This window comes from Notothenia rossii (assembly GCF_949606895.1).
Source record: "Notothenia rossii genome assembly, chromosome: 5".
Classification (NCBI taxonomy): Eukaryota; Metazoa; Chordata; class Actinopteri; order Perciformes; family Nototheniidae; genus Notothenia; species Notothenia rossii.
In genome coordinates, this window is record NC_136903.1 from 31,075,579 (window position 1) to 31,147,667 (window position 72,089).

Consider the following 72,089-nt stretch of genomic DNA (forward strand, 5'->3'; position numbering starts at 1 on the left):
GGGTTTGGTCATCTATGTAAACAAATATTTCCATCTATGTAATATTAGTGGTATAAAATAGGTTAAGAAATCCTTCCAATGTTTTTTGATTATTGAAATATATGTTTCATATGAGTGTTGAGAGCTGTATCCATAAATCTCTTAATGTTGCCCTCAAAGTGCACCAGATTGATCACTTTCCTCATCTATCCTGTCCGAAAAGCTGTCCAAATCAATCATTTCTCTCACACTAGTATCACTTTCCAGAGTCTCCGCCATGTTTAAAATCGCAACTGGGTACATCTTGTGACGTCACAGCCACTATCGTCTGCAACTTCCGTTAGGCTCAGACGGCAAAATTAATAATTCATTAATTCATTAATTATGAATTATTAAAAATTATTTTAGCCATGAACAGGCACAATGATATGTAAGGAATGAAACTGCCATTTCATTTTGGTGCAAAAACATGCACTTCACTGGGCCTTTAAACTACCTAATGTCATGAAGCCAAGGGTTAGCCACCGTTAGCTTAGGGTTGGAGAGGAGCAGCCATGTGACAATGATTATTTATAGCCCAATGTTAGCTTTTGACTTATGGTGAATGCCTTTAAGCTTCAAAAAACACAGAAGTGGTGTTTATATGTGGACAGTGGCGGCCGACCCATAGGGGCATATTGATAAGTCACATGTTTCCTCCCTGGCCGCAACGTGTATCATTACCCTCTCTTGTCTGGGCGCTAAAAAAGGAGCCCTCACTCAGCCCCAGCAGCATCCAACACATTGCTGACTGTTGCAATCTGTAAACTATGCCGCCGAAACATAATTTCAGCCAATCAGCGTCGTCAGATCTGATGCTCAAAGAGCGGCAATTTCAGCGCCCGATGCAGTCTGTGAGTTGGTTATGGCTAGAAAGGATCCGTCTTGTGTACAACTCTCGCGAGTTTGCGAGTCACGTGGCTGAATGTTTACTTTGGACGGGCAGCCTTTCAGTTACGATCGTTAACATCAGTGGGCCACAGCAAATGATGGTGAGAAGCTAAACTATCTATAATAATAATAATAATTATGTCAATTACAGGGAGTGTGATTATAACTGTGTGTGTGACTAGCTGGATGCAAACAGGTAAACGCTGTCTTTTGTTTCCCATGCTTGCTCTTCAAACAGCCGGGGACAGATATGTGCCCGTGATAAATTATAAATAAAAAAACACACACACACACACACTTGTATATAGTTGAGTTTTGACAGCATCCATCAAACTAGATTTATTGCTTTAATGGTGTGTTTTCTAATATTTCTGTGTTTCTGAACCACGTCTGTCTGCATATAATGCTCGTATTTGGTCTCCTGATTTGAAATGGGAATTAAATCATTTGAGTGTTCCCAAAGAACCGGTGTTCTGCAGTTTGTGTGGGCCTACTGTACTGTTGCACAGTTTACTGTAGAAACTATGTCCAGGACAAGGTATTTGGAAGTTTTGGAAGATTCATAGCTAACCACACTGAAGATTATGGAGGTATTGATCAGTCTTCTCATATCTCTAACATCTCCAGAAGTCATAAAAGGGGTCATTTCTCAAAATGTTCCCTGTGTGGTTTATTCACCATTACAATAGCCCCACCTAAAATAATTTCCACCAGCCGCCACTGTATGTGGAGATTATCCTGCTAAACAAAATATGTAAGCATCATAAATGTTCGTTAGCCATAGACCTTGTTTAATGCAATATTCCAAAATCCAATGGAAAAAACCCATTGGCTTTTATTGAAGGAACCAGTGCAATGCTAACATCCCCGGTCGGGGACAAAATATTCTTTAAAAGGGAAACCCAGCTAACCCAAAATAAAAAACACATTTCTCTTCTTACCTATAGTGATTTTTAGCATCTAGATTGTTTTGGTGCAAGTTGCTGATGGCCAAAAAGCACTTATGCTTTTCTTGACTGGAAAACTAATTCAAAATTGAAGGGGAACAATGGTTTTAAAGTCACTATTCATGTATACTGTAGAGAAATTGACTAAACATAAAGGAAAATAATCCCAAAGTTCCCTCCACAGGGAGTTTCTCTCATTCTCCCCCCCCCCCCCCCATGCCTGAAACACCTCCATTGTACTTTGTTTACTTCTGTAATATAGTGACAACACAAAACACTCAAGCTTCTATTGGCCAGCGCTCCAACAGATTGTACATTATAGGCTAAGGGACGGGACCTATCTAGCTCTGGTTTCAGACAGTGAAAAAATGTGCTGCAGCACAGGCAGGATGAGAATAATAAAGGAGTTTCACAAAAAAGGCACAACATATAAATATGAAACCTGAAACTGAGCATAATACGGCCTCTTCAATTATTTAGTCTCTCTCCTTTTGGGAGGAAACTTTTAAAAATGTAAATACTGCACTTGTGGCTGAAATATACTATTTTAATGTATGTGCTATATCTTGAATAGCCATTGTAAATGACTTCAAAAGCTCCAGAAACAATAAGCAGGCAGATCACTTTGATTATGCTTTTTAATTGATGAGATATATTTGAACAAGTCTGTTGATGCTACTTTGTTGACCATGAGATCATGGAGGAGGATATCAACAGAACGCCTGGCCAGTTCATTATATAAAGTATAAAAACAATGAAAAGACAGGGATTTAAAACAGATATGACTGATGGAGACACAGGAGACGACAACTTGATCATACCGTGGTCCTTGTTTTGGACATGTCTGCATGATTGCACATATGCATGTGTGTAGGGGGTTGTTTCTTTCGGCGTGTATGCAAACCGCTTTATTCTTAAAGTGCATACAGTGTGTGTAGTATGTGTGTGAAATCTCTTGTACTTCTGGATATGTGTTAGGGTCTGAACAAATTCAATAAATATAAAAGTCATTCATAAAGAAACAATTTGGTCAAAGAAGACAGAGGGAAATGTAGACAACACGTCTGTTTCAAACAGGCAATTTCGAGGCCAGGTGTGTTTAACATCATACGTGTCACACGTCTAATACTGTTCATTAGTCCAAAAACACACACAAACACCCACGGAGAGCCTTGAACAGACGAGAGGCACAAAAACTGTTTCATCCGAGAGAAGCCTGGAGTACATTTACGGCTCAATTTCAGAGTTCATTAGACCCCACTTATCGCAGGTTGCTACTAACAAAAGTTGTCCGTTGTGAACGCAGGTCACACTGTAAGGTTTTTCCCGCTCACACTGTGGGGTTTTTCCCACTGGTCGTAGTCGTCGTCTGCTGCTGGAGGTACGTGGGCCGCTTGATACGAGGTTTCCTGCGCTTGGGTTTGCTCTTGGCCTTAGTGAGCTGGACCACGAAGAAGGACAGGACCACCATGGCCCCCAGGAAGGCGAACACGGGGATGGTCTGGCCCACTTCCTGGTTGTAGCGACCGGGCATTATCCCTGAGGGGAAGACGTCACAGGTTAGGATCCACATTTAGAATCTTTATTCTTACACACAGCAGGAAGGCCCTTCTTTTATTCAAATAACCCAGTTTTAGTGGACTCTAATGACACAATTCACTAGGGATGTAACGATACCAAAAACTCACGGTACGATAATATCGCGATAAAAAGTCCACGGTACGATATTTATCGCAATATTGAAAAATACATTTTTTTTTTTACTTGAATTTTATTTCTTTATTAAATAAAAAAATACATCTGATTTGTACAGTTTTTTAGTAGGATAGTAGTATTTTAAAGTGTCAACAATATAATAATCAGACCCTGCAATAGAATAAATCAAGTTTCACTTTAGTTTTTCAAGTAACGCAACTCTAACTCACTAACTCACTCACTCAGCATCATCAAGGTTATCTTTTAGGGATATGAGCATGTCCACATTTCCAGGTAGAAGCTGGGATGTTTGGGCATTTACAATATCCCCTGCTGTGGAAAAAAACTCTCTTGCTTGGTACTGATGTTGCTGGGACAGAGAGATATGCTTTGGCCATGGGTGACAGCAGTGGGTATAACTGTGCATTGTCTCTCCACTTCAAAAACAATACAGTTGTTGCCAAGAAGGTGAGGCTTATTGACAGGGCGAGATATACATATACTGTTGGTACTTGTCAATGTCTCTAGGTATGTACATGTAGCCCTGTAAATACGATGTCCTTTTGTGTTATCTGTTGTTTTATGTTGTAACCTACTTGCTGCCATGTTGGACAGTTCTCCCTTGAAAAAGAGATCAATGATCTCAATGGGACCATCTGGTTAAATAAAAAAAATAAAATAAAAATGTATTAAAAATAAATAATAATAATTTTTAAAAAAGGATTGTGGTAGATTTTGTCAGTCTCACGACGGTATTGAGGCATTTATTTACCGCGATATCGTGATATTCGATATACCGTTACACCCCTACAATTCACCATTGTTGGTGGTTCAACACTAGCAAAAGGGTAATGTTTCAATTGTGTTTTATCTTCACACCAATGCATTAGACAATGTCAGGAAACATAGTGTTGATTTAATGTTTGCAAGCGGTTACATTTTTTGTTTTTTAGCTGTTTGAATAAATGACACACAAGTTGTTTGAATATAAATTGTTTTTCTATTTCCTCCCAAATCTACATATAATGATTTATACATACTATCACATATTTTGAGCAATAGATTTTGAAGACCACATATTGTTTTGCAGCTTTAAAATATTCTATAATGTTGAGTAAATAATGCTGTAAAATCTGAAATAAATACTAATGAGTGAATAATTTCCCCTTCCCATGTCTAATTATTAATAGATATATAATGTATAGTTCTGATCTTTTAAAGTAGGAATTGTACATTGTAAATCATCAGCTCCTGTGTTCTGCAAGTCAAATGACGTGATGATGGATTCTGGACTTTTGGATAAGTAACTCTTTTAATACCTTTTATACTGCAAGTGCTTCCTGCTTGTAGGTTGCAAAACAATTTAGAACACTGCTGTGCACTAAACTATTAAACCAAGGGAATTACAGGTCTCAAATTAATCCCAAGTTAGAATGCTTAAAGTGGGAACTTTGAGTTGGTGTTACCTCCGGGGATGTCCCAGGCCCCGCTCTCCCCAGGGGACAGAGGTCTGACCTGGGGCCGGTACGCCCTCACGTTGGGGAGAGCCACTTTGTCCAGATCCACTGAGAGAAGCTTCTGGTGCTTCCACAGGTTACTGTGAGAGGAACAAAGAGAGGGTGAGACATACGCTAATGTATACAGTGTTCTGTTTTCATGTGATGAGTCAGTCACACAACCAAAGCATTACTTCATGACATCCATATGCCTTTGATTTGATTTACTCTGTTGACAGGTTGAAAAAAGCATTTGATGTTAGAACCACCAGACTGATCCTAATTATTATGTCACAGAAATGTGTTTCCCAACTACTGGGAGTACTGCCTAAGTGGTGCTGCGACAGAAGGAAATGTAACTCAGATATTTGTCATTTCTACTGTGACGGGGTTCTAATTGTCCGTTCGAAACATGGCTTAGTCGGTTGTTTTAAGCTAAAAAAAAACTTTATTTATAACAGCAACAAAAAAATAACGAAACATCACACCTTAACACAAACAAAATAAAAGACCAAAACAGGCCGTCCATCACTCATTCAGAGTTCTGCTGTTGCCTTCTCTGCAACAAACTCCCAAACATGTCCCAGCTGTTGCCTTTACTGCAACATTCTTCCGAGTGATATCCTCCAGGGCCAAAACCGTCCCTTTTGAGCCCATAGCCCCTCCCACAGGCTTACCGTCAACAGGTGACACAATTAGCTCAAAACCACACTTTCAACATACACATCCGACCCAAACATAAACAGATTAACCACCTCTTAACATTCCGCATAATTAACAAACGTAAAAATAAATAAGAAATTGCATGGTTCATTGCAGGAATTTAAAACACGGAAGTAATGCGCCTCCGTCTTTTCTCCAAAATGTTTGGTGTGTGTGTGTGCGTGTGTCGGCTGTCAGTGGCGGAGTCAGTCACTCTGTGATCCGCTCCGTCACATCTACACAGAAATTGAAATAAAAGTCACAACACTGTTGGATTGACACCTTAGGTTGGAGAAGAGAAATGTAAATGAGCCCTGCAGCTAATTAGGTAAAGCTTTTTTCTAGATTAGCTCGTCAGAAATGCCTTTGGTCTTTCTGTACACAGTTAATCTCACAAAAACAAAACACATTATTTTCACACAGGCATCATCCCTGACGACTCATTGGTGTTTCACCAGACTGACCTGGGTGCTGTCTCATTGAGCGGCTGTGGCTTTGCCCAAGACAGGTGGGGGCAGGCAGGTAGTGGGCGGGGCTTAGGGTCTCCAAGGTGGGCCTCGAGAACTTTGGAGTAGCGGTAAAGATGGTTGCCTGGAAGAATGGAAATAATATATCTGTCTGAAACATAAGTAGAAAACTCCCTATTGAGAAATGTTTAACTGTGATTGCAACCTGGTGCGTATCCTGATGCTAATAATGCTAGTGCTAAGTAGGTATTGATAGCAGTGGCTGTATTGTTGCTTTCCATGGCTTTTCTTTGGAAAAACAAGCGTTAACCTGAGTCTTCTGCAATGACGCAAGTACTTGCATGGGCTTTAGTTTTGAAAACCAGCCTAAACCTGAGCTTCCTTGAACAATAGAAGTTCGGTTTGAGGCTTCTATTTAGAAAAACACTTATTGCCCAGAGCTTTTAATAAGTATTTAGTAACTCAATGGGGCTTATATATTTAAAAAAAAAAAAGAACAAGCATAATCCTGAGCTTCCTGTTATAATGCAAGTAATTTTTTTCATTGTTTTTATCGCTGCCTGGAGCTTTTTGTAAGGATTTAGTAACTCAATGGGGAGTTTGTTTGGAAAAACATGCATTTTTCAAAGATTCCTGCAAAGATACATTGACTATGGGGCTTATATTTCAAAAAAATAAAAAAACAAGCCTCTTCCTAAGCTTCTATTAAGGATAAAGTTACTCTATGGTGCTTTTATTTTGAAAAACAAGCCTCACCTTGAGCTTACTTTAACATACAGTATCTTTATTGGCCTTTTATTTTGAAATATAAGACTTACCCTTAACTTCCTTTTATAATAAAGGATCTTTATGGGGCTTTTTATTTTCCTAAAAAATATCCATATACAGTATATGGATATTAAGAAGGAAAATAACCAATATTACGACGTCATGCATGTGTTATGTCACTTCCGTCCTCACCTTCCAGTCTCTGTGGCAGTGGTTTGTCGGTGCCCTTGGGGGGGGGCACCCTGCTGTGGGAGTGACTGAGGCTGGGAGGTGTCATACTGTAGGAGGTGTACTGCAGGAGGGCGTCCAGCAGCCAGAAACAGTCTGAAGGTCACACACCACAATATTATTATGGGTTGTAAGTAAAAAAGCAAACACACATTAGAACACACTACGGGAGCTCACCTTTCTGTCTGTGGCTGTCGTCTAGACAGTTAGAATCACCGTACAGGGCGATGCGACCTCCCCCGTCTGACGGCGTTTGGTACAGACCGAGGATGGGAACCCCCTCCACCACCGCAGTCTCCTGCTTCAACACCTCCAGACCTGACACACACACACACACACACACACACACACACACACACACACACACACACACACACACACACACACACACACACACACACACACACACACACACACACACACACACACACACACACACACACACACACACACACACACACACACACACACACACACACACACACACACACACACACACACACACACACACACACACACACACACACACACACACACTAATTGAGAGCCTTCACTCTGCACACTAAGCTGGGTTCAATACTTTGGAAGTAGAGGGTTAGTACCTTGGTCTTTCAGATTCTTGGCGATCACTATTCCGTCCTCTGGGAACCGGGCGATGCTGCAGCCTGAGGCGTAGTACACTGAGAGAGAAGAGGAGATATCTTGATTTAGAAAACACTGTGAATTCCAAAACAGTGTCCAGAGTAGGTTTCTACCAAAAGCTTTATTTGAAACTCAGATTTTTGAATCAAATCATCATTCAAATGTTTGTAGATTTCATTTTCTGCACGTGTGGTCATTGCGTGATATTTATGCACAGTTGTAGATAAAGAGGAGGAAAAATATATATTTTGATTGTTATACCATTTGCAGCCGAAGGATTGTTTCTGACTTGTGTGATCTGAACATTTCCAATAACTGCAGAGATTTTTTAAGTACAAAAGTTTACATTTATTGAAGTAGGATAGATATAATATCTTCCAAAAATAAAATAAAAATTGGAAAATATTCAGTTTCATAGCATGTTTGTTGGAATTTAGCCTTTTCACTCAAATCAAAACACTGTTTGCTCTCCCACTTAACCACATAAAGAGTCAAGTTATATTAATTAAATGTAATAACTATAAAAGAAACTCCCTCATTTCATTTGATGAATCACTTCATACAATTTGAGGATTTTGTTGCACATTCAAACTTAACAGAAGCTTTGAATGTAACAAAATAACATTCAGTACAGGGGAAGGAAACAATGCCATCAGAAACAAGGAAAGTGTGTGTGTGTGTGTCTTACTGTCATGATCAGCCAAGGTGAAGTCCCCCTCGTACAGCCCGTCACTGAAGGCCATCCCCCACACTGAGATTAGGTCGTTCAGAGCAGGAACGTTAGCGCCCCCTGTGTCCGGCATCCACCACTGCCTGCAGGTCACACAAACAACACATCTCTGACCACTCATATACTGGAAGCAGGCACAAATACACAAATACTGTATACATCTACATAAAAAAAACTTCAAGTAAACACCCACTGCTTTTCAATACAGGATAAAGGATTAGTTTTAATTTGTGCCACAAACAGACAACTGATGGAAAGAAGTACTACAGCCCAAACACGAATAAACAAAAAGGTTCTGTGAAAGTTGTTCCATTAAAGAATATAAAATAAAAGATGTATACAATTAAATATAATGTAGGACATAATTTAAGAATTCAAAATGGAATAAAATATAAGATAAGATTTATAAAAAAGTGCCAGCATATTGAGTGCATGACGCTCTGAGGGAACAGTCTGGTGAGGGCTGTGTTCAAAAACAGTGATGCTATAAAAAACAGACGTTCACACAACTGGTGCGGTATAATCCAAGTCTCATTTATTCAGCTGCTAACTAACACATGCATTTGTATTGTGTTTGTATACAAATTAATATTATTTCACAAACACAGTGTCATGCTCGAGTATGCAGGCTAGTTGTCCATTTGAACCTATGATTTGAACACATGTATGTAATACATAGTAAAGTTTGAGCAAAAACTGATGTGAAGGATTGAGCATACATTGATATAAGGAGACTGGATTTTAAGTTATTTAGCAGTTTATAATTAGATGTTTCGTAAAGTTTTGCTGTTGTCAAACACAGCGACAATTTAGATCAATTCATCAAGATATTTTTGTACATTTTTGTATTCTTATTTGTTACATGCTCAAAAACCTATATGCCACTACAGGAGAGGGAATAGCGGTAAAAGCATAATAGAGCCACTATAAGAATTCAAGGTTACACGGTATAAGTGATTGGTGAAGTATTCCTTTAAGAAAAATAAGTAATCGTATATGGACAAAGTCATTTTCATAGAAATAAATCAATATAAAATCGGACAAAACCGAGCATCAAAATAAATGGAGGTTTTAAAGGATGAAATGGCATTAACTTTGAGAACATAAGGAAATAAGTTCCAATGAACAAAGAGATGAATCATCGCCATTCAATTAAAAGTGAATTACTCAGAAAATATTTGGAAGCCCTAAAGACTATATTTGACTGAATTTAAGACTTTCATCCTGTGGATATTGTGCAACAGCTTGGGTGGGATATGAATGGAGTAGCAAGGAGATGCGGCACGAGTTGTGATTTATAACTTCTATTACAGAGCGAGGACACATAAACACAGTCCAACACTGCGGACAGACACAGGGATACAGCGAGCTGCTGCCTGACACACGCAGTTTATCTTCAGAACAAAGCTGCTGGAGAGAGCCAGAGCTCCGTAAGGTGAGAGCTGTTAATCATGGCACTGTCTCTTAATGGAGGGAGAGGACACATTTTAGAGAAAGAGATATAGGGAGCTTCCAAAATGAAGATGAATCACAGTCAGAGAGGATATTCAATTACTGCTGTGACACTTTAAGTTCCTCAAACTCATTTTATAATAAGAAATCATTCAATAAAACACTTTGCATATCATATTGAATTTTATTTAGATCAGAATGAGATTGGTTTTATTCCGATAAAACATTAAGAGTTGTGAAGGCTTATCTTCTTTTTTTTTCTCTTTTTTGGTCACATAAGGCAATGTCAAAGTATGAGTCCGTGCCAATTTCAGCCAAAAGTACATGATACTTGCCGTCTATAGAAGGCCCTGAAAATGTCTATTCTAATTCAGACTGTTGATTCCAGTACAGGTTCAGCACCTCTTTTCACCAAAGCCCCGTCTGCCCTGATTGGTGGCTGGCGGGGTCTGTGTTGATTGGTCAAACACTTAGAGACAATAGGCCCTCTATAAAAGGGGAGATTTTGGGGTGTTTTCCTTTTCTATAATAGGGCCCCTTTAAGTTTAACAGTCAACAACTCCACTTCAGACAAATATTCATAAATTGTTGCTGTTGCAAAAAAGCATGTGGTGTCAGCTTTTATGTTGGAGTATACCTACTTCTAACCAAGAGTGGAGCAAAACAAATCCTTCATGTAAAACAACCAGAAATTGGCCGATAGTAAGACATGAGAAAGCAGGCTTTAATGGCCTTTAACATTAGCCTGTCTTATTGCCGTGACAGTAGTAAAGTCAGTGATGGCTGCTCACCTGGTGTTTTCGTCATAGAACTTGACCTTCCTCATGACCGAGGTGTTGTACCAGTCGCTGAAGATGATGAGCGACAGGCCGTTGTCGATGTCTCTCCTCAGCTTGGTGATCTCTTCGGGGAAATACTCCTCCTCGCTGTCCACCATCATCAGAGTGCCTGTGGAGACAACAGAGCCAACCACACATTAGCTTGATCTCTTTTGCTCCACCATTAGCCGATAGCACTCTGAGAAAAAGAAGTGGAAATCTTCAGTTTTTTGTCCATGTGCTCCTACCGTACTGGCTGGCATCAAAGCAGGTGATGGGCGCTCCGAGCACCTCCACAAAATATCCCATACTCCTCAGGTGCTGGTACATGTCCCTGAAGTTAGTGTGGATGTGGTCTCCGTTCCTGAAACATACATTTAATCAAATCCATTTGACCTTTCAGTTGCATATGGTCAAACATGCTAATAAAACAAACATTTGAAAACACATATTCAACCAAATCAGTGATGGGAAAAAAGATGGGTGAAGCAAGAAAGTCTTATAGACATCAAGTAGACATCTCCACACACGCACCAGTCCAGTGGGTCGTTCTTCATGCGGAGGTTGTCTCGGGGAAAGTATCCGGGGGGGTAGCGCAGGTTGTGGTACTGATCCCAGAGCACCCTCTTACTGCGAGGGGGGGTCGGGACGATCTTCACCTTGATTGGAAGTTTGACTGTGGAGGTCATCTCACCACCCGCCTCCGACTGTAAGGGGTTAAAGGTCAGGAAGGTGGATAAGTTATTACTGAAGAGGAGTTTTCAATAACACAAGATAGATCATTTAAAATCTTAACCAGGGTACTTCTGCAGTTCCAGGTGCAGGGATAGTACATGGAAAGATGATGGAGTAGTGCAATTGATTAAAAAAGATACACTGAAATTATGATTTATTCTGAAAACTAAATCCACTTATTGTGATGATGAGAACAATACACATTGGAATAAGCCAACCATTGTGGTTATTTGCTTATATTGCTACACACATACACGGAACAGTCTTGTTGAAATGTGAAATGTTGAGAATCAATTCAATTAACTCAGGACAGAGGCAGACCACTCTAATGGAACATGTACGAAATGATGTTTCCGTGGTTTCATAATAATCATTACAGCACTGCATTTATGTGATAAAAAGGAAATTATTTAGTTGCTTCTTAAATCAATTCTGAAATGCAATATCACAAATGTATATGCAGACGTGTGATAACGTGTGATAACGATAGCAGCACATTTATTCTCAAAAGTTCTTTATTTTATTCTCAACATTTTAAGTTTATTTTCAAATCCACATCTGATTTATTTTTCTTATGCCTGGTACTAAAGCCAAACAAAATCTTACTCCTCTAATTTTTCCCCCAATGCCTTGCTCGTTTACTCTTAAATACACTTCCTACCAATTTAAATCATTAACAACAAAGTTAACATGTCACAAATGAGTGCATTCAAGAGAATAATGTTGCCAAAGTAATGAATAACTGGTTTACCTAGAATTGTTACTTCAAAGTAGTATCGTGTGTGTGATGTACAATTAATATAATAAAACTAAAACATTGCCAAGTCAAGTGAATGAAATAAGAATATTGTGCGTATCCATTTTCTTTGTAGTGTAACTCTTAAAATCAGTTTGAGACATTTGGAGGTAAGCTGTTGCTGCGGTGACTCACATTGTTCTCTGCAGGCGACGCCACTGTGATCATCACATGACCCTGAGCGATCCCTTCCCATGATGCCGCTTTCTTGGCCACGGAGATGGACACGGCCAGGTACCCGGCCCACGGCCACAGCACGGGGGAGTAGGACACGGCCACGTCAATGTGGTCTCCGTTCTGAGGGAGGTACGGCTGCCAGATGGGCTGAGCAGGAGACAGGAAGCTTTAGAACGCTGACAGGAAGACGTTTCAACCACTCTCAGATCATCATGATGCAGAACCAGGCCACACAAGGATGGAATTCATCATACACCTGTCCTCTAAAAGAACTTAGAGATGTGTGTGCTGTTGCAGAGGAGCATTCAACTGTTATGCTGAATTAAGGGCCTTTTTGGATATATTTAAAGTATTTTATTTAATTTGTAATTATTTATATCAGAAACATTTTAGCAAGGGTGCAAAGGGACATTTTTCTTAAAATGTTGGAAGTTTAAAAGAGCCCTGTTATGCTCATTTCCAGGTTTCATATAAGTATTGTGTGCCTCTACTGGGACATGTCTCCATGCTTTAATGCTGCTGCCTGTGCTGCAACAACTCTTTTCACCTTCTGTCTGAAACCAGAGCCCAGTCTGCTCTGATTGGTTAGCTGGTCGGCTCTGTTGTGATTGGTGAACCGCTTAGAGATTTCTACGCTGAGTGTTGCATCATAATCAGTGGCGGCTGGCCCATAGGGGCGCTAGGGGCGCCGCCCCCCTCCTCCCACATGTTTGATTGTCATTAAAAATAAAAATAAAAATGTATTTAATTTTTAATGAACAAGGTAAATATTATATAGTTGGTATCAGTAAAATGTATAATCTACAATAAAATCTCGTTTAAAATTGTTTTACGATGTCTAAAGTTACTGATAAGTCAAAAGTTTCCTGCCTGGTGTATCATTACCCTCTCTCGTCCGGGCGGTAGAAAGGAGCCCTCAGCCAGAGCAGCTGCAGCCAACAAGCTGACTGTTGCCATCTGTAAACTATGCCGCCGAAACATAATTTCAGCCAATCAGCGTCGTCAGATCTGATGCTCTAAGGGCGCCCTGGCCTGTGTGTCTGTGAGTTGTTTAGACTCGTATCCAAGGTGACGCTACAGTAGTTGTCGAGGATGGCTGCGTCTGCAGCATACACTTTATAAAGGTCTGCAGGTGTAGACTCCGGTGCTAGTGGATCACCGGAGCTGTAGATTAACATTTACATGCTTATTGTAGTTGTAAGGGCAATGCCTGTAGCACCATGGAGCATATGTGTGGGCTGGACCTGTATTTTACAGGAAAGGAGTGAGCAGAGGGTGGAGTTGTCGATTCTTGTTCAGTTTTCTTCCTCACCCTCTCAAACTTTGAGTTGTGCGCGCTGCTAAAGAGACGCGCTACCATGGAAACCAAACAATGGTGTCGCTGTATTAAAGTCCGAGTGGAAACAGTCGTAAGTAAATCTGATTTTGTCAGAAATATGACCCCGGGAGGAAACCGGGAGAGGGCAAGGAAATCGGGAGTCTCCCGCGAAAATCGGGAGGGTTGGCAAGTATCACACACACTAATTTAGATATATAGAGACAGAAACACCAACCAGAATAAAAAGAATCAGCTGGGCTGCCTCAACTGACCTGAAGCTCTGGGATCACACACACACACACACACACACACACACACACACACACACACACACACACACACACACACACACACACACACACACACACACACACACACACACACACACACACACACACACACACACACACACACACACACACACACACACACACACACACACACACACACACACACACACACACACACACACACACACACACACACACACACACACACACACACACACACACACACACACACACACACACACACACACACACACACACACACACACCAGTAGACAACTAACCCCCCCTGCTCGGGTACCCCGAACATTTCTTTCGGGGTACCCACATTTTTTTTTATCCTCTGGAGCAGAGAGGAGCTGTGGATTATTGCTATTGATATCGTAACAAAGTATTTGTACATTAAAAATGTGAAACTGTATTCCCTTCTTATCATGTAGCCTACACTTCTTCCTTTCAATGATACATTTAAATCACCTGACTACAGCATATAACATACCTGCTCCAACCCTGTGCTGCTGCTGCTTCTCTCTGCCTCATCCTCTATTGCTGGAGGCAGCTCCACCTCATCTGATATGAAAGCAATCGTGTTATGATCATATTGAGCTATTGGTGTGAGTCTAACATTAAACAAGCAGTCTGCTTGTCATACATTGCTGACGATACATTTTAAGTGGCAATTTGTTGAGTCACTGCCGCTAAATGTCGGTAGCATCAAGCTAGCAAATCCTGCATGAGCCTCACATCAACAGGTGTAGACAGAACATCCAATTATCCTGAGCTAATTTACTGAATAAACCAACTCACATCTCCTGTCTTTTTTTTCCCCCAACTCATTAAACTATTGTTCTGCTGGCGTTTCATTGTTGTTTTCTGTCAAATTCAATACTGTAGTTCAAAACCGCGGTACCTGCTCACCATCTGTGAGCTATTTTTAGAATGCGCACGCTACGATCGTTGTCAGGTTAGCGCGCGTCCACCTGGGCAGGCTGTCTGTGTCCTTCTCCCGTGACGATAACGGCTTGCGGTTAAAAAATTATAATAAACGAATTTGAAACTGGGGGGACACACAAACTGGCAGACAGCAGAGCTGGTGTTCTCCTCCTTTCCTCCGCTCTTGTCTCTGATTGTGAGCATTCGCATTCGCGTGTGTGTGTGTGTGTGTGTGGGGGGGGGGGGGAGCGGAGCCCCGCCCTTCAGAAACAGAGCGGAGGGAGAATGTGAATACGCAAGGCAGTGGACACTGAAACATGCACATTGGATAAATAACATAGGCGTTTAGTTTATTTAATAAAAGAGCACATGTTCAATGTGAAACGTGACCGTAGATAGATTACTTCAGTTGCAATTTGGTGCTATATACAGTGGGGCAAAAAAGTATTTAGTCAGCCACCAATTGTGCAAGTTCTCCCACTTAAAAAGATGAGAGGCCTGTCATTTTCATCCTAGGTACACCTCAACTATGAGAGACAGAATGGGGGGAAAGAATCCAGGAAATCACATTGTAGGATTTTTAATGAATTAATTGGTAAATTCCTCGGTAAAATAAGTATTTGGTCACCTACAAACAAACAAGATTTCTGGCTCTCACAGACCTGTAACTTCTTCTTTAAGAGCCTCCTCTGTCCTCCACTTGTTAACTGTATTAATGGCACCTGTTTGAACTCGTTATCAGTATAAAAGACACCTGTCCACAACCTCAAACAGTCACACTCCAAACTCCACTATGGCCAAGACCAAAGAGCTGTCAAAGGACACCAGAAACTAAATTGTAGACCTGCACCAGGCTGGGAAGACTGAATCTGCAATAGATAAGCAGTTTGGTGTGAAGAAATCAACTGTGGGAGCAATTATTAGAAAATGGAAGACATACAAGACCACTGATAATCTCCCTCGATCTGGGGCTCCACGCAAGATCTCACCCCGTGGGGTCAAAATGATCACAAGAACGGTGAGCAAAAATCCTGGAACCACACGGGGGGACCTAGTCAATGACCTGCAGAGAGCTGGGACCAAAGTAACAAAGGCTACCATCAGTAACACACTACGCCGCCAGGGACTCAAATCCTGCAGTGCCAGACGTGTCCCCCTGCTTAAGCCAGTACATGTCCAGGCCCGTCTGAAGTTTGCTAGAGAGCATTTAGATGATCCAGAAGAGGATTGGGAGAATGTCATATGGTCAGATGAAACCAAAATAGAACTTTTTTGGTAAAAACTCAACTAGACGTGTTTGGAGGAGAAAGAATGCTGAGTTGCATCCAAAGAACACCATACCTACTGTGAAACATGGGGGTGGAAACATCATGCTTTGGGGCTGTTTTTCTGCAAAGGGACCAGGACGACTGATCCGTGTAAAGGAAATAATGAATGGGGCCATGCATCGTGAGATTTTGAGTGACAACCTCCTTCCATCAGCAAGGGCATTGAAGATGAAACGTGGCTGGGTCTTTCAGCATGACAATGATCCCAAACACACCGCCCGGGCAACGAAGGAGTGGCTTCGTAAGAAGCATTTCAAGGTCCTGGAGTGGCCTAGCCAGTCTCCAGATCTCAACCCCATAGAAAATCTTTGGAGGGAGTTGAAAGTCTGTGTTGTTCAGTGTGTGAAAACCTTGTGAAGACTTACAGAAAACGTTTGACCTCTGTCATTGCCACCAAAGGGTATATAACAAAGTATTGAGATGAACTTTTGTTATTGACCAAATACTTATTTTCCACCATAATTTGCAAATAAATTCTTTAAAAATCAGACAATGTGATTTTCTTTTTCTCATTTTGTCTCTCATAGTTGAGGTATACCTAGGATGAAAATTACAGGCCTCTCTCATCTTTTTAAGTGGGAGAACTTGCACAATTTCTGGCTGACTAAATACTTTTTTGCCCCACTGTATATATATATATTTCTTTTTAAATAATAAAAAAATAAAATGTAAAGAAAATAAATAAATAATAAAAACACCTTGAATTTCAGGCAGGGCGCGGGGCTCCGTTGGCAGGGCGCAGCGCCCCGCCAAGACAATGGTAGGGGAAACACTGCCTACTGTAATGTTGCACAGTTTTGGAAGATTCATAGCTAACCAAACTGAAGATTATGGATTATCTCATATTTTTAAGCCTCAATTTGTCACCAGAAGTCATAATTTAAGGGGTCATTTCTCAAAAATGTCTTCCGGGGGAGGATCCCCCCCGGACCGCCCTGGTTTGGTCCCTATTTCAATAGCCCCGCCAAAAATATTTTTCCACAAGCCGCCACTGATCATAATGATGTCAACAATGACAATGCTATTTAAAAAAACGTTGTTACAAGCAAATACAGCAGTAACCCCCTAATCATGAAGTACTCTTGTGTGGTAGTAGGGTTCAAATAGAAGGCAGAGGAGTAGCAGAATATCGTTACACAGATTCACAAAACTCTAAATCTGTGGGCAACGATTTATCATTTTTTTTATCCATCTGTGGGGCATCATAGCTCGCCATGACCGCATTATTCAGTGTGATGAAAAAGTAGCTTTTGCCCTTCCAAACCATATGCTGCTTTATTTACACCACAGGTTTCTCCTATATTAACTATTTAATAAAGTTTGTATTCAAATGTGGTCACTCGGAACCACCATTTCTATGATACCAGTGATTCCTCCCGATAAAGCCATTCACTCAATCTTACCCTTTGGGCAGAAACATGAAGTACACTATATACAGTTTATATGTTTGGTCTCCACTAGGTATTGTTGCTTATTAAAGAGCACTGCCATGTTTAATGCAATGTCATTGACATATAGCTGAACTGTGACAAAGTGTACACTTAATATTCAGTATACAACAAATAATTAAAGTCAATGACAACAAAAGTGGAGTTTATTATTAATATATAACTGTGGGAGGGTTGTGACTTTTTCAGGTCACAGTACAACTTTTATAATTGAGGCACCGGGTTTACTAAAAGAAGAGTTCAAAAGAGTGCCCATGTTTTGTGTAGGTTTGTGTTAGCACCTTGTCTAAAATCCTGCCCGTGACTCCCATGCCGTTCAGGATGGTCACGTTGACGATGGTGGGCATTCCTCCGTAGTAGATGGGCTGAGAGCAGTAAGGCCACATGTAGGGAGACTCTGTCAGGTCGATGTAGCTGGGGGACAGACTGCCAGGGGACAAGGACACAAACAAGTAAGTATAACTCTGGTTTTAATATTACAAACATATGTGCTTTTTGTCAAGTAATCAGGAGAAATGCAGAAACAAGGATACGTCAAAGGACAAGGGACTACAGATAACTGTGGTGGAAACTGTAGACAGAAAAACATGTAATGCATGATTTCTCCTTGTTTTCAATAGTCACTTTGCCCCTGTCAGTATTTCATGATTGAAACAAAAAAAATGAAATAATGTTGATAACATTCAATAAGCCACATGTTTTAGAATCAGTTCAGATAACATCAAATATCAAATATCTTGTTAAATGCTAAAGCAAGGACACATGTGCATTTAAAGAATCTTTGGCCTTGAATCATGTTACATTATGTATTATATAGATGCCAAAGATATCTAGCTCCACATTTATGATTGGCATGAAATAGTTTGACAAATTATGAGATAAACCAGTAGGATATAATTATTACCTGGCTTATTTATCCAGCATTACACAGGAAATCATTTTCTGTGATTTATGATTTTAGATGAGAACAATAAAAAGTGACTGAAATGTCAATGTACATTTTTTGTGTGGATTTAAAGCCAAGGTTAACGGTGATTGCAAAACAAAATAGAAAACACAATTTGATTAGGTTTTCATCATTTATTTGTTGATCATATTGAAATTCAAAGTTCTAATTTCTTATTTTAAGAATAAGTGTTTCGGCTTATCTGGAAGTATTTTAACCCAAACACGTTTATTTTTGGGCAATTTATATTCCCTTCTTTTCTAAGAAGGATAATTCACAGCATGAAAACATTTGTATTACTTTTTTTAAAAATTATTATTATTGTACATTAATACATAACAGAAAATAATCAGATAATTAGTTTTTCTATATTGTCATGTGTATGTAGGCCTGTTATCCAAAACGACCTATTTATTAATTCATACAAGACTATTTTCTATTAACACTAATGTATAGGTGTGAGTATGATATCACATGAATGCCCTAGACACCTACTGACTATGCATGAGTTTACGCTGAGCAGCCTGCATGAGAATGAATCACAGCATACTATATTGATTACATTTCTCACTTTTCCAGGTGGTCTGGAGACGGACGCTAATGTGTTCCTTTTTAGAAATAAATTGAAAAGTGGCAAAATATTTAATAGAAATTAATCAAATGGGCATCAATGTGTGGTGTGGCATAATGCCTGCATTGCTTAGTAAATGACTTAAAAACTATCCCAATGCACGTGTGTGTGAATATGACCGACAGCAAATCAGATTGATTAGCCGATCAGCTTGGAATCTACTTGTGTAAAAGCTGGACACCATTTATGAACCCTATGAGACACATGTAGCTGAGGAACAGCCTTTGGATGTACTCAGGCTTCACACATGTGCTCACTGAGATGTCTCTACCTGGCCTGAGGTTTGTAGCTGTTGAGGACCTGGTAGGCTCGGATCAGGTCTAGCTTCCCGTGGCCCTGCTCGAACATGTTGACCCCCGGCAGCCTGCGGGCCGACGCGATCAGAGCCTGCTTCATGGAGGCGGGGTTCACCAGATCCCTGTTCTGGACGGTGCTGTAGGACACAGAGGAGGACAGGCTGGGTTTAAGGTTACATTCCCTAGATTCAAAATCAGAGCAGTGCTGGAGGGGAGACAAGGGAGGGGCTGGCATTTGTTCCCTGGGAGAAGGGAGGGCCGACTGTTGTCAACAAGGGTGGTGTGATATTTAACCCGGATACATGAGCTCACTGAAGGGACTTATGTAAAGGCGGGATATTGAAAGACTGAGAATAATACCCAACATTACTCAGCGACACACCCCCTTCCTCTGGGACATGTTACACTGGTTTTCTCGCTCTTGTCCAGGATTACGGAACAAGAGATCATTACAACAGAGAAAAAAAAACAACTTGTGTTTTTCAAATGCCACCACGGTTCAGCTGTAACACACCCTCCCTTTGAATGACACCACTTCAGCCAAGATCCTCAGAGACTTCATCTAAAACTACTGAGACTCAAAGTTTCCAGTGAGTCTCGGGCTTTAAGACACATATTTCCATGACTATATTGCCATAAAACATGTTATTATATATGGCAATATCTTGGCAAGTTTTATATTAGAGAAGGCGGCATTAAGCGAGATTTCTTATCATTAGTTTGACTGCAAAAATCAGTCCTGCTAACTTGTCCCTGGGCAAGATGCTGCCTTATCATAATGGGCGTATTCAGCACATATTCATATTTGAGAATTAAGGTTTCTCTTGAATATCATTTAAATTATTAGAACTGTTTCTGCATAGTTTAAAATTTACTAGGTTTTGTTCGCATTATGACACAGGTTTTAGTGCTGTAACGTGACAGTTGAGTAATGATGATGAATACACTAGCTATGTAAAACAGCCAATGGTAAAATGTCTTGTGTTTTTCCATGAAGCATCTTACATTCATAACGCTAACATAGGGTTTATGTGTAAATGTAATGCATTAACCATTTACATTAAAGCTGGCATTTTAATGACTGCATGCCCATAGGCCGATGAAGAAAGTATTAACATGCAGTTTGCTATGTATGATTCTTAAAATCTTCATTTTGTTACTAGCACAAACCCAGATTACACAATGCTGAAGCTGATGGGAATATCATCCGTTGTGCAGCTAACTACTCACAAACCAATAGAAAAAAGGGTTTGGATGAAAGCATTAGAAGAAGAATTAAGATCATCTCCAACGCCTGTAATATATAATCAATATTCACATTCATATTCACAACTTTAGTGGAAGCTCTGGAGCTGCAGCTCACAGTTACAAACTAACAAATAAGTGAACATCTCTATGAACATAGAGACCTTCCTAGCAAGGATCAAACTCCAGTCGCTTAATGACAGCATAGTCCTGTTTATCACACTGACCTGGCCAGGAGAGTAACAGCACCGGCCACCACAGGAGAGGCCACGCTGGTGCCGGACAGAGAGCGACAGCCCTCCTTCATCCCAGACCCCCGGACCCCTGAACCGTAGGTGACGATGTCGGGCTTCACCCTGCCGTAGCCCCCGGGTAGCTCCTGCATACAAACGGAAGACAGATCATGAGATGAAGACAATAGAGTCCAAAGTGGTTACAAATAACATGTTCTGCACTCTCCTGTTTAGAATTGTGTTCCAACTACAATGAAGTCCTAATCTAAAGCCACAATGCAAATCTCACTTCTTTAGAAAACATGGGGCGTCCCCCCGACATCGAGCTATGATTATCTGCTTCAGACGTGAATGTATGTTATGATTCACTTTAGTTAGTCATGATACGTTTTTGTTATCGCTGCTATCTTGTCTTTTAGCAAACCGGTAATTCGATCCCACCCCCTGCAGTTAACTAGTGGAAAGGTCTTTGGGCAAGATACAGAACCCTGATTTGCTCACGTAGGCATGTCTAAGGTCTTAAAGTGGATGTAAGCTGCTTTAGATATAAGTGTCAGCTAAATAACGTATTAATAATGTAATGCAGTATACAGTCATCTAGCCGGGGATGATGTAATTGACTGATAGATGTACACTTCCACACAACACTAACCAACAGAAGGCAGAGACAATAATTAATTGATCGAGCAGAAGGAAAAAAATGACTAGAAATTATTATGGAAACTTATCACAAGGCTTATTTGAATACTCAATTCTGATTGGTCAATTTGAGACATTTCCGAGGTTGTTAATACTCTCTAACATGAACGTTGCTGATGAGGATCAAGGGACTATGCGCAGTCATATCAATCCACAGAAAGAAGTCCGGACGATTTAACGTCTGCTGTGGACAACAAATATAAGTCTTTAACTGTCAGAAAACACCATGGCTACTTTCGAATATTATTCTTATGGAGTGCTGTCTCTTCCTCCTTGCCTGTTCATGGCTGACTGACAGCAGAATAGATTGACTGATTCTGTGAAACTCTTAATCAGATCCCAAAGCAGATGTCTGCAGATAAAAAAAGTGTATGGCTGATAGGATATGGATGAGAGATCAGGAGCTTTCATTATGGTCCACTAGCTCATAAAGTAGAGGGTAGAAGTTTGCTGTAAAATCTGATAAGAGATATGGAGTAACTCACCCAAGTGGTCATGCCTCTGGAGGAAAACCGAGCGATGTTGTCCTCAAAGTCGATCCCCCCCACCCCGATAACGTCCATCTGGTCTGCTGGATTGTTCAGGGTGCTGACAGAGACATGTGCATTGTTTTAATTACAAGACTTAAAGAAGCTAACTTCTCAGCACTACAACATAAAGGGGTAAATAGAGAGCCTCTCTTTCCTATTCTGTACTTTAATGGTGTTTTATATAGAGGGAAGAGTCAGCAGATGTTCAGCAGGGTCATAAACCCCCTTGGCCCAGGGGTCATTTGGATAATTAGATAGGTGAAGTGGTGCAGGAGAAGTAAGCCATTTTGTGTAGTAAATACATTCTGCAACAGTGAGAACATTTAACATTTTGTCAATATTCATTTGAACTAATGCTGGTGTAATTTGGCAAAGAAACCCATATTGATAATTGTGATTCTGCTGCGAGACCATGACATTTTCAGAACGGCGACAGGTGACAATTTTAGGATAATGCTGCTGCTGTAGAGCATAACATATTTAACTAAATAAGACATTTAAAGAGGTAGTATAAGTGGAAAAAGAGTCAGAAAGTCCATTCTTTAGTTTACGTTAAATTTGACCAAGTAATAATGAAGCAACAAAGCTCCTGGGTGGATTGAAAGGTCTGTGTTAGCCTTATTTAATTGTCAATTTAGCAATTTAATTTATGAAAAAATTCATCTAAAATTGCAGAATTTTGTTCACTTTTTGGTACCACGACAAAAGGCAAACATGGAAAACCAGAACCATGAAATGATTACCTAAAATCATTTATGATCATACAACATTATTTTCAGTATATCATAATATTTTCCCATTATACATAATGCATTCAATAAATGTGACATAGTATATGTTTATTGAAAGGTAATAAGTAAATCTTTGCTAAAATCAACATTCGCCCACTGTTAGTCAACAAGCGTCCTAACTCCTGTCGCAACAGTTCTGACTAAAGGTCTGGTTTACAACAAATGTTACTGTCAAAAGCAGGCAAACAAATATTCAAGGTTGTTTTTGAGGCAACTGAATCCAATGCAATTTCAGACTTAAAATCCACTTTTCAAGAGATGCAGATACTCCAGTGAAACAGGAGGATTGTATATCAAAATATCTTAGGAGCTAAAGGGGTGGCATACCCATACAGAGGTCCATCGTTGCCGATAGCAGAAACCATGATCACCTTGTTGGCAGTGAGCTCCCATACCTGTCAATCAAACAAGAACATTGGTTATGGAAAAATCTAATTTCCTCAATGAGTTACATTTTTTTATACTTTTGATTTGCTCTGCAATCATTTCACATATATGGGCCTAACTGCTTCTTTCACACTGTATCCTTAAATCTTAAATAGGTGACGAAGCCCAGTAAAAGGGGCACATTTAATATCTATATTCCGTGTTTAATGTAGCAGGGGACATGTTACAGTTCAATGGTTGCCATGCACTCGTCTGTCATTAGGGTTGACCTGTTTGTGCTTAAAGCTGACCCGTTTATTTTCCAGCTCATTAACACATTGTGTAAAGGGTGCAACTTAAAGGGATGACAACTCCGAACAAACAACAAAACATCTGCTACCAGTTCTCATTGACTGCAGGCTAGTCACAGCTGGGGTGGGTCTCTTTCTGACAGTATAATGAGAATAGAACTAGTGTTTTTTACCTTATCAACAAAGGGGTGGTCCATGAAGTCTGGACCCCCAATGCTGAGATTAAGAACATCAATCTTCTTCAGTATGGCGTAGTTAAAGGCATCCAGGAACCACGAGGTGTACGAAACCTGGGAGGGGGAGATATACCAACAATTATAGATTTAGACAGATACATCATTGACCAGTGGATGAGGCTTGACATAGTATCAGTATATTTCTATGCATGAAGCTGCACTGGAGTGTTCAACAATCATTCAAATAAATCACATCTAAATAATCGAGTCTGGCGGTATTATTTAAAGGAATTGCTCAACATTTTGGGAAATAAAATGATTTGTTGTTGATGAGAATTAGATGAGGAAAAAAGCATAAAGCTACAGCAAGCAACGTTTATGCTAAGCTAAGGCAGGACGACAATACAGGGTTATGCTGTGTGTGTGTGTGTGTGTGTATGTACCTGGTTGTTGGTGAACACTCTGAAGATGTGCAGCTCTGAGTCGGGGGCAAAGCCCTGACACTCCCTCATACTGGCGATCACTCCTGCTACAAAGGTACCGTGGCCCAGACCTGAAAAAAATAAGCAGGAAGTTGAACATCATCCATGTTTTATATAGGTATGGCCCTACAATATATTATTCAAATATAGCATGATAGGTCCACTTGAAATTCTGACATACAGCACATATTGAATATTTTAGAGCAAATTGTGATATTTTTATTGTACTATTATTATTTTTTATAGATATATATTTATTGCAAATATTTGTCTTTCTTTTTGTTTTAATGTAAAATATTCTTTATACTACTTCAATATTTGCTCCTTTTATACATGAAGATTTTTGAATATGTAAACATAATAGGTAATAAACCTGACATTCGGCTAAAATATTTCCCAGAATTCCCTTCTACACTGCCTTAAAAACCCAGCATTTACAGTCCATCCCCATAGAGATCACTAATAACAACCATCATTGTTAACATTATTCACATGGTTTTGTAATCATTTCCATTGCTAGTCATCAACATTATCTTTTTTTCCCCCTCCTCCTTACCATCATCTAGTGTCTTTTCATTAGTCCAGTTGGTCCTTTCCTTCACGTTCTTAAAATGTGGGTGCTTCTCACTCAGGCCTGTATCAAACACTGCCACCTTTACACCAGCACCTGGACACAGAAGCAAGATTAAATCAATAACTACAGCAACATATTGCCAGAAGCACACACACTGTTTCATTAAAATAAATCCCTCATTTCTGTTTGATCATATACAAATGTTTTGCCAGATATTTGTCCTCGTCCCCTCTATCAGAGAGGTCATAGGTGTCAGCCCTAACCTGTGTGTCCCATCTGCCAGAGTACGTCTGCCTGCAGGATCTGGGCCACGTGGCGGGGGATGGCCCGCAGGAGTCGCCGGCTGGAGTGGCGTCCTGTGGCGTGCCAGAAGCCCGAGCTCAGAGATAGGCTGGTTCTTCGGAATGTGCGAGATGACTGCCATGACTGCGTCCCGCGGGTGGCGTTGCAGGGTGCAGAAGGCTCAGGGGCTACAGAGACAGGAAACAAGCAACTGTGTTAAAGAAAACGTCTAATTCTTCCACAAACTGAATTTAGGGTCGCTACAAAAGGGAGTTTGTGATTTGAGGCTATCTAGCTTTTTTGATTATGCAATTATACTACGACATAGAAATGTTTTTTTCATACAAAATAGCCAGGCGCTGAATGTGGTATTTTGCTAACCGGAACATGCATCGCAAGGGCTATCAACAAAAAGCAATGCGAATATTGCAGAAACCAGATCTGTGGCAATAACATGGTACTTACACATTTTATTCAGTAGGGTAATCTTTACATTTTAACATCACTTTTCTAATTGAGTAAGTGTAAATGCAAAATCCAGAAGTGAAAATCTAGGCTAGAAACAAACTCCATCACAAAAGCAAGACTTCAGGTCACCACCGCTAAGCTAAAGGCAGCTAATGTTCTGCATGAAGACGTTAAGTAGTTTCATTTAAACACTCTTTTCATGACGCGTAAAAGCTTCAATACATTCTCTACTGGGGTATTAACTGATCTGAACTTATGTTGTATAACAAACATGGAAAATATCTCGGAAGCCTGTATGAACCCCATCTTATTTCAGGCATCTAACCTAAAAACGTGTTCAAAAAATAATCTGACTTGAGGACGAAGGAACCCGTGCGCCAACTCATTTTCAGGTTTAGGACTCATTCCTGCACCTCTCAATTCCTAATAAGTGTTTCTCCCAGTCCTCTCACAATCAAGAGGGCGGCAAAGAATACCAAAAAAACGTAATTAACTCATCTCGCCTTAAATAGATCATAACATCATCTATTTAAGGCAGGCACGTGGGGGTCAAATTAATCTGAAGATACTTTGGTTTAAAATGAGACCAAACGTTTCTGTTTAATTACATTTTTCAGTCAAAAAATATCACTTGAGGCTCCTACCAGCCAATTAAAAAGGAGGGAGAAATCAGCAGTACGTGTAAAACAGTCAATAACATAGGTCTTTTTAGGTTAGCACAACCACTGGCTTGATGGGTCGAGTAGTATTCGAGATAAGCTGTGGACAGGCACATGGCGGAGATAATGACATGCCCTGTTCCTGCCGTCTGCCTCTACAGCCCCTCCTGCAGACATCTCCATGTTAACCTAATCATTCCTTTATTATGATCTCATCTCTTATTTCTCCCTTGTACTTTCTTTCCCTCACTTCCGTCTCCCTCCTTCCATCTTGGATTCCTGATGTGAGGCAGCCTCATTTGAGCCTCACTTTTAATCCCTTGCACAGAGCAAATGAACAGGAGGCCATTAGCAAACAGCAGCAGATCCCCGCAGGGCTTTTTATGCCTTTCAAGTAGTGAAACACAGCGGTGATGTCTTCTCTCTTATCTGCTCATCAATTACCTCAATAGGTAGCTGCTTCGAGGACTCACAAATTGACCGATGAGAGACAAATTCGATCAATGCCTACTTACCTTGCTCAGGTATACACTTCTTTGATAAAGTCTTATCTAACATTTGCCAGGAAGCTAAGTACAGATACACACCAACAAGTCTCAACACTTTAGATATGGTATTCAGGGCGGCTTGTATTAAATTAGTTCAATGCACTTATTGTAAAGCTGGTGTTCATTTCTGACACGCACTAATGCATCCTGAATATATTTACATATTTCAGGAGCAGGTTACTTATTAGGCTAAACATGGGCAAACTTGCTCTGTTGTATTTTCATTAGCGATTGCTGCAGTGTATATATTAAAGAATTGCTGATGTTGAAGACAACATGTGTATAGATAAATCCTAGAGTGTGTAAGAAGTCACCCACTAGACATAGGGTCCAATATAAACATGTGATGTGTGAAGCCAGCAGGGAACTTGAACTGAGTTAACAGGAAATCCATGAAAGGCATCAAACAGCTGAATGAATGCCCCATGTGTCATGAACAGCTTGACGTTTGAATGAAGCATCGCCAACAATGTCAGGCAGAAGTTTGAGGCCTAACGTATGAGGAGAGAAAAAGTAAAAAATATATAAAATAAATGAATACTCTATTCATTGAACTGAGTATAAAAATAATAAGCTAAAACATTGGTATTTACCTTATTCAAAACAAGAATCATAATACTTGATGAATCGTGGAGGAAATTATTTTCAAATGATAGAAATAAAAGATGAACAAAAAATAGAAATACATTTGTATATAAAAAACTAAGAAGCAAAAGTAAGAATGTGCAAGAATAAAAAGAAGATATTTATATAAAAATTATAGGTCGTATTCAACTGTAAAAAACAAACAAATAAAACAGAAAACTACAGTATACAAGGATAAAACTATTTTTCCAAACAAAAGGAGTTAAAGTAAAAAAAAAAGTAATAATAAAATGAGTAGAAATAAGTGATGAGGCACTTCTATTTATATATATATCTATACAGTATATCTAAAACATTTTTTAAAAAGCCGGTTCACGTCCCGATTGGACCAAGAAAAAAAAAAAAGAGAGAGTGAGCTGGAAGCTGGAGAGGTGCCAGTTCACCTCCAAGGCCACTACCGAGGTGCCCTTGAGCAAGGCACCTAAGCTCGAAACTGCTCCCATGGCGCCGGGTACCTGGCAGCCTCTCTGCTCTGCCACCTCTCCTATCTGCATGTGGTTGTGTGTTTATCAGTGTTTCCGCCAGACCAGGGCTGAGAGGGCGTCCATCCCGAGAGCAGGGGGGTTGAATTTTGACTTGAGCCGTCCCTTATAGATACTGTCTTTTTACGTGAGTGAGCCGGATCATTTGGCTCGGCTCTCTTAAAGCACCGGCTGTTTCGGCTCCCAAACGGCTCTTCATGTTACCACAGTTTATCACGGAGCCTCAGTTTCGCCGCTGCGAGGCTCTGGTGCTCGCAGCTCACGCGCGTGCTCCACTAGCACCGCTCATCGCGTCCCAATCGCGCACGTTCCGTGTTGTCCTGTAGCAGGCACCGCCGATGTTACGGCTGCTGCCTTTCTGGTCGTCTTCTGTCTTATATGTAAATGAGCTGTGCGGTTGCCCTGACGTCATTGGCTGCCATCTCCTGGTCCGCCTCCCGAAGACTGTGATTGGAGCACGCAGGGCCCGACGCACTCCAATCGCAGCACACAGCCGGCGCGCACCTGCTGGAGATGACTTCAAAGCCTGTGACTGAGGATCACTCTGGAGGCTCTGCTGTGTGAGCGAATGCCTCTCGCTAGTGGCTAGTTTGTTTGCGAAGCTGTTAACAGTGGTTAACTCGTGTGGTCTGTGTTTGTCAGTATTGTTGTGATTAGATGTGCTTCGATTAGTTTAGTATTGTTTGACTGTTGTCCTCTACCTTAGCTGTGTTTTCTTACAGCCTTCCTTTGTTAGTTGTACCACTTTTAAAGTGAGGTTTTGTTTCGTTCTTTATTTAGTATGTGAGTATTTATTTTCCCTTTATGTGATTAGACTCCTTTTTTAGATTCCTCCTTTTGTTGGTTATTTATCAACCTGTGCCCTTTTGGCCTTTTTGTTTGTTCCAGGCTGCATGCCTGCCATTTTTACCCAGCTATTTAAAATAAACCCTTTATAATTATACCAATTCCAACTGGTGTGCGTTGTTTTCCTCTACCCCTAGAGGGGGACGTAACATACTGTATATGGGGGCTCCTTTGCCCCTCCAACAGAGGGATGTCCTTGTCCTTTTTCCTTTTCGTTATTTCAAGCGATAAAAACTCTCGATCTTCTCTCAAATTATTAATATTTTTGGACGCCCTCGGTTCGAGTTCAGGGCGTCCCGAGCTGAAGAAGGGCGTCAAATGACGGCAAGACGCCCCCCTGGCGGAAACGCTGGTGTTCATGTATATCCTCTGTGTGTGTAATGGGTGTAAACACAACAGAGTAGGGAAAGAAATGTCCCTGTAAGGAATTAATAAAGTGTATCTTCTTCTTCTTTCTTATATTTGAAACAATATAACAACATCTAAAAACCAAATAACTATCCAAATTAAATGACTAACACATATGTTGTGCAAATGCAGGCTGGGGGCACACTGAACTCTTTCATCCAGTGCCAGGCATAAGGCGTGCCCCCCCCCTAGGCAAGACCACCGCACTGACTCACCTACTCCTTCTTGGGTGAGTAGACAGTCGTGCTCTGTCCTTCCTCCCATCCCCCAACACCACACACCCTGGCTAGCATCAACACCCCCAGAGTTGGCCTGCCCTTCACATTAAGATATACAATCCTTTTCTTCTGCACCACAAACAGTGAAATGCATACTCTGCCTCCACAAACAAAGAGACACTGTAGCAGACAAACTGCTTTCTGTATCTTCTCAGCGTGAAACATTTCCTGGGTGGACGTGCCAACCTCAAAGACGCTGTGACCTTTTTCCTAAACAATCGCACCATGTTGTCAGACTTACAGGGAACGTATTTGAGCTTGCGGAACACTTTGCGCTGCGGTGTCACCCTCTTGATGTAAGGGTGGTCCTCCAGGGTCAGCAGGCTGCTGGGAGAAGCTAGACGGATGTGGACCAGCTCGAAGTCGCTGGGGAAGTCGGCGGCCGGGTTCTCTCTGGGGACGATGTGCCACTCCAGCGCTCGGTCCCCGGCGTTCCTCAGGGCGCTGCTGATGTACAGGCGGCGAGCTTTGGCCGAGAAATACCCTGTGAACCCTATGATGTACTCTGGAGAGAGAGAGAGAAGAGAGGAGATGATAATTTAAGCAACAGCCAGGACCTTGAGATGTGCTAATAAACAATGTGTCTTCGAGTGAGCCACATTTTATTTGAGCCACAGTCCAATTAAAGAAGGTCCACATTCCAGACTGAAAGTGGGCTATATTTTTCTTAGCCCCCTTTTAGGCTGCTGGCTACTAAAGACAGGTTGAGCCACACACAAGGACAAATAAAAATGACAAAAATAAAGTTTGATCTATTCATTCATAACTTTAAACCCTTAGACACAATTGCTGCATGTATGCTCGGGTAGGATGGTCTGCTTTGACCACCCGTAGACTCAATGGCACACCTTTATTTATAAGGCTGTTCTTGAATGTTGCACCATTCCATATTGCAATTTAGATATTATTTTGACTGGCTGTGCTAGTACTGTATCAGTATCAGGCTGTGATTGTACTGATGAGCTTTCCAAACAGGGATCCGGCATAGTATACTTTGTTAATATGTATTTAATCTGTCAGAGTGATAGGAGGAGAGCCTGAATGGCAGGTTGTACAAACTAGCTTGATCGGGCGTGTTCTACAGAACGAGTACACTGTTTGTCGTTTGGAGTAACTGAAATGTGGGTGTGCCTAATGTCCTGTGTGGGGTAGAACAGGGGTTGGCAACAGGTCGGTCCGGATCCGGACGCCGACCTATACGGACCTGGACCTATAATCAATACATTAATAGGGGATTTCAATTTTGACGGGGCGATTCTATTTTAACCGCCGCCGACAGGGGGCGAAAAAGACGAGTGAGCGATACAGGGAGAGAAACACAGAAGAAGAGATGAGAGCGCGGCAGAGAGGAAAGTGAGTGAAGATAATAATTTGTGATACAGGGAGAGAAGAGGAGAGTGAACAGGCGTGTTAGCGGCAGACAGGGAGAGACAAATAATTATTACACATGGCGCTTTCCAAGAAGAGGAAAGTGGACAGTGAGAACAGAGCTTTTAACCCTGAGTGGACGGACTCTTCATGTTCATCCTGCCCACTGGGAGCACAGAACCAGTGTGTCTCATTTGTTCAGAGACCGTGGTGCTCATTAAAAGTGCCAAAACGCCACTATGAGACAAAACACAAAGTGTTTGACCAAACATTCCCTCTCAACTCAGAACTGAGGTCACAAAAAATAAATATTGTTCCAGGGCAGGCTAACCGAGGCTAACCAATGAGCACCTGCATGTGTGTGTGAGAATGGCCCTGACACCATTTCAGCCCAGATTTAAACTCCTGGCAGGACAAGCCCAAGCTCAATTCTCGCACTGAACAAAACAAAGTGAGAGAGGGACTGCAATATAAGTGGGAAAGAAAGAGAAACTTTAAAACTGCTCAATTGTTATGATGTGTAAATACTGATATTGTATCGTCTGAAACTGTTAAGTCATGATGTGAAACGGTTAACAAAGAAAAAGGGAAACTCAAGCTGCTGCTGCTCTTTATTTATCTAAAATCGAGCACTTTTAAGATGCACATATTTTCAAAAGATTATTTTTTTATCTTATTGATCTTATTTTTAAATGTAGCCCGAGAGGAACATTACACACATCCACAGTGTTTACTGTATATCTGTAAAGTTCAATGTTAATTGACAATAAATATTGTTGTTTTTGAATTGTACTTTCTTTCTTTATTTTGCAGTCAGTTGTTGATTACATGCAGAAGTTGATAAAGCTACAGGCTACTTCAATATATATCACACTAATTCATAAAGCAAGTTAGACATTTTGATGTTCCGGACCTTTGCATGGGGAGATTTTCTCTAACTGGACCTCGTTGAATTTTAGTTGAATACCCCTGTTATAGAAGGTGTTACATCTTGCTCGTCAGTGGATAAAAGTATAGATTAGGCACCTGATGCAATAGTATTAGTTTGAATTGCGTATAATCAATTATGATATACAAATGTTATTATATTTATATACTTCCACTTTCATTGTTGTGGTGTGTCTTGTTTTTACCTCTTGCTTGATGCATGTTAAAATAAACAAGTATTCTCTCGTTATTATCTATTAAAAGCAACTTGATTCTTGGGATCCCAATCTGGACAAGGCTTTATTAAATAAAGTTAGGCCTTGGTTAATTGTGCATGTTATGCTGTCTTAACTACAAATATAAATATGCAATGTTAAAAGGGCCCTATTATGCTCATATTTGTATTTTGTGTCTCTGCTGTGACATGTCTCCATGCTTTAATGTTCAAAAAGTTCTTTATTGTTCTCATACTGCCTGTGCTGCAGCACCTCTTTTCACCCTCTGTCTGAAACCAGAGCCCAGTCTGCTCTGATTGGTTAGCTGGCCGGTTCTGTTGTGATTTGGTTAACTGCTTGGAGACTAGTGCTGCACGATATTGAAAAAAACTGACATTGCGATATTTTTTCCCCCTGCGATATATATTGCGTTTTTTTTAACTATATTTAACCGGATGAAGGATTTTAGTCACGGACGTCTGGATCTTAACTGGTTGACTCATCATACCTTAAGTCATGATCTAACATGTCATGATAAGGCATGTTGCTTACCCTCAAATAAGGGGGTTCATCTGTGAATGAAGAAAAGAAGAACCTTTTTGTATCCAAAATAGTTCCAGATGGCAGATGTTGCTTTTCTTTTTGGAAGTAAATCTTCATTCTCGCCGGCATTGTCCTCCTGTACCTCGCACATTTTTTACTGGTGTTTTGATGGTCTGCAAACTAGCGGGGCGGGGCCTGCTGTGATCTGATCAACAATGATTGTGATTGGTGGTTTGCTGTGCATGCAGAGCCTGCATGTCACTCACTCAAGTACCCCTGACATGAGAGCCGCGCAAGTTTTCCTTTTGTAGCAAGCAGCAAAATAATTGTAACATGGCGTGTTTGAGTTAATTTACCTACTTAATATCACACGTCCTAAAAATAAAATAAAATAAAATCGCACGTCCGATGTGAATAACGCGGTTATCGCCATGACACGATATATCGTTCAGCCCTATTGGAGACGTCCCGCCCCTTAGCCTATTATGTAGAATGTGTTGTAGTGCTACCCAAATTGTAGCGCTAGTGTTACATGGTGATGTCATTATATCACGGAAGAAAACAAAGGAGTGCAATGTCTTTCAGGCAGGGAGGGGGGAGTGTGTGGGAGAGAAACTCCCTCTGGAGGGGAGTATCTATTTAAGCCTTTGCAGAACATTTACATGCACAGAAACGTATATCTAACACACTACAGGAGGGGGGAAACCCCCAAAAGCATAACAGCCTCTTTAAAAAGTCACAATTACAACATATCCACCAGTTTAACAAACATGTTCTTACCATGTTCCACCGTCTTCGTCTTAAACTCCAGTTTGAGGGTCATTTCTGAGCAGTTGGAGGCAGATGATGAAGGCGGGGGCTCCGAGTTAGGGGGGTAGTCGGAGTCAGATTTGTCTCCTTCCGTTGGCTCCATGCCCACCACAGACAGGAAGCCCATGAAAAGCATGGACGCCCACACAGGAAGCAGGAGCATTTTTAGTTGTAAAGTAGCACCAACCATCAGTTTGACCACCACCTTTGGGTATTTAGCAGCAGGTGTGCCGTTTCAGATGAAGAAAAGCAGCTAAAAACCTGGTTCGGGGTCCGGGGCTGGGACGGAGCATTTCAGGTCCAGAGCTCCAAAAACGAGTCCATACTGCAAACGGCCCGAGCAGCTAGATGAATTTCTTTCTGCGTTTTCTCTCCATGGTGGTAGTGCAGGGTGGAGGTCAGTGGCACAGCCAGATCAGGAACATTGCCACCATGTTGATAAGTGGAGGATGAGACCAGGAAAGAGCAGTGGGTGGATGAAAGGAGGGCGAAGCAGTGGAGAACAAAGATGCTTGGGTTCCACTGCAGTTGTTCCGGTTTTTATCTGGAAAGAAAAGAAAAAAAGGTGTCAGGGAAGGGCTTTTTGATATTTAATGGGAAGTACATAAGTGCAAATACATATCTTCCTTGCGTTGACTTTAAACATACTATTACACCCTCAAACATGAATGAGTTCATTCATTTCAAGTTAATTGCAAATTGATTTTGTGACCCTGCAAACACATACCCTCAGCATATGGAATCAATTGTCTATTAGCTTCAGTGGTGGCTGCAAAACTATCTGATGGCTTAAGTTCAAGAGTCAGATTAGAGCCTGACAAGGGGCTTTGGGGCCAGAACCAAGCAATCAATAATTAAGTTAAAGTAAAATACTGTAAACATTAGTGATTTCATATTGGTTTTTACTTAAAAACCTCACAGTGTCATTTTATGATAATGAATGTTTAACTTTTTTTTTTGAAGAGTAACATAAGATATGTTCGGCATAGGATATTGTAAAGTTGAATGATAAACCTTTATTTAATCACATACCAGAATAGCAACATTTTGGATATTAATATTTAAAACGTTTCAACTTACGACCATATCTTTGTTGTACGCAAAGATATTGATCGTAACCCTCTGACTTATTGCTTTGGTGTAGCGCCAGGAGAGATGCAGATATAGACAAGTCAGGCAGGGAAAATAGCTTTTACCAGATATAGTTGGAATAAGGCAATTCCATTGTCGCATAAATATTTAGTAAAGGGATTGCAGCAACACCTTAACTACACCACCAGAGGCTGTTCTTCTCCAAGGCTCTTTGTTTAATGAAGACAGCGCCGTTTAACTGAATTTGACTTTTATTAGTAGTTGGTAGATTAGTCAGGCACACTAGAAATCACCCAATATAGACCTAGTGGTTGGATAGCCTGAGGTCTATTTGTCCATCGAAATTAGATGCAAAACTGATGATGTTTTTTAGATTTGTTGCTGATTCACAAACCCCCCAAAAACATCACCTTTGAAATCCCTAAAACACTGGGGTTAAAGAAAACCCAACAGAGTCTAGGTTTTATATTTCTGTCCTGACTCAGGGTTCAGAGTATGAGTGTTTTCTCTGCTAGGTCAAGGGGGGAGGAAGTGTGGTGATGGGTGCAAAGAAATGTAGAATGTGGTATAAAATCAGCAAGTCATGAGAAGTTTGTGCAACCCTCTGAAAAACATCCTGTTACTAAATAGAGCAAAAAGACATACAGATACAGAGATACAACTTTATCTCACCTGCATTGATGACATCTGGCTCAGTCATACAGAGTTTTACCAAATGTCTAAAATGGCCAAGCACTGGCCCAGTAAAAAAAATGAAATAATATATATATATATATATATATATAATACACTCAAAATAAGTATTTTCCATTATGGGGATAATTGTGATATGCTGAAAAAACGTGTTATCTAATTTAAATGGAGCTTGGTTAAAAACGATAATACAAGACTGATGAATGAACTCACACTTGTTTTCTAACATTGATTCAGGCAGGATGTTCTTATAATTTACAACTGTCTTATTTAAGAATAAATGTTTAAAACAAAAAAATATTTGTCAATGTCTAAATAAAAGGTTAGGGATTCCAGTATGATTTAATTCCATGTTAAGGATTATATTGTGAATGTATCCTGTATGATGTCCTTTATTGTTTTATGTTTCATGTGGAAGCTATATGCTGCAGGTCTCCCTTGAAAAAGAGATCTATGATCTCAATGGGACCAATCTGATTAAATAAAGGTTTGAAATGAAATGAAATGAACAGCTCCCCTGCTGTGACGGACCGTTGAGCGGAGCAAAATACACTAAGAGTTAGACCTAACACACTTAGCTAGTTCATCTACTCTGAAACAAGCTAAACTAGTGTATTCTTTACTGTCGGGTCATTTAGTACAGGTTCAGCGAGCTGCACGAGACTGACGGGCTGTCAGGAGAGGGAGAGGAAAAGAGAGCACCCCGTTTATTTTTCCCATTTTATTATCCAGAATTACTGTAAACTTTGAATAAAGTAGTTTATCTACTATTAGTAGTTTGTTTAAATGCATTACTTATGTTTTTTTTTTTTTTATGTAATTAACATAAAATAAATCTCACGTACCCCCTGCAGTACTCCAACGTACCCCTAGGGGTCCGCATACTCCCACTTGAGAACCACTGCTCTAGGCCCTCAAGTGGTAAGATATTCTAAAAGATAATAAAATTAAAAAAAACGAGTCATTTTCAAGATTGAGTTACAATGATAAACTGGAGTGGCAAAGGATCAGCTGCATGACCCGCCATCAAGTGCTTCATCCAAAAGGACAGGAGGATGGACTTTGTGTTTCAGTGATTTGATCATCTAAGGTAGGCCTAAGTCATTTCAATGTGGGCCGCCGTGCCGACTTAATTCATTTGTAATTGTTACTTGGCTGTGGGAGCCCTGTCAGGATAGGTGTTTATATAAATGGTGTTGTTTTGGGTCGATGTCATTGATGCGTTTTGTACCCCGGGAAGAGGAAGGTTAGGCTATGTGTATTTTTTTTGTCATTAACCTTTTTCGGACCACTTATTTATTTATTTTGGTGACGATCTGACCTCCATGCTGCTACTCTGGTTCAAACTGCATCCACCAAACAATATGATTTGGCTCCGCCTCCCCAAAATACCCCAAAATCTGACACGGTGTGAGATGTCTTTTTTAGCTGTTCTGTCGTCATTTACTGCGATATTCTGCATTCAGTCAGTCAAAATGAATGAATGAAAGGGCGTTCCTTTGACTATTTATAGGCAAACATGGGCGTTACGTGAAGCCCGCAAAAGCTGCACCGCATTTGGAGTTGATTTATAAAAAGTGAAACCGGCGTAGGATGTGCCGTACGCAAGTCCTGCGCCGGTACGCAGTCTATTTATGAATCGGAAAATGTCTGTGCGTATTTATTTGCTTTGTCCTACGTAAGCAACCTTCCCGTCTCGATCCTACGCAAGGCTTTATAAATGAGGCCCCTGATCTGACAGGAGGGAGGGGGTTCAATCACCAGATCCGGCTCGGGGCAGGATCCCTGCATGTGTGCGACAACAATAAAGCTAACAACTACTGGTTTAGACCCTGGCTGTAAAAATAGCCCCGATGGTTAGGGCAGGGCTGTAAAAGACAGGCTGGGACTACCTGTGTCAACATAACACCAGGCCACAAAAACGGCATCAATCAAAAGAAAGATCCACAGCAGTGTAAGCAAGTGAAGTCGGTTTTAGCAGAGAAGTTAGGAAATAACTTTTAGTAGGAATGTGGTAAATGTACTATTGTGGCAGGAACCTCCCTTCCTCTAAAATCAATGATACTACAACAGAACCAAGGATTGGACTAATACAAAAATAAAAAACACAAATTCAGTTTGTGTAATATCAAGGGTGATCGTGTAGCAGAGCACACAACAGCCCACATTCATATGCTTCACTATTGGAACAGCCTCATTTTGTTCTGTGTGGTGCAGAGATGGAAAGTCACTAAGTATATTTACTCAAGTAATGTCTGAGTAGGTCAATTTTAAAAAGGTACTTGTACTTTACTTTAGTATTTCCATGTTATGATTGATACTTCTTCTACACAACATTTTGGAAGCAAACATTGTACTCCACTCAATTCATTTGTAAAGATTAGTTATATTATTAGTTGATATTATACAAAATTAATCGATTGATTAATACAAAAATAAATCAACTAATAAATTATGATGTACTTTTATGCATTACGCTCCACCTTTGCAAGCTGTACAATTAAGATACATAATAATTGATCAATAACTGTGAACCTGCAATATACATATTATGCATGTTTACTTTGTTTTGCTCCACGGGGACAAACTACAATACTGAAATTCACTAAAATGTTAGGGTTAAAAACAGGATAATATCGTAAACCTAATAATAACAAATAACGGCGAAAATGTTTTTCCATTCTTCATTAAAAGTATTATTGATGCTTGAAGTACATGTAGCTGATAATACTTCTGTATTTTATATTGTTCTAAATAGGGCCATTGTGCAGAAATAGTTTTTTTTAACATGTTGGACTTTAAGTATATATTGCTGCGCATACTTTTTTACTTTTAACATTTGCAATGCAGGACTTTTACTTTGTTTCTTAAGTTTGAGATGCGAGTACTTTGTTCGTGTTTAACTCCCTGGATAAACCGAACACACATCAAAATACAGACAAGTTTAAATGCCTTGAGTTTACATTACAGGGTGCATGACATATCTAGTGTTAGCAGGATTTACGTTGGGTCATGCGATTAAATAACAGCTTACATCTCTTTACAGCTCCACATAACATTTAGCCTGCAACTAAAACCTTAACACGTTAGCTACCTATCCGAATGACAAAACAAAGAGATGTAGCCACAAAAAGTCACGACTTTATCAGCATAAACAAAGCAAGCATGCTGGAGGCTAATATTGAGAACAAATAGTAGGCTATGTCGACAGTAAACAACGTTATTTAAAAAACCGTGAACGCACGTGTTAGTGTCGCGAGCGCTACACCTAGCCTTCCGAAACAGGTATTGTAAACAAGAAGACATGCTAATAGATTTTTTAAGACCCATCTGTGTATCACATGCGTCAGCTAAGCTAGCTTAGTTATGTTTTCTTGTGGTTTGTGTGTTGATAATACTCACCGAGCTGAACAATGCCTCATATATCACAGTTATCTGTGTGTATTTTTCAGTCTCCGTGTATTAATACACTGATAGCTACTCGGTAGGTAGTTTATTGTCCACCGAACAAAAGCTAGCAGCAAACTCAGTAAACGCTTCAGCCGCAGACCACTGACGTCTAGTTAAGATGGGTTGCCATGTTTGGTTAACTTATCCTACAAAACGACCGCCCACAGGTAGATTACCCAGACATTTTAGATAATATACACCATAAAGAGATAAATGCTTCCCCGTATTGGTTTTGAAAATATTGATTATAATATTATTACTTTCGTCACACTTTTCAATGACACATTGGATCATAACGTTTTGAAGCTAAGTATCAAACCTGGCAACCCACCAGGCCTCAAAATACCACTTTAACAGTCCAGCGTTCCAGGTCAAACTGCGGGTTTGCCAGCAGTGGGCGCTGTTCACTGTCAGGAAACTGGACTTTAATCAAGAAGGACCCAGTAGAACTACATTATTTTGAACTCCTAATAAACATGTTAATTTCAGTTAGTATTGCGAGAAAAAAGATTTGTAGCCTACTCTCCACCATTAAAAGGTGTTTGCGATTGACAGTATGGCAGTTCACATTTAGATCTGAAGTATTGAGACATTTAAATGGCTATTATAACAAGAGGTTTATTTACAATAAAATACAACGGGACTCCAGAATCAGTTTCACAGTTGTCATTACCACTCAGCCTTATGTTCATTAGCTCTGATTAAACTGGGCAATCTTTATCAGAATCAGACACAGAATATTGCTCCATCTGAGAAATACATAAATAAAATACTTTAAAAAAAATCTTAAAAGTGATACGGCTGTTAAGGTGTAAGCCATCTGTGTTTTTCATTTTATTTCAACAAGCATTTTAGTTTGTATTATCAGTTACATATGACTGAGTTATTGAATTAAATGTCAGTATATTTTGTTACATTTTAGATTCCTTATACTTTCCTTTTAAATCCATTTGCGATGTAACCAAAACAAAATCACCAGAAACAAGTACAACTTTTAAAACTATATAAGGGACTCCAAGAAGTTACCTCTGTTTGACACAGAGCAACATTAAAATTATTTTTGATGCAAAACATATTTCCAAAATTTACTTTGCTTTTTCCTCCATTTTGGTATCCACCAACTCCTGAGAAAGAGTTTGTCTTTACTCACTTACAAATAAACCTGTGACTTGTTGGACGAATCACAAACAGGAGAATAGTATCAAAACACAAATAGTCAGGTTCGAGTGTTTTATTGGCACATACAACTCACCTTTAAAAAAATAAAAAGGTTAATGAAGAATCAAAGTGTTATCATTCATTTAGACACACAGTAACAAAAAATAACTGTTTTTTGATAACAGTGATGAGTTGGCTACTTCAATTAGGAGGACAGCATTTATATAAAATCACACAGATATATAAAAACATGAAAGTAAACACTTTTACAAATGTGCTGACATTCTGCTAATGAACTGATTTGGTTATTTGTTGTTGTTTTATACAAAAGGCACTAAACAATGTTGCTGCCTACGTCACCCACAGCAATTCCTTTGAGTCCAAATTATTATTTTGTGACTTGTAACACGTGTCCAAAATGTTTACTTCACACAGACACCATTGATGAACCAACTAACAGAATGTAGGCCACATCATGAGCAATACCTCACCCAAAACACCCGACAGAGTGCGTTTGATATATTAAAAAAAAAGACACATTTTGGATGGAATATCTATCAAAATGAAGACAGTTCAAATTAAGAGCGTACCAGTTCCAATGTAAGCCTCACTTGCAGACTATATAAACAATTTAAAGGTGAGACATCAGGGATAACATCGGTGGGACAGAAGAATATACGATCTTAAATCAATCTTTCATCGAGGAAAATTGAGAAATTACCGAACATCCCGGTAGAAATGAAAGAAAAAATAGACAAATAAAAAGCAAAAAAACTGAGGTCAGCTGACATGGCTCGGTTAGGTTTCCAGTATGTGTTAAAAAGTTCACAACAGCAACACATGTTATAAGTGTGGGGTAAATCACAGCAAAAATACTCCTGTAAAGAGAAAAGACCACACTGTAGCAACTGGTTCACTCTGGGAGAGCTCTGAATGGACAACATATATAAAAACACAGTTAACAGGTCCGATTTAAGAAAGAAGGATGGACACATTTTATATTTTTTAAGTGCTTTTCAAAATAAAAGGAGTCAAAAAGATTCAATAACAATCATTACATTATTTTGACAAAGTTTAAGATGATATTACACAAACAAAATCCCTAGTTTAGTGTTTGTCATTATTTTAAAGGATGTAATAACCAATAACGACTGAACTTCATTTTGTAACCGAAAGAGAGACATGTTGTTTTATTACTATCATTAATGTGGATTTGAAGTAGAGATCAGCTTGAGTGCACTTACAGGCGAAAGGAATTAAAGAAAACTTGCATGGTTGCATAATAGGTTCTGTAATTCAGATGTTTTTATACCTCCAAAAGCTCCTCATTGTCTTCAGTGGTTTCCTTCATTTTGGTCATAAGTGTCGTTTTACACTGAGGACTGTTTTTCAGCCTGAGAGTTGCTGGTATACCTTATCACTGAAAAACTAGTGGTTAGCCTCTGCTCCACAAGCTTCTACATCCAACTTGGTAAGTTTCTAAAAAAAGAAACAGAATCATGTTTTCTTGATTTTTCGCCCTATATTGTGTGCTGAAAGGGAATCTAGCCCTTAAAATTGCAGCTTAGAGTGACAAATTCAATCTTTTCATTGTTCAAAAGACATTCACTTCGTTAAAGATGTTGGTAAAACAGAGGCTGGCTAGCTAGCAACGATGGCAGGACTCAGGTTGTGTTGCACAAGCTGTTTGTAAATCCATGAACATTCTCACTTGGAACAACAACATAGAAACAGCTGTTGTTTAAACATTCAGAGGAAAAAATACAATATCTTATTAGAAGCATCCATGCTCATGAACACAGATGAAATTGGGAAAATGATTTCCCAACTCGGGAAGTCGGGCCTTGGGGGGCATGCAAATGCACCATTGGCTTTAAAAGACTGTTTCGGAGTTAGTAGCATTACTAGCTAATGCTAAACTAACTTTAATTAATACTGTTTTTAGGGCATAACATTTATTATTATTTTCAGGAAATTCCATTTTAAGTCTTTCCACTTAAAAGGGTTTCTTAAAAGCATTTGTATTGCAAGCTGTCAGGTCACATACAGGACTGTCTCAGAAAATTAGAATATTGTGATAAAGTTCTTTATTTTCTGTAATGCAATTAAAAAAACAAAAATGTCATACATTCTGGATTCATTACAAATCAACTGAAATATTGCAAGCCTTTTATTATTTTAATATTGCTGATTATGGCATACAGCTTAAGAAAACTCAAATATCCTATCTCTAAATATTAGAATATCATGAAAAAGTATACTAGTAGGGTGTTCAACGAATCACTTGAATCGTCTAATTAACTCGAAACACCTGCAAGGGTTTCCTGAGCCTTGAAAAACACTCAGCTTGGTTCAGTAAACTAAATCACAAGTATGGGGAAGACTGCTGATCTGACTGCTGTCCAGAGGACCGTCATTGACACCCTCCATCAGGAGGGTAAGACACAAAAAGACATTTCTCAAAGAGCAAGCTGTTCACACAGTGCAGTTTCAAAGCACATCCACAAAAAGTCTGTTGGAAGGGGGAAATGTGGCAGGAAACGCTGCACAACCAAGAGAGATGACCGCAGCCTTAACAGCATTGTGAAGAAGAGTCGCTTCCAGAATTTGGGGGAGCTTCAAAGACAGTGGACTGAAGCTGGAGTCCAGGTATCAAAAGTCACTGTTCACAGACGTGTCCGGGAAATGGGCTACAATAGCCGTATTCCCATGGTCAAGCCACTTCTGAACTCAAGACAACGGAAGAGGCGTCTGACTTGGGCTAAGGAAAAGAAGCACTGGACAGTTGCACAGTGGTCCAAAGTCCTCTTTTCAGACGAAAGCAAGTTTTGTATTTCATTTGGAAGTCAAGGCGCCAGAGTCTGGAGAAAGGCTGGAGAGGAGCAAAATCCAAGTTGCTTGAAATCCAGTGTGAAGTTCCCACAGTCAGCGATGGTTTGGGGAGCCATGTCAGCTGCTGGTGTTGGTCCACTGTGTTTCATCAAGCCCAGAGTAAATGCAGCTGTGTACCAAGAGATATTAGAGCACTACATGCTTCCGTCTGCTGAAAAGCTCTATGGAGATGAGGAATTCATTTTCCAGCATGATCTGGCACCTGCCCACAGTGCCAAAACCACCAGTAACTGGTGTACTGACCATGGCATTACTTTCCTCGATTGGCCTGCAAATTCCCCTGACCTGAACCCCATAGAGAATATGTGGGGTATTGTGAAGAAGAAGCTGAAAGACACCAGACCCAACAATGCTAATGAGCTAAAGGCCGCTATTGAAGCATCCTGGGCATCCATAACACCTCAGCAATGCCACAGGCTGATTGCCTCCATGCCACGCCGCATTGATGCAGTAATCCGTGCAAAAGGATTCCCAACCAAGTACTGAGTGCATTAATGGACATTTTCAAATGTTTGATTGTGTTTTGCTGTTATAAATCTTTTTTTTTTACTTGGTCTGAGGAACTATTCTAATTTTTTGAGATAGGATTTTTGAGTTTTCTTAAGCTGTATGCCATAATCAGCAATATTAAAATAATAAAAGGCTTGCAATATTTCAGTTGATTTGTAATGAATCCAGAATGTATGACATTTTTGTTTTTTTAAATTGCATTACAGAAAATAAAGAACTTTATCACAATATTCTAATTTTCTGAGACAGTCCTGTAGCTCTTATCTCCTCATTCTGAACTGGTCTCACATTAGCAAGCTAACATTATGTTAGCTTTGTCAGTCGGTTTAGCTAGGAAACAAGTTGTAGTGCAGCTTGGCAACAGCTGTTCTTTTAGGGAAAATGTGTTTGTGTTTTACAACTTGCTTTTATCTCCACTTAATAAAAATGTATCTTAAGGCCAAGCTAACATTGAATTTTCAAAGAGCTGGTCCAACAAACAGCAGAGATGTTTGCAAAGACAGTGAATGATTAGAATACTGCTTTACAATACAAAGGGATCATCCCAGGTACTTCATGGTTAAATCTAATGATCTGTAAATGTCATTGGGAGCGGGGCTGTGTGGCCTATTGTCTAATACAATACATTGAAGATTCAACACAAAACAGCTTCACAATCTTTTGACAGTTTTAGAACAATGATATCAACAAGGCAATAATGGCAAGAGTAGATAAGCTTAGACTAATAAAAAATACGCCTTCATTTTGACCTTCGAGGGTGTGGTTTGGTTGCAGTGTGCTTGCGTCACCCACATCTGTAGACAAGGTCTGTACAATAATAAATTCACAGCAATTTCCTATCAGGAATGACCGAGGGGAATCCCCTTTTCTTCTTAGAAACGTCAGTAACCCAGAACTCTGTTCAACAGATCCTCGCGGAAAGTCATTATCCAGTGACCGTTTGAACGGAGACTAATAATCATGTCAACAATAATAAATAAATACGTAGAGACACAGGGATTGTAAGAAAAGCAAAAAAGGAGTGGAAGGCACCATCCTTCCTGAGAAAAAAGTGAAGGAATGGATGGAGAAATGATGTAACCCTTGGAGTTCAAGACTTCTGTGGTTTGTCTTTTTCTGTCATTCGGAGAATCGCTGGGAGAGGAATTCTCAAATGGCAGCAGCTACTTTTCATCCATTTTTGTCTTTTTTTAAAGGTATAATTTGCCATTTTGGCCTCAAACACTGGCGGCAACTTCGAACGGTGGTGGCCATCTTGAAAATGTCAGTCATTGTAGTGCTGTTTCCCCTTAAAGTATGAGGTTTTGGTCCCAGTTTCAGCCATTGTACTGCTGCTGATAGCGGCGGTTCAGCTCCCGCAGCTCCTTCTCTCTCACCCGCCGGGCCTTGTTGGATTTGGTGGAGCGGCTGGAGCGGGTGGACTGCGACGACTTGGTGCTGTGGCAGCGCGACGACGCCCGCTTCAGGAGGTTCTGAGATATGGAGCGCTGGAGGTTCTTGTTGGAGGAGGAGGCGGCCATGCTGACCACCCAGGGGTGCTTGATGGCCTGGCCCGCTGTCAGCCGCTCGCTGGGGTCCACCATCAGGATCCGCTCCACAAAGTCTTTGGCCAGGTTGGACACATTGGGCCACGGCTGGAGGGGGACAGAGGTTAGAGAAAACTGTAGTGAACTAATGTTTAATGCCAATACTGTCAACAGGAGGACATTGGTTCCCTAGCGTAGGTGAAGGCAACGAGGGAGAGCACATTTCTAGTTCTGGAAATATTAGTCCTATAAAAATACTCTGTTTTGAATCATTTGTGGTGGCCATGTTTTTTTTCAAACTCAAAAGGTTCTGAACATAACATAAATATCCAAATATTTCAGAAGTTCAAATGCTAGGCATATGATGTTTACTTCCTCACTGAGGAGTTCATTGTCTGTGTTTGTTCACTATGAATTTAAAAATGAAATGGAACATTGAAAAATAGTGACTTTAAATTTTTTTTTTACTATTGATGTCCTTTTCGAAAATTGAATCCAAAGAAAAACATTTTTAATTAAATTGCAATTTAAACAATACTATCAGTTAGAAAAAAAAGAGATCAAGCTGGAACATGAGTTTCTGTCAACTCTTGCAACATTGAACCACAAAAAACTGATTTCACATTCCAGAAGATTGCGCTACACCGCAATTGATTAATAATTAATCCCTCATGTTTTTCACCTGCAGTATAGTCTTGCAGAATAAAATAACAAGAACTGTAATATTGCAGTTGATCATATACAGTTTAACCAAGCTATTCAGCACAAGTCTTATGTGGTCGGGAAGATATTACTGGTGACAAGAGTGTGGTAGAGACTAGTACTCAAGTGAATCCCTATAAGTGAATCCCTATATCAAAGATTTGAACTGTATACAAATTAAAACTACTATGAAACCAAAAAAGAAGCCTTTCGGAAAAACTACAAACTACATTCAAGTTATCAAAAATCCTGTGAAAACAAACTAAAACTTAACTAAAATGAAACATAGCCTAATTGAAAGAAAGACAAATGTATCTCTACACACAATACACCTAACGACCAGGGTCGTAACAGTGTTCTTGTGTTAGTCGGATACTGGACCATGATTGGCTTACAAACTAGATGTGATGTCACAAAATCATACAGGGTAGACTCTGATTTAAATTAAGTATAGATAAATGATATAGAGAACAGATTAATGTAAAAACAGCCTGTAGAAAATTAATCTGCAAAGTTAATTTACAATAAACAAAACCCTTTTTTTAGTTGAGGGGAGGACGTTAAAAAAAGAAATGTGTAAGAAAGTAGTTTGTTGGCATCAATGCAGCTCTGTCCACCGGACAAAAGAGGGCAGCAGAGTGATACACATGTGGGGACAGAACGTTAAGATCTGAACTGTAACGAGTTTAACATTTTACCCAAGCTAATATGATACAATTACTCTTCTTTTGCTTTTGTTTATATTTTCTGCTAATTTAATGTGACTCTGCTTGCTTGTTTGTGCATGACTACTCTCAACGTACTTTCCGAGAAGCGTTTAGTATGAGTGACTAGTAATGAGTCAAACTCTACCCCCTACTTAGACAGGAATTTTGAACACACACACACACACACACACACACACACACACACACACACACACACACACACACACACACACACACACACACACACACACACACACACACACACACACACACACACACACACACACACACACACACACACACACACACACACACACACACACACACACACACACACACACACACACACACACACACTTCAGTGTCCCAGTAGACAACTAACCCCCCCTCCTCACACAGCAGGTAAATCACCAGTGCTGGCTAAAGATACATGACACAGCATAAGCCTCCGACATACATTTCACCTCCACCTATTACAACGTCTTGGATGCGATTATCTCTGGACTGTAGCTGTACATGTGGACATTATTTATCGCAGTTGTAAAGACACATGTTCCCAAACATTTATGTCTGCCGTAGCTCCAGCTACTCATTTGACTAGTTCTCTGCAATACAAAGTAACACAATACAAGTTGTTGTATTTTGTAGTGCACAGAACTGGTCGTGCATTACGTGCAGTAAAATAAGTCACATCAATACAGCATCCAACGACAGTATTGAAATCATTGGGATTTATGAACTCTGTAGTAGTACATTATTACGCCCATCCCAATCGCAAGGATACAAGCATTTCACTGCAAATAGTGTGTTTAAAAAAGTATGTGTGTATGTCAAAAACAATTGTACCTCTGAGTCACAAACCCACAAAGAATGATCACCCAAGTCTGCAGTTTCCCTCAGTTTTACATAGAGGCCCTATCTGCTCATTTTCAGGTTCATATCAGTATTTAGTGTCTCTACTGGTCTCCATGTTTTAATGTTCAAAAAGCTCTTTATTTGTCTCATACTGCCTGTGCTGCAGCACCTCTTTTCACCCTCTGTCTGAAACCAGAGCCCAGTCTGCTCTGATTGGTTAGCTGGCTAGCTCTGTTGTGAATGGTCAACGGATTAGAGATGTCCCGCCCTTTAACCTATCACAAACAATGTGTTGGAGCGCTAAGATGTCGAAGCAACAGTGTTACAACATAGAGATGTCACTATGTTATGGAAGTAACCAAAGGAGTGCGTTTCCCTCTTGAGGGAACTTTGGGATTTTAGCCTTTGCAGACCATTTACATGCACAAACATCTATATATCACACTACACTACATTAAATATATCATTATTATATCGATAATATGATGCGAGACAAAATAACATCTAAGATTTTTTAATATCTATGTTGTCTTTACCTGGTTATAAAAGCTTCACTACAGTAAAGTGAGGTAACTTTTTGAACTCACCAGAATTCTAGCTGATTTGATTTGCCTTTACACAGTCAATAAAACTGATGGTTATTTATAAAAAAATATTATTGTGGGGCCCCCTAGTAGAGCTGGCGTCCCATGTACTGGGGCTTAGTCTCAGTGCGGAGGACCCAGGTTCAGCCTCTGACCATTTTCACAGTCATCCCCTCAGTCTCCCCCTTTCAACATTGTCTCTTTCAAAGAAAGTCTGTTACAAATAATAATTGTGTAAATAATAAAGGGAAAAGCTGGTATTGTTACCTCTTCAATATAGATTTGGTATTTAATTACAATTATTAATATTCACAATATTTGACTTTCGTCATATCACCCAGCCTTATAGTTTTACTGAGTATTTTAGCGTCATTCAACACATTTTTTTGGTTTTTAGACTGCAACTGTTTTGTTAAGGTTCATGTTCTCTGTAACGACAAGACGCCGTTACTGCTATTTATTAAATGGCATTAATTATATCAGTGTTCACCCCTCATCTTGTCTGTTGTTTCCGGTCGTCTCTGTGTTCCCTCCTGCTGATTACCCGATTGTGTTCACCTGGTGCCCTGTGTTTGCTTCCCCCTCACCTGTGTCTAATTGTTTTCTCTCACCTGTGTTTGATTAGTCTGTCTATTTAAGTGCTGTGTTTTGTTGCTGGAGTCAGTGTGTGTGAGCTGCTGGTGGCCGCAGGCTGTGCACGTGAACAGATTATTGTGTGTGTGTAATATTTTCATGTTTTAATAAATGCCCACCTCGGGTTATAATTTTGGACGTTCTGCCTCTGCCTTCTTGCTTGGTCGGGCCGCTCAACGGTCAGCTTCACACTCTCATAGCTGCTTTTTCGGCCACAACAGGCGACGTTTTTCAGGTAAAAATGCCTAAAAAGTCCACTATACACTACTTCCTTGGAACTGAACAGCAGACAGACAAAGCTAAAAGAAGATTGAGTTGGCAGAAACACGACTTATTTTCAATGCTTAAGTTGCTGCTTCTCACCCGTGTGAATAGGCAACTAGTTTGCCATGAAAACATAGAAGGTAAAAAATGTGTGTGTCCTTGTGAGCTGCTACACAGCAAGCATAACATCAGCCCACACACGTTATATCAGAGCATAATTTTGAATGTTCTCCTCTCTCATTTTACAAACAGAACTCCCACAAATAATGGAAATACACATTTTTAGGCCCAGTCTGTACTCATTTTGACAGAGAATAAAGCTTCCTTTCATTGCACTCATGATAAATATTCCTTAATTTAGATTTTGTAAGAACATTTAGGCTACAAAAAAACATCTACTCAATAACTCATAAGTATAATGGTGGATTCCAATGAAAAGTTATTGCTTTCTCACAAATTCCAAAAAATACTTGCTCCAAATACCTGCTACTCATCCAGCTATTTTCCAACATCAGCAAAAATAGGCTCCCTGGAGTGATGTAAATTATTACATTTGTCAGATCGGACTTTATCTTAGCTGTCAGATACAAAAGAAGTTCAAATCTGGAATCATTCCAAGAGAACAAATTATTCAACTGCTCCTCGTTAAATATTACAAAACTGATCAGTTTTTATTTGCGCTGGAGTGTCTGTATGTGGGGCAACCATTAACCAAGGGCCCCGTTTGTAAAGCTCACTGGCAACATAAACATCCCACGCTACGAAGCAAAGGAATGGACTACTCAGCATTCTCCCGACTAGATACACAGAGCATAAATTATTGTGCACACATACACGTAATTAGAGTGAGGGAATATTGACTAGGAGAGGAGGATACAAATGTGTATGGCAAGGTAAAAGGTACACCAGATAGAAATCAGTGTGAGATGATTAGTGAGGAGCGAAGTTGCGTGTGGGAAAAAGTGTGTGTTTGAACCATTTCACCTCACAAAACTTCCCAGAAAAACTGTTGACAAAGCCTCATGCGGTGTGGGGAATGTATTCCAAATGTGTGTGAAGTCTGCTGTGGTGTGTGAGAAAAGATAGAGAAAGAGTGTAAGGGGCTCGTCACCTCTCCAGAGAAGCTGTACTTCCCCTTGAGGATCTGCCGGTACAGCCTCATGCGGTTGTCGTCCTCGAAGGGCATGGTTCCGCTCAGCAGGATGTACGAGATCACCCCCAGCGCCCACATGTCTACGGCGTTCGTATAGGGCTTCCTTACCAGGATCTCAGGGGCGATGTACTCTGGCGTGCCGCAGGTGGTCTTCATCAGACACTCGTCCCCCTTCTTCCTGCTGCTGGCCAGACCGAAGTCGGTGATGATGATCTTGGAATCGGCTCCAGGGTGGTAGTAGAGCAGGTTCTCCGGCTTCAGGTCTCGATGGGTGATCCCCAAAGTGTGGAGGTACTTGACGCCTTCCAGAACCATCTGCAGCACCCGCGTGGCGTCACGTTCTGTGAAGGAGCCGCGTGCGATGATGCGGTCGAATAGCTCCCCACCGGTGGCCAACTCCATGACCATGTACACACGTTCTGCCGTCTCAAACACCTCCATCAGCTGGATGATATTAGTATGACGGACGCGGCGCAGGACACACAGCTCTGACTCGCACACCTCCCTCCCCTCTCGGTAGCGGGTCTCAATCATCTTGATGGCGTATGGCTGCCGCGTGCTTTTGTGCTCCACGCGAACGACCCGGCTAAAACTCCCGCGGCCTATCAGAGCTTTGATGTCGTACTTGGCCGTGACCCTGGGGTCGAATTTGGCTCTGTATTTTGCCACCTTCTTCCGCTGAGGGTCCGACAGATCGGACGGGTCCTTAGGGGGTTGGGCGGAAGCCGTGGGAGTTGCAGCATGGGCCTGGGCCTGATATGGGGAGGTGGGGTCAGCCTTGTCCCCGCCCCCTCCACCGGCCCCGCCCATCTTGCTCCTAGTGCCATCCCCTCTTATGAAGTGCTTATAGATATCTGTCTGAAGAGGTTGGGGAGGATCAACCTGAAACATTAATGAAAACAGTTTATCACAGATGAATTAGAAACCAGAGGTGAACACAAACCGTGTTAGATTTTTATCAAGCAAGAAGGAAAAGATTGGAGAGATACTAAGTTTGACACACAAATAGAAACATATGCCTTATTTCCACCGAAAAATGTAGCTTGAAAACCTCTGACTAGTCACAGGTCTAAAGTCTTTGAAATCCACCTTGGATAGTACCAGGTTCTATCAGCATCTTTTGCAAATGGGACACTGAAAAATAGGGATGCACCGAATATTCGGCCGCCGAAAATTATCGGCCGAAAATGGTTAAAAAGGCCCTTTCGGCTTTTTAATTAATTAAAAATGTCAGGGAACAGGGTTACGTTGGCAAGCTAACGTGTTGTTGTGATGACGTAATCAAAATGCGGCGACAAGCACGGCGCGCGACCATGCTCGCGGCTGGCTCACAGCCAACATGTCTGGCGCTTGGAGATATTTAAAAATATCAGAGAAAGAGGTGCGGATTGCGATTTGTAAAACGTGTTCAGCTGACATTTCTCGAGGGGGTGTAACTGCAAAGACTTTCACCACTTCGGGATTACTCCACCCCTTGAAATCAAAACACCCGGACAAATATGCGGAGTAAGATCAAATCACAAGCACTGACAGCGAGAGACTGTTCAGCGCTGCCTCTCATGTGCTTGATGAGAAGAGGAACAGACTTATGGCTGATAAATCAGAGAAGCTACTGTTCATTAAAAAGAACCTCCCACTTTTCCTTAATAAGTAGACAAGGCTGGCTTATCATAAGCTTATCTAGTTCTACATGTCTACTCTATACCCACTTTCCCGAACAATTTTCATTGTGAGTTATAATTCAGCATCTCAGGTTATCATTAGGGGGAAATGACAGCAGCACAGTGTTCAATATATTGTACTTTCGGTATCGAAATGATACAATGTTGTTTACATTGCTCATGAGGACAGACCACCTTATTTGCAGATTCTTGAAATTGTAATTTAATTTGTAATTGATTGTGGATTTTGTATCCAGTTTTCACTTTATGTATCTTTATACAATGTTTACTACTTTGCTTATGAGGACAGACAGCCTTATTTACAGATTCTTGAAATTGAATTGTAATTTCATTTGTAAATAGTGTGGATTTATCCAGTTTGCACATTTGTATGCATGCACTTATAGGTGCATTTGTTGTTGTTGAAGGCCTGGCTGTTACAGTCTTTATTTACACTATTTTGTTGTAGGCCTCCTGGCCTAGATGTTTATGCAGTTTTAAAGCACCTTGGCTTTGTTCTGAATGCACTTTGTTGTAGTTATCCTACAGAGAAAAGAAAATGCACTTGACTTGGAATTAATGTACTGTATGGATTCAAAAGTGCTGAATAAATGTTTTATGGACCCATAATAGTGATTATTATTTAAGTTAAGTTTTGCCATAATCATGTCTTTTTCCATAATCAGGTAGCTGAACATCATTGGTAAAAAATGTATACATTATATATATATATATATATATATATATATATATATATATATATTTCTATTAATCATTTTCGGCCTTTCGGCATTCGGTTTTCGGCCAACTGTTTCCTATTTTCGGTATCAGTTTCGGACAAGAATTTCCCATTCGGTGCACCCCTACTGAAAAAGATTGAGTCAAGTAGAGTAGAGTCCTTGCCATGCCACATTATGCAGTGGAATGCAGCAGAAGTATATAGATAGTTTAGCCCAATCAAAACTGGATTTCTGAGGTTGATACAGATGTTGATATTTGGGAGTTCAAAAAGAACAATATATTGGCTTACAGTAATTATATTTGACATTAACGTATAACATCAAACAAAAAACTTTACAACAAACCTATGGTTTTTTTTTTTTTTGTGTGACCAAGATACTGAGCTTGTTCCAGTTCTACTCTTAAATCTTTAGTTAAACATTTAGCTAAAGCTTTTAAAAACATTTGCTTTGTTTTGTGTTATGAAACTCCAAATGTAATATCTTTGGGTTTCGGATGAAAAACTTTTCTGACATAAATTTTTTTATGCAATGGATAATCACAGCTCTTATAAGTTAATATTATCAATATAAATACTTGTAGTATAGCCTTCATGGTAGAGTATGTAATGGTTTCTGCTGCTGTTTACAATATCAATCAATGTTTATTTATATAGCCCAATATCACAAATGTTACATTTGTCTCAGTGGTCTTCACAGTTTGTACAGAATATAAGTATGACAATACGACACCCTCTGTCCTTAGACCCTCACATCGTACAAGGAAAAACTTCCAGAGAAAACCCACAGTTTAAAGGGGAACATGGGAGAAACCTCAGGGAGAGCAACAGAGGAGGGATCCCTCTCCCAGGACGGACAGACGTGCAATAGATGCCATGTGTAAATCGAAATAGCAAAAGTATGTGTGGTGTTGACCTTGTCCTACTGACCTTTTTGACGAGGTCCAACTGAACATCCCCTGGAGGCTCAGGGAGGACCTTACTGTTCCTGCACCCCATCACATCACCTTGGGCCGCTGCCCAGCCAGCCACACAGGCCCCCAGGAGCCCTGCTTCATCACCGCAACAGCTGATTCAACACTCAGGGCATCCAACATCCAGGCTGTGGCCTCACTCAGACAGAGGGTTCATGAATAAAGCTGATTACACCCACTCAAGTCCCGAGCTGGCATCAGCAGTCACGAATACACCCGATACATCCACTTAAGTCTGGTTAAAAAAAAATCCCCAAATTCATGAATATATTCTGGGCAAGCACGGTGTGTGTCTGGGCTCCATCAGCAAGTACTGTATCACTGGTTGTCTTTTGTAACAGTGTTCTTTTATGGCCCTGTGCCTCGGGTCTCACACACACTGCGCAGTCGGCAGACTGGGGGGTACCTCAAGCCCCTCGAAGAACCAACCAGGGCCCCATCTCAGAGGAAGAAATATGTCGAATGTTTGATTGAAAACTGCATGAGCACAGCTAGGATGGAAGCTCGCGGGACAAAAATAATTGATCAGGGGAGGGAGAGAAGTTCCCGACACAGGTTTATGCCTTGAGGTGAAACGCAGAAAGATTCAAGCAGAACTTCCACAGAAAATAAGATAATCTACGCTCCGATCCATTGATGGAAGCTGCAATGTCAGCAGCCACAGATAAAGCAGCTCCCCTGCAGAATCACAGGCTGGAGAACAGTGGAGGGGAGCTCTGAAATGTAGAAAAGGAAAAATTTTGAACCGTGAGTTATTATGGTTAGGCTCACACATGGGTATGATATGCTGAATGCTGACACAACAAGCGCCGATTTGTATTAGGCCATTGACAGGCAGAACTTAATTTTAGCACTCAAGTAACACACCATTTGAGTTGCTTGATGAGGCCATATTGTGAACATTTCAGCCAAAGTATACAGCTACCCAAACATGTTGTGAATGGCCAAGAAAGCAAGGGATATCTTTGCCATTGTAAGAAATAGCTGCATTATTATCACAGATGGTCATGTTTATCAACTTAATTAAAATGTTCAGTGACAACAATAGAACATTCAATTGAACATAACTTTAAAAAGTTATAAATATAGTAGACGCGGAAACCCCATGACACGAGTCCATTTACGTAAACTTAATGGACAGCTGCATTAAAGTTTACGTAAAATAAAAAAATTATAATGGCCAGGCCCCACTCATATCAATGTTTTTTCTTTAGCCAAAAAGTTAGTGGACCGTTATTTTTGGCAACAATCGGTATAACAGCAAACTGTCTAAAAACGTTAACAAATAACCCCGACTTTAAAAGTGTCAACTTGACAAAGTCTCACCCCATTACTTATCCGAGATAACAAAGTGTCTTAGCATGCTAACTAGCCTGTTAGCATCAGGGCAGGACTCCCAACTTTGCCAAATCCAGCCTCCTCACCCCACTCTCACTCAGCTGGGCTCTCCAGTTTCAACTCGTAGTTTCCCAACTTTACTCCCGAGGACAAACAATTAAAATCCTCCACTTCATGTGTTAGCGAGATTTTGTTTCATTTCCGAAGTTTCATAATGTGTTTTGAAGCTGAAGAAACTTTACGAAAACATGCAACGTTTTTGCTTTTCCGGACGGTGTTTTTCTCCTAGGAGGACCACCTTCTCACAGCCATAGAGAAATGAAAGGAGACATGATGCAACATACATGTTCCGGTTTGAATTTTCACAATAAAACGCTGGTTGGGAATTGTTTGCAAAATATTATTTGGAACTACATTTCTTCTTATTTAAGAATAAAGTAAGCCAAATAAAATGTGAGGGTGTCTACAATGTTCCTAGTAGGTGTTTAGTTCCGGCATGCTACATATTAAAGAAGTAACATCCAGCATGATACTTCAGGGGCCCAGAAAGGTCTACTACTTTTCAATTAACTGGTGTGTGTGCTGGCTCATTGAAAATGTGTAGACACTGCAGCAATAAATGACCTGATATATAATGATGATGATGATGATGATGATGATGATGATGATAGGTCGCCCTTTATAACACAATCTTGACAAGATGTTCGAAGACCTTCATTAAGTCAGTCTTGTTTGTGTGTGTGTATGTTCCATATTCATGGATTAACACATTTAATCATATCACTAGAATGCAAGTCTGGGGTCAGGTAGTAGTATTCCTGCAAAGAAAAATGCTAACAGCTCTCATGGAGTGGGAGGAATCGAAGGTTAATGGAGCCAATTTGTCCCCGGGCCCATCATTTATCTTGAGAAAAGTGGCCTTTATTATTTTCTTAAGTTTGTGGGGAACTTTATACAAATGGAGGGAATCTATCTGCTTATATAACTCATATAATAGATTTGTTTTCCCGCTATCAACTTCGTATGCTCTTAATTTGAAGGACCAACTTCCTGTGTACTTCTATCTGTCTCTGGCTTGCATGATGGAGCTCCTCTTCGGCCCAACTTCTTTTGTGGAGACGGGACGACCTCCCTCGGCTTGTATCGACCCCATTAAGTCCTCACCGTCACTTCCTGGATAGTACAGAGAGAGGTCCCTCTGACAAAGTGCTGACTTCTCTCTTGGAAAAGTAAGATAAAGTCTGCATGGTCATTGGTCACGTAAGCAGCTAACTTACAAGTTCAAGTTAGAAACAGCATGACTCCTTCATGACCCTCATTTAATGTACAGGCTTCAAGTAACACAGCTGAGAGAATTGGTGATATGCTCGACATCTATCTACAGACATCTGAGCAAAATATGGCTATTATAACATGAAAATTATAGCTTATACTTCTTTTGTTATTTTTTGTATGTGGTGGGGTCCCACTAGGACACGTTCGGGGACCCCTGGTGGTTCACGGACCTCTTTGGGGATCAACTACTGTAAGCCAGTTAATTCACAACAGACACGCAGATGTTGTTGTCGTTTATGTAATTAATATACAAGCCACGTTAAATTCACCACCAAGCCACTTCAGTACCTCCAGTCTCAAAACATTATATAAACAGGTCTCAGCTATATGTTTAGACATGTGCTTCACAATGTATGAAATTGTCTTTGCATGCACACATGTGTTTTCATTTAGAAGATCTTTAAAGTGGTTAAAATGTGTATTTTGGGTCTATGTAAAGATATTAATGTGCAGAAGATGTATTCCTGCAGGGCAGCACATCGTACTGATGTTTTAATCTGTTGCACACATTTCCACATGGTGTCACTGTACACATAACAGTCACTTTAAAGGGAAAGGTAGGGGTACTTTAAAGTTATTTTATTAGGCTGGCTGTTGCTTTGCATCCCAACACTCGTGCCTCATCCAAGGTTGTAAAACAGTGTGAATGAGTGGCATTCACTCACACGCTGCTTGTGTGTAATGTAAAATACTAGGCCTTGAAGAGTGTACTGGACTCCTTGTACACTGACCGTGACTCATACAACCTTTACAGGACACAAAAGAGTTTTGTAGAAGCATTAAAACTGGGGAAATTAGTAAGAGGAAGACAAATGTTCCACAACAATAGTGAGAGAGACAGTAAAATTCATCTCATGATGCCAATAAAGCCCCTTGAATTGGATTGTGGGAGGGAAAATGAGTGGGAGATGGAGGCAGTGGTGACAGAGGAAGGCAACGGATGACAGATGGTGGGTACCAGACAGAAATATAGGGGGAAAGGAGGGAGTAGGGGGGAGGGAGAAATCAAAATGGAAAGAGGGAGATGTGGAGGGATAGAGAAGGAAGGTAAGAACCAGTGCAGTGAAGAAAGGAGGGAGGGAGAGAGAAAAGACAAAGAGAGATGATAAAAGCAAAGAAAGAGAGTCTCCGAGGGCCCGTACTCGCCTCTCTATCCGCAGTGCAGCTAAGGTCAGGGCCCCTTCTCGGCACTGCAACTCTCTGCTACATCGTCATCCTGGTGATTGATCACCGCTTTGTCGCACTCTGATTAAGATGCTTTGTCTGAGTAGCGCGCTTCTATTGACACTTGTGTGTATCCCTCCACATCTCAACCCTGCTCTCTATTCCCCCCTGTCTATCTCCATCCCGTCCCCTTGTTTTCTATCTCCCATTTTCCAACCCCAAAGGTCAATATCATTTATTAGATCTAGATTTGCTGACTGCTGTATTATTTATCCATACAGAGGAAAAGGAGCTGCTCCATTAAAAGCCCAATTGACTCCGTGTGTGTCTCCGGCTCCATTAATATCCCCATGATGGTGCCCTCTCATTTATGTGTGTGTGAGAAAATAATTTTGCGTGTGCCAACGAGTACTCTGTAAAATAGCTGCAGAGGATGAGTAAGCAAGTAAGGGCTTACAGTGAGTGGCCAACTTTATGTGTATGTGTGTGTGTGTGTGTGTGTGTGTGTGTGTGTGTGTGTGTGTGTGTGTGTGTGTGTGTGTGTGTGTGTGTGTGTGTGTGTGTGTGTGTGTGTGTGTGTGTGTGTGTGTGTGTGTGTGTGTGTGTGTGTTACAGGCAGTCAGGTGCAGTGGGACGACAGCAGAAACTGACATCCTGTGTCAGATATTGTTTGAGGATATTGCTATTTCGATGCCCTCCCCCACTCCCCTCCCATCCTCCAGTAGGGGTCTCCCCTAGAGAGATAAGTAAAAAGACACTGCTGCATGCTGTCAGTAAAATCTGGACATAGTTAACTCACTATTGATTACAACAGGCGCATAATTCCCTGAGGCAATATTGTATGACTACCATCCTGATACTGCAGTAGATGCAAAATATCCCAAAGTACATCACACTCATTATAAGGATCTTATGGCCACCTCAGGCTAGCTATTAGTTTCCAGGGGAATATTATGAATATTAAAGTGATATTTCTATTCTTGTCAGAAGGTGCAGCGTCTTCATGGCAGGTGTCATCGAGACGCTGGGATTTCAGTCGGTCCCTGTTGAACTATGCATGTAGGAAACACCCATGGTACTAAATGTTATAGTCCAGTTACTGCTCCTGCTGTGTTTTTGGAGTTCTGGAAATTTCTTCAAATCAGCGAGTCAATGTCCTTAAAAAACCAAGTCGAAGGGTGTTTACAGCTGGATAGCAACTGACAAGGTTGTTTGCCCTTGTCTGTCAAACCAACACCATCCCTACAGTGAGATGTAGAAAGAGAAGCCAATTCACTGACAGACATAGAAGGGTTCACAGAGGGGTTTTTGCTGCAAACAGCTGTCTACTGCTGGAACAACATTGATAAAAGGCCACGAGAGCGGACCAAAACCGTAGGGTTTCGGTTGCTAATCCTCAACAAAGCACTTCTGGCCTCCCTTATCTCGAAGTCAATGTTTTTTTTTTTTTCGTTTTTGAGTAGATTCCCAAAACAAGGTATTTGGTTAGTACAAGATCAAGAGTTCTTACGTCATAAAGTAATCAGTATATAACCTTCTGGAAGACATCCTTAGATTGAACGTGAAATAACAGCAGCAGTAACAAGTGACTAAATTAGACTACTAAAACGTCATGACAACAAACATGAGTTTGCCTTTAGCTTAGCAGTGTTGACGTGAAGTTGACATGAAGTCATGTGACCGTGACGCTTGTTTATATCCTAAGGTTAGCGATCTACTTTTTGCAATTGCAGTTACACTTCAACTATAATAAAAGTGGGTTTAATAAGTAGATATTTTCCTGCTGAACAAAACGTGTGTTTGCCAAAGTTCTTATTTTCTGCAATATTACAAAACACAATGGACAAGTCCCTTTAGCTTTAAGTTGAGGTAGCCATTATGAAACTAATTTCTGGGTTGGCCTATGAAAATATGTCAACTGGTTAATTCATTGGTAATCAAACTTAAAATAATAGTTATTTTACTTGGGGCAGTTGTGCACCTCAGGAGCGATTATCCACCATTCGTAATGTCGTTGGCCCCTGCAGCATATGTCCAAGTGTCCTTGGGTAAGGTACTAAACCCAACATTGCTCCCAAAGGCACAGTCATGGTTGTATCTGCGTGTGAATATTAATCGAGCAGATGGCATCTTGTATGGTAGCCTAGGAATGTGTGTATGAATGCACATCGCTAATATTAGAATAGTGCTCAATAAATGCTGTCCATTTAGAATGTACTGTTAACAAACAATGAAATTATTATAACAAAGTTATGGATGATAATGTTACAAATCTTTTCTTTTTTTTGGTACCCATTATAAATGTTATATTAGTATTAATGTATAATGAGATCTATAAAACATTACATGGATAGATAGATACTTTGTCAATGGTGGAGAATTGGTTTGTAAACAGCTCTGAATGGCTTTTATAAAGATGCACATTTAGATTTTAATAACTTTTGTTATAAAGCATCTTAAAACATTATTTAGCTCTATTTTTCAGCTCTAAACACTGAGCTATCCGGCGGCCTATATGCAGTGTCTTCTGCCAAGTAAGCAGGTACGACTCCCGAACCCGCCAAACATTTTAGCTAATGTCATCCCATCTATCTCCTCCTTTTCTTCAACTCCAACAAAGGCAATCCCTGGCCCCAAAAATATCTTACTAAACAAAAAAAACACGATTTAGATAGATAGTTATACTTTTTAGTTGAGAAAGGGGTCTTAAATCTCCTTGAAGGGGTTAATTTTGCAAAAATTACTTGATACCTGCATATTATCCCGCTTATTGTTCGGCTTCTTACTGAGTAAATCAGTCATTTGCAATCAACGCTAAATGCACTTTAACACAGGGGTATCTACTCTTGCACTTTATGTATCTCTTGTATCTTCTCCTGCACTTTATGTATTGTTGCTGCTATGTTGTATTGCCATGTCATAAATACTTGTGTATGCTGCTCTTGCTCTTTTGCACTTTTTGCATTTCATGTATTTGTTTTTGCTATGTTTGTAAATGTCATTTTCTTATATGTTTTATGTGAGGGACTGCAGATGGAAAGTAGCTCCAAGCTAAATCCGGCATATTTACGCTTGGTACATTTATTGTGTTAAGTGTTCATTAATGTGCATATCCCTGCCAAATAAACAATTACATTAATTTGTCACAACATTTTCATTTAAACCCATTGTTATTTTTAAATGATTGTATTTCTTCCGCTAAGAAAAATAGTCCGTTATACTTCATAGCAACGTAACTGACAAATGACCGCAGCACTGATCAAGGTTTTCAAAGTCACATTTATTTTCCATTAACCCGTCTGTTAACCTCTTTCCTTCACTTACCCTGTTTTATTATTCTTGATGTTCTAGATGGTACATTTAATTTGAATATAATTTTATAAAATGTATAATAATAATCTCCATAATGTAAACGTCAAAGGAGATGGAGATAAAGACTGACAGTTAGATGGAATTGTAAGCTGACAGTTAAGATACCTAACGACAGAATGGCAAACAGACCAGCTAATGGATTGACATGCAGACATAGTGACAGTGACGAATGTACCCGAGTTTGGAACAACTTCTGTCCAATGACAACACCGCAAAGTGGGACTCCAAGCAGGGATGAGAAAGAACTATTTTAGGTACCCTTAAGTAAAAGACACTACTTACTCCAGTTAAAGTTAAGACCCAATAAACGACTTTAGCAGAAGTGAAAAAGAAAGTACTCTGTTGATGAAGTACTTAGGAACTCCTTAGACACTGCAGTGTGGAGAGGTGTTAATTCATTAGCTTCCAGCTTAGGAGACAGGAGTAGAGAGGCAGGCACAGAGGGATCCACAGGCAGACAGAGATAAATAGAGAAGATGATATTTAGAAACCACAGACACAGTTGGGGAGAAGGACCACATTGTACATTTACTCCACTACTGCTTTAATGTTTAATTTCATATGCGCTTCACAGCAGGTAAAAGCTATTTCATTCCCAGTTAGCAAAGTATTACTTAGATTTAGCTATTTGAATCTTTATGATATTGACTGTGCTACAAATCTAAGATCAAGTACTCCAAATACAGTAAATAGCAACTAAAGGCCAAAAGGTCAGTCCTTACATGTGAAATGTAAAGCTTTCATGTTTCTACCGTTAATATTTTTCTCTTCTGTTTCTCAGCAAAGGTGGGTGATGTAAGACTACATCTTACATCCTGTTGCAACAACCAACTACATTTAATTTTGTCTTATCTTGAAAACTATGTTTTGTATTTATAAAGTTTTCTTTAATTAAACACTGAAATAAAACACTTCAAACTATGAATTTTGATTGTTTTGGATGCATTTTATATTACCTTAAGTGTTTTTTCCCCAATCCACAATGTTTCATTGAGATACAGCAGATCACGAGCGGGAGGACGTGGGAGTAAATTCTCAGAAGTATTGAAGGAAAGCATGCACCTTAAAAAGGGTTGAAGGCATTTAAACAAGGTCACATACATGTATTAATGAACACAATGCTAAAGTTTGTTAAACCAAATGGCTTGAACTAGAGATGTTCCAACCCAGTCTCACAAAAAAACTAGTAATAACTACGTTGGTCCACAACGTAGGATGTAGTATTTCTACAAAAACGCCTCTGAAATTGTAAGATCCCTACGTTTTTTTTCACCATTCATTCCAATAGCCGCGTTCACACCGCAGTACTTTTCCCACTTTAGTATAGTTCCGAAATGTCGCGTTCACACCAAAAAGAGCCGGAACTAAAATTAGTTCATGAGAACCTTTTTACACCCTTTTCCGTCCCTGCTAGAGAGAAGAGACTCTCATGTGGCTCTCTTGTGAGAAAAGAGCTATATTTCTGATTGGCTGGGCGGATTGCAAACCACGCCCCGCAAAACTCAAAAAAAGTGTTGTGAAGCCACCATTTTATTATCCTCGCATTAGCATTATTAGCATTAGCATTAGCCCAGCGCAGAAACGCAGAGAGACTAACTTATGGCAACACAAAATAAAACATGGGAGCGGTGGAGATGAGGAGGTGTCGGCGTTCTGGCGATTTACTCGGAAGGCTTCAGTAGAAGCTGCTGGGAGTCCCAGTAGTTTCTACTGAAGCCAGTCCCCAACTCCGGGGACTTCCGGCCGGGGATTTTGGGCAGCAGTATACGCCGTGAAGTTGTTTGCGGCCTGCCAGTAAACCCAAAGCAGAAGAAGAAGAAGTGACGTCAGCGGCTTCATTTGCCTAATCCACCCCCAGGGACTTATTCCGGTGTGAACGCGATCTGTACTTAGCTCATCAGAATTAAAGAGTTCTGATGAACTAAGTTCTCATGAACCTTTGTGGGAAAAGTACTGCGGCGTGAAAGCGCCTAATGGCTGGCGTCTATGTCACGTGATCTTCACATTTCTCCCTGCAGAAAAAAAAAACATGGCCGAACTTCGTTTTATTCTCGGTGTAAAATGCCTATTTTAAAGTTAGTTTGGCTATTAAAATGTGTTTTGATGTCATTTGATGCGAGAAATATGAGTTGTTATTTCAGATTATGTGTGCTGTGGACGGACATGATCTTTAGTTTGCTAGTTATTACGAAGATTACTTCAGGAAATTGTGTCTATACAACGTTTTCATTGTTTCCAAGGTGGTTGCTAGGGACGCTGCTATCGATATTATTTCTGTTATGTTGTGTAACTGTTTAATGGTGTTATCTTTATTGCTACCCCCTTCCCCGCCAATGTATGGTGTTGGTCCACAGCGCAAACGTATTAGTTTAAAGGTGACATGTCATGCTTTTCCGGTTATTACCCGTCCCCTTGTGTGTTATGAAGGTTTTTTTGCATGTAAACGGTGTGCAGAGTCAAAACCCTCAAAGTACAGCCTGTAGCGAGTAAAACTCTAAAACAGAAAATACCTCCCCAAAACGCCTGGTTGGTGAAACGTCATCATGATGTCATCGTCATTTGATTCTTCCGGGTACGTGCTTTCGTAAGCACGTATCCGGAACTAAATGGGCCAATCCGTGGAGCCGTTACGTTACGTCCGCGGAGCCGTTACGTTAAGCCCCCGCTGATTGGTCCAAATTGACCAATCCACACACACACTCAGTGCAGGTAGCCCCGCTGATTTCTGCTCCCTGCTGCAGGCTGGTAACAGACAACAAATTTTCTCTGCAGACCCATTCTCACAGCGTTTATCAACCTATAAATCTTTTTCTTACTCAATATCAAGCAACACTTACGGAGCGTCCACAGAGCAGCGTGCGTTGGCGCTTGGCGTGTCTGAAGCTTGGGGAGTCAACGCGAGCAACGCGACCAACAACCAATCACATGAATCTCCCGCCCCCAACATACAAAGCAAAATGCTAGCATTCCATGCTAGCTATATATACTTTCCATGCCTGGTAGCTGTCCATTCAATGTTTAAACGAGGTACACTGGATATAAACTCCCCAAAGAGGCGAAAACCTACCAGTTTCACCCACTATCTCTGCCACCTCCCTCCATGTCTGGCTCCTCCGGTTTGCATCCCGGTAGATGAACAGAGACTGATCAAACAGCACCGGGTGATTCACTACTCGCAGCCTACGCGCGGTTTGATTGGCTAGCAGTTGTACTGGCAGTTTTTCATAAACGGGATTTGATTGGCTGAAGCTTTCGTCGAAGCAACGCGTAGCTACGCTCCCCACAATGCAGTTAGGCGAAGCGTGACGTCACCCCATTCAAAGTGAATGGGCAGAAGCGTTGAAGCTTCAACGCACGCCGCTGTGTGGACGGGCCGTTATTGTTTTTATTTCGGCTGTGACTTTGTGTGTGTTCAGGTTGAGTTTGGCTGTGTTTGGCTGTGTATCACTAAACAACGAAATCACGGAGGGGGGGAGGAGCTGCAGCGAGCCGTTTAGTGGAGAAAGTGAATACTGCTGAATACACATACTTTACAGAGATGCTGTATGCGAAACCAATGTGAGTTTGGAAAATTGCAAAGTATTTTTCTATTTTAGTATACCTCAACAATGGAATTATGATCAGTGGAAATGGCCATGACACCTCTCCTTTAACAAAATCCGCATCTAAAATGGTGGCATAGATACGTTATTTTCCCCTGTGCAATTCCAGTCTCACATGTCACATCTCACATCACATCGTCATAAACAAATACCGGAAACAGACCAAAAACACTTTATTCCGAGTGTGCTTGCTTTTCTCTTTGGAGGTCATCACATAACGGCATTGTAATACACGGTTCGGCTGCATTAAATATTACATATCTGCTGTAATTCTCTATTTATAGAGCCTTGATGAGAAGACTTCTAGACAAACATGAGGAACTGCCGCCAACACTGAAAACGTGACGTGTATCATAAATATATCAGCAATTAAACAACATCTTACATTTATTTTCACACAATACATCTCCTTGCAGTATAAACACTAATGCGGCAGACTTTTATATTTGATCCAATTGGTAGATAGGCTGTATTTACACCATAAACGTGCACTCCTAATATAAAGGGACACCTAGTGGTTAAAGCATGTTATTGAATTTCATTATTTTTATTATTAGATATTAATAGGATCCCTATAAAGTATATTCATTACTCGTTATTCTCTACTAATAGTTAATTAAAGACTGTATATAATGACTATTTTCGACATCCCTTTCAAGATTTCCTAAGGTTTATTGACATACACAAACGGTGTAGTTATGCAATGAATGAAAAACTTTGTGTATACCTCCAGCAATGTTAACTATGTTGAAGCACTTATTTTAACTGATATTATATATATGTAGTATACCCTTATATAAGATGTATGTAGATAGTATAAGAAATGTGCAGAATATGACAGTTTGAGGTATACACAAATATTGATAGATGTCTTGTGATGCACTGTTGAGGAACCTGCGACCCAAGTTGTTCATCTCCGACCTTGTCAGGTATTGAACAATCAATAAATAAAGAACACAGAATTATTAAATATAAAACACAGAATTTGTGTGATTATACTAAATGATTTACAAATAAACACCACTGCATATTTACAACTGTTACCCCCAGTTTCCACCGGAAGCTGCGACCTCCTCCTGCGTCATAACCCACCAGGCGCGTTTCAAAACGTTGCGGAAGCGGAGCGTCGTGTGTGCAGCCTCGCAGTTGTTGTTGATTTTGGAATATTTCCTGGACATTTGTACTTCTAGGCTACGTAGTTAAATGGTTTATGTTTGTGTCTGTTTAAATCGTGTTTATTGTTGTTATTTCCTATTTTGTTGTGTTGTAGACTACAGACACAGTTAATAATAATTGTAATATTCCAGTTATAAACGACATGAATCAAAGATGTGTTGCTGTATTTTAGTGGTAAAAAAATATGCATTCATCATCATAATCATTCTATATATATAATTTACAGTGCCTGTAAACCGGAGGAGAACGCTGGCATGTATTCTCCTACTTGAAAGACTACGGGGGGGTGGGGGGAGGAGAAGGAGCCGGTTTTGGGTGCACCCCCTCAACCAGCAAAGCAGACAACAATGTGATTTTCATCACCTCGTGGCTGGACAGCCAACGACATCACCAATATTTTCGGATGAACGTTCCACTAAGTGCCTGCGCTGCGCTGCGCCACGTCAAAAATAGGATTCATCCTATATTTTAGAAATTCCTTGCGGCGAGGAGCTTCTGGGACACTTCGAGCCGCGGCGCAGCGCGGCGCAGCGGGTCTGGTGGAATAGCACCCATTGACTAGAGTGGCCGCGATCGCTAAAAACGCCGCAGCCGCAGCGCAGTGCAGACGCTTCCGGTGGGATCAGGGCTGCACCGCCGCGGTCGTAACGGCCCGTCTACACTACAGGCATCGAAAAATGCTTTCAACGCTTCGCCCATTCACTTGAATGGGGTGACGTAGAAGATTTTTAATCTTCGCCGAACTGCATTGTGGGGAGCATGGCATGGCTTTGCAAGCATCACGAGCATATATCGGCATCAAAAGTTGAACAATGTTCAACTTTTGAGGCTCGATGCTTGGCATCAGCCAATGAAATCCCGTTTATGCAAATCCCGCCAGTGCAAGCGCTAGCCAATCAGACCGCGTGCAAGCTGGGAGAGCCAGACCGCAGTTCATTTCCTCATATTCTAAACGAGATATTACGGTAGCAAATCACCCGGTTCTTTACGACCAGAACTATTTACCGGGATACAAACCGGAGGAACCAGGCATGGAGGGAATTGGCAGAGACAGTGGGTGAAACTGGTAGGTTTTTCGCCTGTTTGGAGAGTTTATATCCAGTTTACTTCGTTTTAACATTGCTATTGCTTTGTATGTCGGGGGTGGGAGATTCATGTGATTGGTTGTTGGTCGCGTTGCTTGCAAAAAATTGCCAAGCTTCAGACACGCCCAGCTTCAAGATTTTTTGATGCCTGTAGTGTAGACGGGCCGTAAGGATCACGGCCACTCTAGTCAATGGGTTCTATTCCACCACACGCGCCGCGTTACGGCTCAGACGCGTCCAAGAAGCGGCTCGGCGCAGCGCTTCTCTAAAATTAGGATGAATCTTATTTTTGCCGCGGCGCAGCCGTAACGTAGGCCCATTCCCAAACCGCCCCCTACACCCTACCCCTCCGTTTGCGCGTTAACGCGGAGGGTCCGCCATATTGAGGGCTGTTCCAAACCAACGAGTGTGGAGGGGGAGTGGGTTATGGCTAGCAAAGGATCCGTTTAGTGTAAATATGACGTCACATTCTCGTTGTAACTCTCGTCGTAATCGGAGCGGCTCGGAAACACATCTTCAGCAGTAACATGATGCAACATACACATTAATGCAGCAGCAATATTAATAGAGAAACATCAGACTTAATAGTGAAACACTGCAAGGGAACATTTTATTGCACCAGGAGCTATCTTGGGACTTTTACTGCGACAACGTTGACTTGCCTGTGAATAAAAAATAAACCATAGTGTTGGTGATCTACAGTGTTGTCAGTCTTCTTTGAACACTAACAAGATCGCTAACACCCTATTTCAGTAATCACACTCCCTGTAATTGAAATAATTAATAGATAGTTTAGCTTCTCACCATCATTTGCTGTGGCCAACTGATGTTAACGATCGTAACTGAAAGGCTGCCTGCCAAACGTAAACATTCAGCCAAACTCTCGCGAGAGTTTTACACAAGACGGATCCTTTCTAGCCATAACCGGGGGAGTGGGCTATCAAGCCCTCGAACAGCGAGTCTACTCTGCAGCGGTGCTGACTTGAGACTGCTTGTGACCGATCTCTACCTGACCGGAGTCACGCTGTGTGTGTCCGTCAGGAAACACGCTGTTTACAAGTAGTTCCAGCAAACATCCACTGATAAACTGCGATTTTAACAACCTCATGATAACCTCATATGTTTTTAACTTAGGAACATACCTGTGTTTAGTCTAGAAAAAGGTAAATGTGTGCATTTTATTATAAAGTTGTGTATATGTATAGACTGTTGCAAAAACTAAGAAGCTTATAAACATCAGGTTTAAAACTAAAAGAGCTTTACAAAAAAGTAACACAATGAAATATGTTTGGAGTTTTATTTGAGTTAGTAATTTACATTTTTTGTCTAAGAGAGATGCTGATTTGAAACCGTTGTTACATACAGTTACGGCATTTCCTGTTTCTGCCGGAGAGAGGGGAGGCCGTCCCAAAGCTTTCCGCTGTATTTACTCCTTCCATCTGACAGGAGGGAGCCTCGTTGAGCTGCGAGTGTGGCTACAGACGGAGTTCACTCCGTCACGGAGGGCTAGGGTCGACGGAGTGGTTTGGGATTGGGCCGTAAGGTCGGGCAGGCAGCCCCTCCTCGCAGGAAGTGGAAAGGTGAGCATCCGGGCCAGGCCCATCCCCCACATATACTAATTTAGCAGACCCCCCTCCTTCATCACAACACCTCCACTGCGATACGCACGACAACGAGGTTTTCCATCATGGAAGTGGAAAAACACACTATTTTATATGATGTAACCAATGCTTACTACAAGGACAACATCAGAAAAGACAAGGCCTGTTTTTTAGTCGCTGCAGTTTGTGGAGTGGAAGCTAACAACTACATATTAATGTTTTAAAGTTAATTAATACCCGAATTAAACCCAAATCAATGACAAAACTGCGAGCCTGTACGCACGACGCTACGCTTCTGGGACGCGTCCGGTGGGTTATGGCGCTAGACCAAAACCGCCGCAGACGGACCCAGTGGAAACTGGGGGTTACAGTTAGAGACGTGCCATAGATAGAGAACATGTTGCGAAACACAATAGCAAGCATGTGTAGTTCTGGGGACGGGGTGGGGGAGGGGGGGACGGGGTGAACCCGTTCAAATCCAGTTTTGGACAGTCTGCCGTGGTTTCATCCCATTTCAATTGCTGTTCGACGCTCGGCGTAACCCTCGGAGCACACTCTCCAATCACAGAGCTTGAGGACTATCACGGGGTTTGTCAAGCGAAGCGGAGAGAATACTTACTTCCGGGTGTAATATTCTGTAAAGCAAATAAGCTGCTCCGACCTTCGCTCCTGACGGACTCCAGCTAGTGTTTATCAAACAAATAAATAAACACAAGGATAATGATGTGTTATTGTTGAGTAAATGGAGAATTGCACAGCGGAAAATAACGTATATTTGTGGTGATTGACATTATTCACCCACGGATCTATGAGTTAGGGTATTGTTCTGCACGGACATTTTAGTGAGCCAGACTTCCTGTCTCCGCTGGTCTTCACTTGTGTTTTGAGATGCTAAATAAAAGTCTAGCTTGTACCTTTGATACCCTACCTCCGACTCCCATCTCTCGGCACCACACTATGCCACAATTTTAGATGCAGATTTTGTTAAACTAATACGTTAGCGCTGTGGACCAACACTATGCATTGGCGGTGAAGGGGGTAGCAATAAAGATAACACCATTTTAAACAACATAACAGAAATAATATCGATAGCAGCGTCCCTAGCGACCACCTTGATAACAATGAAAACGTTGTACTGTATAGACACAATTTCCTGAAGTAATCTTCGTAATAACTAGCAAACTAAAGATCATGTCCATCCACTGCACACATAATCTGAAATAACAACTCATATTTCTCGCATCAAATGACATCAAAACACATTTTGATGGCCAAACTAACTTTAAAATAGGCATTTTACACCGAGAATAAAACGAAGTTCGGCCATGTTTTTTTTTTCTGCAGGGAGAAATTTGAAGATCACGTGACATAGACGCCAGCCATTGGAATGAATGGTTTTTAAAAAACTTAGGGATCTTACAATTTCAGAGGCGTTTTTGTAGAAATACTACGTCCTACGTTGTGGACCAACATAGTTATTACACATTTTTTTGTGAGACTGGGTTGGATGTTCAGATACCAACACAAGTATCGTAAAACATACTCTACTATGAACCTTCCAAAATACCAATAGATGCGAAATTATGCACAACACATCAAATACAAAGAAACAGGAAAAACCAATGAGTAAGAAAATCTTGGACCACCATGAAATCAGTGAATCTTCAAATGTTTCAGCTGTCTGTCAGCTCATATAAAAAGAAAGACCCTTATAGAATATTTAACTATATCTTGATAAGACACTGATAGTATAGTACGACACCAAATATTTACATTGAAATAGTAATTGGGCGCTGTTGTCATTATGTCTCCAACTTTGCTGTGAAATTATTTCTGAATAGATTCAAGATTCAAAGGTTTATTGTCATTACATATACAAAACTACAGTGTAATTATGTAATGTATGAAAACACTTAGATCGCAGGTTCCTCAACTGTGCGATTTACAAGACATACAAAAATAAATATAAAAACAACAATAAAAATAGTGCAAGCTCAGTTGTTGAATAGTCGTATGGCCTGTGGGATGAAACAGTCTCTGAGTCTGGTGGTTTTTGTCCGGATGCTGCGGTAACGCCTGCCAGACGGCAGCAGACAGAACAGTTTGTGGCTGGGGTGATGGGGTCTTTTGTTATCCGGAGGGATTTCTTCCTGAGCCGCTGGGAGTAAAGGTCCTCCATGGATGGCAGCTCCGTCCTGGTGATGTTCTGTGCAGTTTTCACCACCCTCTGTAGAGTCTTACGATTGAGGGCGGTGCAGCTGCCGTACCAGGCCGTGATGCAGCCAGTCAGGATACTCTCTATGGTGCACCTGTAGGAGGTCAGGATCCTCTCTATGGAGCACCTGTAAAGGTCCGGATCCTCTCTATGGTGCACCTGTAGGTCAGGATCCTCTCTATGGTGCACCTGTAGGTCAGGATCCTCTCTATGTTGCACCTGTAGAAGGTCAGGATCCTCTCTATCACCTGTAGAAGGTCAGGATGCTCTCTATGGTGCACCTGTAGAAGGTCAGGATCCTCTCTATCACCTGTAGAAGGTCAGGATGCTCTCTATGGTGCATCTGTAGAAGTTGCAGAGTATCCTGAAGTCCCGATGGGGGTATGCCACAACCAGATGTATCCAATCTTTATCCACAAATTGTTCTTGGCTGTCAAACCAATGTGCCCACATTGCCCAGAATAAAATTAAACAGAGATATGCTAGTTCAGTTAGACAACTGACACATGTTTATTAGAAGCAGCATATGGTTTGAGTTTGGCGTCCAGGCTCTGGCCTCATCACTCCACAGATTTACATATAACATTGATTGATGATAGGATAACTATCCCCCCGAGCCTACAGGTGGATGCTGGAAGCTGGGGGGGTGGTGGGGCAGGAGAGCAGCAGTAATGTGAACGCAGCAGCATCGTGGAAGCAGCAGCAGAAGCAGCATTAGCGAGGCAGCAGATCTGGCAGCTTAAATAGAGCTGCAAGTTTAGGAGAATGTGTTTGGTTGGTCGTAAGAGGAACGAGGTGCGTCATGTGTAAATGTATCATTGGTGCTCGAGTTGACTGCCTGAACTAGCTCGCAGGCTTCGCCCCATTTTTGCTAATGTAGCCTAAAACACATCTTCTTTTTGTTTTATTCAGGCTTCTTTGCAGAAGGCTTGAAACTAATGATTTAGACCATATGCTTATCAGTAAAAAAAAGTTGGGTCATTTTCTCATAATCTGACTATTTTTTACAAACTTGCATTTGGAGTCACCACAGGTTACTCATTTGAAAGAATGACATTTTTAATTGGCTTCACTTTTACGTACCTGGTGGTTGCTAGATACTTTGATGTGTAACGGAAGGGGAGTTTTCCTAAATGTTATAGTGCAGGGATGCAGCTGCGTCAACAGAAGTAAATGACATTAAGTGTCTGAAAACAGTGAAAATAATTGAAGGCGGTTGTCCGGTGCCTTGCTCAAGGGCGTCACAGGAGGGCCCAGGAGGTGGACTGGGACCTCTCCAAGTAGCAGTCCACACTCCGCATTTTAGGTCTGGTCGGGGGCTTGGACTGTGAGCCGGGTCTACTGACTGAGCCACTGCCGGATGGACTGTATGGAGATGTCAATGTTACATTATCTAATTTGTTTGGAAATAGTTTATCTTTGCAGTGTAGTCTCTGTGTCTAGCTGAATAGAAAGACTCCAATGTGCTGGAGTTTGATTGGAATTAATGCAACCAGAGTGAAAAGAAGACAGTATGGGGGCATGATCTCATTACTGAATGGAAATTAAACTTTGAAAGAAGCAGTTCAGCACAAGATGTACTCAAACTGGATGATTCTACAAGACAAGTGTAAAGTTTGGCAGATGTTGTTCTCGAACCTGCCTTAAAAAAAACCTTAAAAAAGGAAGATGCAGGTTACACTCAGGAGCATGGAATGGTTAGAGGAAGTTACATTTCTGGTAGCAAGCAGCAGCGGATTAGTGGGAATGCAAGGCTCAGCATTGCTGAATGCAAATGTAACAGAGTAGAACACATCACCCCAGTTCTTATATCTCTGCACTGGCTACCAGTGGCTTACAGAATTGATTTTAAAATTGTATTTTAGTGACCACGATATCTATTTGTTTGTTGTCCTTTGTTTGTGATTCACTCGTGGGGCTGACCGAGGAATAGACGTTTGTAGTTTGAGTGAAAGAATATAGAAATATCCAGA

The 72,089-nt window shown here is 40.7% G+C and overlaps 2 protein-coding genes across 3 annotated transcripts; both read right to left on the reverse strand.

Moving 5' to 3' along the window:
- Positions 1-2,480: 2,480 nt before the first annotated feature.
- Positions 2,481-39,008, reverse strand: mbtps1 (membrane-bound transcription factor peptidase, site 1). Its single transcript, XM_079684190.1, has 23 exons — positions 38,823-39,008; positions 33,606-34,179; positions 30,014-30,277; positions 25,420-25,626; positions 25,139-25,249; positions 24,544-24,653; positions 24,098-24,214; positions 23,575-23,642; positions 22,412-22,514; positions 21,222-21,373; positions 19,725-19,886; positions 18,158-18,302; positions 12,521-12,709; positions 11,389-11,561; positions 11,103-11,218; positions 10,828-10,984; positions 8,543-8,667; positions 7,815-7,892; positions 7,390-7,530; positions 7,177-7,308; positions 6,214-6,340; positions 5,018-5,148; positions 2,481-3,395 (listed from the first exon to the last, which is right to left on the reverse strand). Exons 2-23 carry the CDS (start codon positions 33,823-33,825, stop codon positions 3,187-3,189), a joined length of 3,237 nt encoding a protein of 1,078 aa, XP_079540316.1. The 5' UTR covers positions 33,826-34,179; positions 38,823-39,008; the 3' UTR covers positions 2,481-3,186.
- A 1,078-nt stretch (positions 39,009-40,086) lies between these two features.
- On the reverse strand, positions 40,087-54,892 carry pskh1 (protein serine kinase H1). Of its 2 annotated transcripts, none has more exons than XM_079684736.1 (4): positions 54,653-54,892; positions 53,185-53,944; positions 49,813-50,736; positions 40,087-45,064 (listed from the first exon to the last, which is right to left on the reverse strand). In XM_079684736.1, the coding sequence occupies exons 2-4, from the start codon at positions 53,251-53,253 to the stop codon at positions 44,747-44,749; spliced, it is 1,311 nt and encodes a 436-aa protein (XP_079540862.1). In that variant the 5' UTR covers positions 53,254-53,944; positions 54,653-54,892; the 3' UTR covers positions 40,087-44,746. The 2 variants fall into 2 exon arrangements, with proteins under 2 accessions (XP_079540862.1, XP_079540861.1); XM_079684735.1 differs by having other exon boundaries at positions 54,555-54,892.
- Between the last annotated feature and the right edge of the window lie 17,197 nt (positions 54,893-72,089).

Coding starts and splice junctions, on each gene's coding strand:
- mbtps1 (XM_079684190.1), bottom strand. CDS start 33,825: ATGGTTGGTGCTACTTTACAACTAAAAATGCTCCTGCTTCCTGTGTGG. Junction 30,278..33,605: donor GACGAAGACGGTGGAACATG/GTAAGAACATGT, acceptor CTCTCTCTCCAG/AGTACATCATAGGGTTCACA. Junction 7,893..8,542: donor CACCTTGGCTGATCATGACA/GTAAGACACACA, acceptor CTTCTCTCTCAG/TGTACTACGCCTCAGGCTGC.
- pskh1 (XM_079684736.1), bottom strand. CDS start 53,253: ATGGGGTGCAGGAACAGTAAGGTCCTCCCTGAGCCTCCAGGGGATGTT. Junction 50,737..53,184: donor AGTTGGACCTCGTCAAAAAG/GTCAGTAGGACA, acceptor TTAATGTTTCAG/GTTGATCCTCCCCAACCTCT. Junction 45,065..49,812: donor AGTACAGCTTCTCTGGAGAG/GTGACGAGCCCC, acceptor GTCCCCCTCCAG/CCGTGGCCCAATGTGTCCAA.